This window comes from Dreissena polymorpha, chromosome 1 (assembly GCF_020536995.1).
Source record: "Dreissena polymorpha isolate Duluth1 chromosome 1, UMN_Dpol_1.0, whole genome shotgun sequence".
Taxonomy (NCBI): Eukaryota; Metazoa; Mollusca; class Bivalvia; order Myida; family Dreissenidae; genus Dreissena; species Dreissena polymorpha.
In genome coordinates, this window is record NC_068355.1 from 101,831,977 (window position 1) to 101,894,262 (window position 62,286).

Consider the following 62,286-nt stretch of genomic DNA (forward strand, 5'->3'; position numbering starts at 1 on the left):
ATTCTGTTCGTTATGTCACAGATCGTAATGACATAAATGATCAGATAGTAGATTATGTTAGTTATGTCACAGATCATAATTACATAAATGATCAGATAGTAGATTCTGTTAGTTATGTCACAAATGACGCAACTGAACCTTAGACTGGACTTATATGATAATTCTTATAATTGTGTAACACATCAAATGAAAAACAACGACTTGTATCACGTGTTAATCTTCATTACATATCCTGATGGACAAATCCACCGTATAATTGCAGCTAATCGTATTAATGGAAGATAATGTTCGAACTCATCTTATTGTTGATACCATTTTGACGTTTCCTGTTCTGACGTCAGAAACGACACGATAAGTTTACTATACAATCCACGATTCGCACTTCAAAACGTGACATAGCATGAGTAACTTTCCCTCTCCTTGTAAGTTTCTCGCAACTAATAAATACAACCATAAGAATTATAGTTACTTTATATACTTACTAAACAAAGCAGATTGTAGTAAAATCCATACTACAAGAATCCTCGAATGCATTTTAGACTGAAATATGTATTTGGGTCGCATTGATAAGAATATAGATGACACGAGTGTTCCTTATGTGCGTTAAAACGATGTATTTGATACAGATGGTTCTTAAAGATAAAGCTGCTCGATAATAAATAGTACATGTCATACTGTTAATTTATTACGGATAGTGTGCACAGAAGTACTACATCTTGCCTCGTAATTGTCAAAGTAAAACAAATTATGTTAAGGAATGAAAATTAAAACCCGTTGTTTTAATTTATTATACATTTACACATTATTGAACGCACAATTTATGTCTTATAATTAATTTAATGACATTAAAAAAAAATCTTGACGTTTCTGTTGTTTATCGTGTTTTACAGACATTGAATGTTACAAGTTTTAGCATTACAGATTATTAGCACATATTTTTTATACATATTATAATTTGTGAAACAGCTCCATATTGCAAAATATACATCATTCATAAAGAAAAATTGTGTAGAAAACAAGTTGATCAATAACGGCGACGAAGCCGGGCTCGATATTAGAATTGGCAAGTCCACAATAGTTGTCGGGTCTTTATTCTGCGTCCGTTGCTGGCGTTTTAAATCAAATTAAGCTGATACTATTATTATAAATAGTGTGACCTATCCCGACAACACATTATATAAACCTACGAGAATTTGTGTATTAAATTAATAAATAAAATACTGAATACAAAACATATTCAAATGAAATAGTAATTGTAGATTCGTTCGATGAGTGTATTTTTCACAGCCCGTGCGCGAAAAAGAAGTGTTTTATCCCTTCAACTTTAAGTCATATAATGGGCATCTAATAGTATATAGGTGTCTATCGCAACCGTTGTCTATTTGTTGTATTTTCACTCCATATACACTTTAATTTGTAAATGCAGCATCAACATACTAAAACAATATCCCGGAAAGAGAAAAATAATCCATTTGAATATCAACCGTACTTACGTTTAAACAACTGACAACAGAAATGATTCGATGTACGATGTGAGTCTAAATTAATTTTTCACGCAGATTCGTCCATACGACACAAAGACTCAATTTTGTTTTACGGACTGGGTGAGTCGTGTAAAATATAGAAAATAATAATAATAATATTATTATATATTTTTTATAAACAGCTGGTAGCAAGATGAGTTGTAGATATTTGGTCAGTAACCACATTTTAACTTAATTATTTTGTCCTGTTAATTCTTTTCAGCTCAATTGAACAGTGAAAAAATGCCCATAATATCACTTTAATTTTAAACGCCAGATTTAGTTTTACATTTCATCGTCTGCTAATAGTCAAAGCTTGATTTTTTTTAAATGTCTTAACCTAATAATTAACATTAAAAATCAACATCGCTGTCCCAAAAATCTGCAGAGACCAACTGAGTTAGTTTTTGTTTCGTCACTATTGCAATAACGGCATTATTATACGTTATTAATTGCTTTATAACTCTATTGAAAATAAAAAGACACTCAATTTAATATTTATTTAAACGGTTGTCGGACCGTATTTGGTACAAAAACGAATATGTACAAGTTTGTACCATATTCGGCCGAATATGGTACAACTGTCTAATTGTACCATATACGTATCTGCAGTTTTGGGGTAAAATGCCTTACCTAATATGGTACAAACTTGTACCATATTCGGATGAAAAATGTACCACATTCGTTCCGAATATGATACACACTCATCATCGTAATCATCATCATCATCATCATCGTTATCTCATCATCATCATCATCATCATCATCATCGTTATCTCATCATCATCATCATCATCATCATCATCATCATCATCATCATCATCATCATCATCATCACATCAATTATCAACACCCCAATGATCATCATCGTTGTTATCTTTACCAACACCACCATCATCATCACCATCAAAACCAACATCATCATATCCATTATCATGATCGTAATGGTGATCACAAAAGTTTTTTTTGTGATGATAATGACAGCGATGTTTTCGGTCGATAATGAGGATGTTGTGATGATGATGACGACGATGAGAATATCATCATCATCATCGGCCAATAAACATCGCCATCATCATCATCACAAATATTTTGTTATCATCATCATCATTATCATCATCGTCGGCCGATAAACATCGCCGTCATCATCATCTAAAAACTTATCATCATCATTATAACCATCATCATCGTCCGATAAACATCGCTGTCATCATCATCCCAAAACGTTTGTTATCATCATCATCATCATTATTATCATCATCATCATCATCATCATCACCACAATCATCAAACCCCAATCATCATAACCACTGTCATCATCATCACCACCACCATCATCATCACAATTTTTTTACCATCATCATCATCACAAATGTTTTGTCATCATCATCATCACATATTCATTTTACATTTTGTATTTTATAATTTGTTTCATTCAAGAGATTCAACAAACTTGTACTTTTTTCATTTATTGGTATACTGACATGATTTTTCAAAGTAATATTGAAGAACATAGAACAGCATTTAAATTTTAATCCAACTGTAGCATTTTGACAAGACATAATATACATATATACATTCATTTTAGTAGCAGCCAAAATATCCCAAATGTGCTTCGTAAAAAGTTACCAGTAAATGAGCAAATGACAACAAATTTCCGGTAGAAGAACATAATCATCAATCACAAAAATAACATAACAGGTTTCCAAACACCGATATACATGTATATTTCACCTGTAATGTCTGTACATGACATCTATGATATCATACCAACCGATTCCACTAACACGCAAACGCAGCCATGCGTTTGCCCATTTTGGCCCCTTGATGATTTCTTTTATTGCCGAAATAAGACCGCTGTTTCTGCCCGCTCTTGTTAATAGGAAACGAACGCTATCAGGATTTCTGTTACTAGTATCTAGTCCAATATCCGGCCGAATGTAAATTCTAGGTGTTTGCAAACTCATTGACCTTATTAAATCTCTAAAGGGTTTGCCGACCTTCGCCAACACAAACTGGATTGACGGGTTTGATTGTATGCAGAACTTAAAAATTTCAACTTGAATGTGAAGTGGTAACATCAGAAATGGAAAAGTCGTTCGCTTCTGTGCCCTCCTATTGTTTATCATATCTTGAAGCTCTTTCAGGGCTGAACACACAGAGACGTCACCGTTGTCGCCAGAGTCACCGTTGTCGCCGGAGTCACCGTTGTCGCCAGACGCAGCGTTGTCGCCGGAGTCACCGTTGTCGCCGGAGTCACCGTTGTCGCTGGAGTCACCGTTGTCGCCGGAGTCACCGTTGTCGCAAGAGTCACCGTTGTCGCCAGACGCAGCGTTGTCGCCAGATGCAGTGTTGTCGCCAGACGCAGCGTTGTCGCCGGAGTCACCGTTGTCGCCAGACGCAGCGTTGTCGCCGGAGTCACCGTTGTCGCCGGAGTCACCGTTGTCGCTGGAGTCACCGTTGTCGCCGGAGTCACCGTTGTCGCAAGAGTCACCGTTGTCGCCAGACGCAGCGTTGTCGTCAGATGCAGTGTTGTCGCCAGACGCAGCGGTGTCGCCGGAGTCACCGTTGTCGCCAGAGTCACCGTTGTCGCCAGACGCAGCGTTGTCGCCTGACGCAGCGTTGTCGCCAGACGCAGCGCTGTCGCCAGAGTCACCGTTGTCATACGACTGTTCTAAGCGTGATATTATGTCCTTGTACACGCGTTGATTGATACGGATACTAACGTAATGCATGCCAAATCCTTCTGGGAAATACCCCAATGCAATTGTTCCAACATCACCATCGAACTTTCCATCTGCTGACACAATTGATGAGTGTTCTAGTCCTCGGGTAGAAACTACCAGGCACTGCAAATTATATTTTCTCATAAGTGCAATGAGCGTGAGGTTGTCGCCGTATGTCCCATTCTTAGACATATTCTTAACGTATTCATCAAATGTTTCATCATAGACAAAAGTTTCATAGAAATATCTGTTTTCTACAATGTGATGGACTGCTTCCTTACGTAAAGCATCTACGTCTTTGTATATACCAATTTTACCAAGTTGATGCGATATAGCAGCAAATTGACAATTTCCATCCGGATTTGGGTCCATGGCAATATTCACCCCATCCAACAACTGCAGATTTTCATGGTGTGTTAAAACATGATAGTACTTAGTTCTGTGATTTTGTTTCTCTGAGCGGTTCTGTTTTAATGAATGTTTTTTAATTTTTCGTTGTTTCTCTAACGCAACAGTTAGGCTAGTCATGTTTTCGACCCCAACCGATTTGCTTACGAATCCAAGTTCGGGTTTGTTCGGTACTTGAAATGACACGATGTAAACACCATTTCGTTTTACTTTTTCTACCTTGCCTTCGATAACATATCTTTTGGTTTGCACCCTGGATTTTCGAAAGGGATAGCGAATTAATACTGTCTCTCCTACTTTGTACTTGCTTGGGGAAGTTGCGTTTTTCAACAGCGACCTGTAAGCCTTTTTATTTGCTCGCCGTATGGTTTTCTTTATTTCACGAGAACTATGACGTTCTTTGGTAAAAACATGACTTCTTCCGTAGTAGGCTTCAAAGGGCGTGAGACCCCCAAGAACTCGCTTGAAACTTGTGTTTATGGCATAGGCTAAATCTTGAAGCCCTTCGACCCAGTTAAATCCACGTTTACTTTTTGTTGCAAATAGAATCTTGGCCTTTATAACACTGTTTGACCTTTCACACTTGCCCTGTGATTGAGGATGATACGGCCTACTATTGATCATTTTGATGTTGTACTTGTTCAACAAAAGTTTCATACTAGGGCCTTTAAATTCCAGTCCGTTGTCACATTGGATGATGTCAGGGGCAAGGTTAACCATCAACACGTCCTCTAATGCCTTTGCAACTTCACGCGAACTCTTCGTTTTCAGGGGTTTTGGCATAACGTACCTAGAATAAACGTCCACGACTTGTAGAATATAACTGTATGTGGACCCCTTGTAGCTAACACTTTGATTTTTCATGTTAATTATGTCAATCTGCCATCTTTTGCCTGGTTCCTCTTCTGTAATTGTCTTTGGCTTTGGCTTGTTTGTAAATCTCGGATACTTCTCATGGTAATACTTGCTATTGTACAGTATTTCAAGGATAGCTTGTTCCGAGAACCCCGTGTAATTTACTTTCAGTTTGTTGTAAATAACCCTTGCTCCACATCCTTTGTTTTCCATGAACATCTTCTCAACAAATCTAGGAAGATCTTCTTTCACAAGGACTTGCTTTCCGCCACACAATAAAGAACCCCGGTCACCAAGCTCGAAGTCCTTACGTTTTCTAATCATGGCCAAACAATTATTCTCTTCAGGTGTCCGTTTCTTCACAGGGACATCGAACGATCCGTTTAAACATCTGACAATAATGTCGTACTTCGACCTGGGCAAGCACCCTAATTGCTTCCTTTTTCTCCTAATTGCTTCCTTCATCTGAAATAATATAATAAGTTATTATACATTTATACTTCATTAGTTAATAGAGCTTGTATTGAACACCGCGTGTCGAAAACGAATGTCTCACGACATGAGCTGAGCTAAAATCACTCGTCTGATAGCTCCGCTAAAATTTACAATCCGAACTTCCGGGCAATATGCGCAATAAAAGTAGCAAGTACTTCATGTAAAGTTTCATTGAAATCCAACCGAATTCAAATTCAGGGGAAAAATAGCGGGCAAACTTATGGCGGTCAACGGACAAACGGTCTGTAGAAACCAATGCTACGTGGATGGAAGGGATATAAAGAAGGGGCCCTGGGGGCCTAGGTCGCTCACCAGAAGTCACGACTAGGCAGGGTTCGAAGGTCAAAGACCTATAAACTCCATAAAATTTAAAATGTTCAAATCTACAGATTACAGGAGCTCGATCTGATTTTGGTGGAAAATACACTTTCGAAAAAATGACTGTAGCTTAAATATTTTAGCAGTTTAGGAGTTACGCACCCGGAAGGAATGCCACGGACAATTGGATAGACGGACGGACAACTGCAAATGCACTCTGAGGGGGGGGGGGGGGGGGGCATAAAACATAAAAATCAATGCATGTTAAAACATCAATGCATATTAAGACAACTGAAAATTAAAATTATGTACAGTACTTACTGTCAAGAATTCTTTTGAAGTTTGAAGAAAGTTTGGATTTCAATTCTTTCTAGTCGAAAATCACAACTTTTCTTGCCGACCGCCAAGTCAAATATGGTTACTGACTTCTGAGTAAGACTCGTGTGCAAAATTCCCGCCTTTTTAAAGCGGCACGTTATCAAAGAAAAAATCGGAAACTTCAAAGCTTTGTCGGCTTCTCAGCAATATGACGTCGGAACGACAAATCAACTTTACAAAGTAATGTTTAGGAATACAGTCACACCTGTCTAAAGCAGCCAGTCAAACATCCTTATTTTTGGAGAGATATATTCATTTAAAAGAGCTCAAAATCTCTTAAATCGGATTTTGGTGAAAATACACTTTCGAAAAAAAAAGTTTTAAAAATTTGAAAATTGCTATTTATGATCTCCACGAAAGTATCTGGCTCGCCCGGGAATCGAACCCAGGCCGCCTGCGTGCCAATCTGACGCGCAACCGACTGAGCTAGCCGGCGAAACAGTTACACAACCAGCAAAATCCATGTAAAGTGTGGTTAGGTTAGCTGTTTCTGTTACTGCTAGTTACGACGACGACGACGACGACGACGACGACGATGATGATGATGATGATGATGATGATGATGATGATGATGATGATGATACTTTTGTCACTTCCAATATTAGGTTAATACAATGTATTTGAGTTTGAAAAAAAGTTTACACATCGGCAGACTATTTCATTTATTAAGAAATACATAATTTATGTACCATATACGTAGGCCATTTTCATTTTTATGAGTTTTTTTGGTATGTACCAAATACGTTTTGGCGAGCATAGAAAAACTTATTCCAACCGAATATGGTACAATGTTTGTACCATATTCGGTCGAAAATTGTACCATCTTCGGTCCGAGTATGGTACATTTGTACCATATTCGGCCGAATATGGTACAAATGTACCATATTCGTTTTTGTACCAAATACGGTCCGACAAACGGTAGCATACGGCAGAGCTGGACCGAACTTAATAATTGTCCATAAACGTGTAAGGCAAATAGGCCTCCGGCCCAGCTTTTCCGTTATTTTTTTATCTAAATATTATGTTATAAAATTTTATCCGACCACATCATTTTAAATTAATAATTTGCCTTTGTTAAAAAGTATATAAATGTATCATGGATAATCAGTTTTTGCATGTAAAATAAAAATGCAATCGAATAATCATACACATATGCATTTAAGAGAAAAGTTACGTAAATAAGCTCGCGAAAATGTGTATACAATTGTTTTGAAATACATGTTGACACGATTGTGCTTACGGCAATCGATATGTAGTTCCAAACAATACACACGTTAATTAAATGGAACTTACAATAGTTGACTGTTGACGAGGGGCACTCCTCTTAATTGTGTCTTGTACTGAGAAAAATGTGCTTAATGCTTAGAGTAAAGTGTCGTCCCAGATTAGCCTGTGCAGTCCGCACAGGCTATTCAGGGACGACACTTTACGCACATGCATTATGCCCAGTTTTCTCAGAACAAGACACAATTAATCTAATCTAGACATTACTGTTGTGTGTTCCTTTTTAATGTACCGGCTTAATACCTTTTAATATACTACTACACATATGTATGTTGTTGTTTGCCATTCTTTTGTTTTATGCACACTCTGCACATTGCTATCGCAGCTTTTTTGTTTTGTTTTTATTTTTCATTTATAACAAATATTCTGGCGACAGTAAGGGGTGCTCCGTCCATCCCTGCATTTTGATATTATATTCGAGTTCCATTTTTATCAATTGTACATATCTGTTACCATAGATCTTCTTATAATAATATTGACTGAAGCAACATTCATATTTGTGCGTTGGTATGTAAAATATTTCACGTTGAAGAAAATATTGCTAAGATTATTTTCCAAGTTTTGCTTAATGCGTGACAACGTGTAGTCGTGCTGTTCTTCTTACACTTTCGTCCAAAGTCGCTTTTCCTAAGACAAATATAGTGATTCGTCTGGTCGTGCTGAAGATAACAACATTCCAAATGTGTTCAAACTCGTGAGTGCCACTGCTCTGACAGTATTGGTGGGTTTAAATGTGAAATAGTCACGATCGGACAGACAGTGTAAGGAATCATTCTTTGATACGATGATTACTTTCTTTGTGGTCGCTGTTGCCTGTTTGGGTAAGTCCGGAATAATTTTAGTAGTCCTGAAAGCCATTTCGTAAACTTTTAATAAACCAATTAAATTAAGTTTTGAAAGAAAGTTATTATTGTGCGTTAGATAAATCATTTTACGTTTTTATAAATTTATATAAAAATACCTACGTATATTTATTCGGAATCAATAAAGTCTGCAACAATGTTGTGTGAGAATACAGTAAATTTGCTATATGAAATAAACAAGTATTCTGTATTTAATCCGTTTCTATGCTTTCACGGTAAATATCGATGAAATTGTGTTGAGTTTCGGCGGACTATCGATCGTACATCTCTGATCATAGAAAATAAATGAAGTCACTGGTGAATCATACCAAAAATTCACCAAAACCATCAAGAACCAACTAATAAAGTAATGTATACGATAGACAGTGTGTATATATTAGATTAATTGACAATATTGGATAAGTTTTAAATATAATCAATAATGTAGTATTCATGAATTAACTATAAAAAAATAAGTCCCCACAGGCTAATCAGGGTCGACACTTTCCGCCTAAACTTGATTTTCGGTAAGGAGGGACTTCATTGAAACTAAAAATACCATTAAAGCGGAAAGTATCGTCCCTGATTAACCTGTGCAGACTGCACAGGCTGATCTGGGACGACACTTTACGCATTTGCATTAAGTCCAGTTTTCTCAGAACGCGACACATTTATAGTTTCAGTGTTGCCAACAGCAACGTACGCAGACGTGTGTTCGTACGTTTCTGCACGTGACTGCAGCGCGTATGGCGTAAAACCTGTATGTGGAACAAATGGCGTCACATATGATAACCAGTAAGATAGGATCACACTCGTATTCTTTTACCTCTATGTGTACATGTGGGAAAATAAATTGATAACATAAAATTTGATTTTAAATTTCCACCTGTATTGCGTTTTAATATTTACTCTGTTTCTTAATTATTTGGAGATTGATTCCAAACAAAACATATTCATATAAAACTATTAATGAATAATATGTATTTCAGTTTACATTAAAATGCCCACAAACCTATCATTGTAATGCATATATAGTACTCGATTGATTGCTTCTTGAACGACAGGTACATCTTTGTGTCATCGATTGCGATATGCAACATATATGATAGCAATAGCATTCTGCAGCTACGTTTAGTCGATAAATAGTATACGCAATAAAATCGTTAAAACTAGATGTTTTTCTAAAGCCGGTTACGCATGCCTTCTGTTTTTGAAGCTGCAAACTCGCGACCGCTTACTGCCAAAACCACCAAATCCAGAAGGCCCATGAAGGCGCATGTGGCTCTGTAGGGTCCGCTACCACGACAAAACCCGTTAACGGGGGTCAGATTGCCCTCGATATCTTCTGTGCTGATTTGGCTGACATCACCTGCCCAGCGGGCGGCTCAAGAGTGTGTGGCAGCGACCACAAATATTATGAAAACCTGTAAGTACCTTCTCAAATACGCAACAGTTTATTCCTGATATTAAATAAACGACATTGATAAAGTGTAGTGCCTTTCTAATAACCAAAATAACGTACATGTATAATGAACATGTAATATGCCTACTAAAAACACACAAAGCACGCAATTTACGAAAATACTTAAGATAACGAATAACAGTATATACAACAAAATGAACAAGCGCGATTAACGACTTTGTTTGAATGGGAGATAAATCATGTTATGTTTGTACAAAAGGCTTATAACTTCCGCAGCCAAAATGTTATATGCAAACCGCAGACATGAATCTGTATCATATGTTATTATCACGATCGAAATAGAAACGCAATCATACGTATACACTGTATTTGTACTAAGCATATGTTGCAATTAACATGCTAAAATAATAATGTCGGGTTCTGAGAAAACATGTTCGTAAAGTGTCGTCCCAGATTAGCCTGTGCAGTCCGCAGAAGCCAATCAGGGACGACACTTTCCGCTTTTATGATATTTTGTGTTTCAAGGTAGTCCCTCTTTACCGAAATTCAAGTTAAGGCGGAAAGTGTCGTCCCTGATTAGCCTGTGCGAACTGCACAGGCTAATCTGGGATGACACTTTACGCACATGCATTAAGCCCAGTTTTCTCATATCAAGGCTTAATTGTGCGTGTCGTACTTTTCAGTTGCACGTTTGATAAAGCCCGTTGTGCAAACAGAAGCCTTCATCTTGGCTCCGGCTGCATGAAGAGAAGTTATTGATAAGAAGTTTCATCTTGAAATCCCTCTTCCTGTTAAACAATTGCAATAAATTATATATTAAAGATTACATAGTGAATTATACCATATGCAAGTATCATACATCGTTTGATACCATGTTTGCTAAAAATATTCGATATTCATTTTTTAACGCTTTTTTTTCGTCATTTTGACATGACGGTATAAACAGCGTAACTCACAAAAACACCATAACCGGTCATTACAGGCTTGCAAAAATCGAAAACGTTACGTTGGAGTTAAACATAACTTCCCAAAGATTTTTGTAAAACTGTTCTTAATTTAAAAAAATGAACGTAGATGGATATGTAACAGTTCCAAAACATTAAGAAGTTGTCAGTTAAGTATAGAAAACTTTTACAAGTAACCAATATCAATCATACTATTGATTTTGAAACGTTGAACATATAACCTAAAGTGCTGAAACGGCACCAACAATGTTCTATGAATATTAAAAGATAAATCGAGACGATTGCAATTGCCTCTAAAAACATAATACCAACTTGACTTAAAATATTGTATAAATGCAGCAACGAAACAAATACTCAGACAGGACACAAAACCCAGTAGTTTAACTATGATCAGGTCATTAAGGTTAAAGTCTAACCATGATACGGTCTTAAAGGTGACACTTAAACAATGATCAGGTGTTTAAGATTACACTCTTTCCATGATCAGGTCTATCAGGTGACACTCTTACCATGATCAGATCTATAAGATGACAGTCTGACCAGGATCAAGTCTATAAGGTGACATTCTTACAAGGATCAGGTCTATAACGTGACACTCTAACCATGAGCAGGTCTATTAGCTGACACTCTGACCATGATCAAATCTTTAACGTGATGTTATAACAATGGGAAAGTCTATAATGAAACACTCTCACCATGAGCAGGTCTATAAGTTGACAATCTAACCATGATCATGTCTATAAGGTGAAAGTCAAACCATGATCAGCACTATAAGGTGACACTCCTATTAGGTGATAATCTAGCAATGGTCTGGTCTTCTATGTGACTCTCTTACAGCGCTCAGGCAGAGCTCCAGATAAGGATTTGTGAAATTAGTAACGGTACTGCCACTGACAGAAAGAAAAGGAGTAACGCTTAAAATCAATTAGTACCTGTACTACCATATCCAAAATTACAGGTAGTACTGTACTACCCGTGTTGTTGGATATTGAAGGGTGTATAACTGACTTTACAGAAACATTTGCAGCAATTATAATAAATATATGTAGCTTCTTAAACAGTTACTGTATTAGGTTTTCCATTCTGAATTATGATGCAAATATAACTACGCATTAAAACTCATGACTAATACTATTTCTTCATTTTTCTTGACAAGAAAACACAAGCCAATTAGTAAGCTAAGTAAATGAACACTCATTTCACTGTCTCATCCGTTTCCCATCGTGTTTTCTAACGTTTTAAGCCACCGATGCAATCAAATCGTTTAATATCCGGGGGACAATGTCTTTTTCTGGGTTTACAGAAATTTATGTCAGGATAGTTAGACGACACCGTATGTAGTCATTATATACCAACAAAGTGTTGTTCTGAACCGCTTTCGGTTAAGCTGGCATTCCATTGCGCGCAGACGTATTGTTTTTGACGGATTTACAAGTTACAGGAAATCACGCGACAAAATAGACATTAATATATGAACCCAGTCTACAACTTTTCGGTAATTTTAATTAACGAAAAGCGCCGTTAGGTTAGAGACCAACAAATCACGCCTCGCTGACGCAAACGTTTCGATGCGGCCAGATTTTTTTCGTAAATGCGTAAAATGCATATTAATGTCGTAATTGTACGTCCAGTTTATAAAAATAAATGCGTAAATCTTCATGAAAAAGGCGTATTTACGACTGTACGGCCCTTATCTCGAGCTCTGCTCAGGTCTCTAAGGTGACGTCTAACCATGATCAGGTCTATAAGTTGACACTCTTACCATGATCAGGTCTATAAGGCGATAGTCTAGAAATGATCATGTCTTGTTTGTGACACTCTAACCATGATCAGGTCTTTAAGATGACACTCTAAATTTGATTAGATCTATACGGTGACACTCTGACCATGGTCAGGTCTCTAAAGTGACAGTCTCACCATTATCAGGTCTATAAATTGACGGTCTAACCAGGATCACGTTCATGAGGTGACACTCTTACAATGATCAGGTCTGTATGGTGACACTCTAACCAGAATCAGGTCTATGAGGTGACGCTCTTACATGAGCAGGTCGATACATTTACAGTCTAGCCATTCAGGTTTATAAGGTGGCAGTCTAATCATGATCAGGTCTATAAGGTGACAGTCTTACCATGATCAGGATAAAAGGTGACTAACAATGATCAGGTCTATCAAGTGCCTCTAACCATTAGCTTGTCTATAAGGTGACAGTCTTGACATGATGAGGTCTATAAGTTGACACTCTTGCCATGATCAGGTCTATAAGCCTAACCATGATAGTGTAATGCCCCAGCATTATCGTGTTATAAAGTTTAAATATGTAATGTTACACTTACCTGTTAAAACATGTTAAGTCGTACCTATATGGTGCTCCTGAATTGCCACGACAGGCCATATCTGTTCATGAACGCCAGGATGGCCTGTCGCTCCAATTCCCATTCAGAACATTTTGACATGAACAGATATGGCCTGTCGTGGCAATTCAGGAGCGCCATATAGGTACTCATGCCTACTTTCGGGAATCATCATGAAATTATTGCCGTACTTAACGAACAAACATGCCCAAGCTTATTGAATTAGAGATAGAACAATAATCAAAAGAAAAAAATATGTGAAATCACGTCCGTATACATGAGATCATTAACTTAGGAAAGGAAACAACGAAATATAAAGTTTGGTATGATATACATGTGAAATTAAAAAGCATGGTGTAAAGATCATGTCAAGTTTTGAATATATCTGCTGAAACGTAATGTTATAACTCATAAACGTTTTACTGTAACAGAACGTTTTTAAGATAAGTGGTACAGAAAATACACGTCGAATATGTTTTTAAAGATATATTTCTTGTTATATTTGATCGAGAATGTAACCCGCCTCCCAGTTTCGCTGAATGGGTCAAGTTCCCCACGGGCACTACTTCCCCGTACCTCAAATAGTTTTTTATTACCCAAAATTTTTCATACCCAAGTTGTTTTCGTACCCATTTTTTTTCTTACCCAAATTTTTTTCCTACCCAAATGTTTTTCCTATCCCAATTTTTTTTACCCAAATTTTTTTGGCACAATTTTTGTACCCACAATTTTCGTACCCTTTTTTGTTTCGTACCCAAAATTTTCGTACCCACAAACACAATTTTAGTGATGTAGATAAACTTAAATTGATGCTTTTATATCGATCGTCTTCAAAAGCATCGTCACATCACTACTGTCAGTACTTTGATTTTGTTATGTATACCATGTACTCTTGTTTGTCTGGAAAAAGCTATTAGCTTATGTTTGTGTTTATCATGTCCGACGTTAAATAAATTTTCTTGTATCTTGTATCATGGTAAGAGTTTAACCTTATAGATCTGATCATCGTTAGAGTGTCACTATATACTACATATTGTTACGACTCAGGTCTTTTATCCAAGAAGACGAAAGACGGTAATGTTTAACATTTATTGTTTAACATCTAACATGTTACCGAACAGAAGTTTAACAACATATCAATGAAATAACCGCTGAGTGATGAGCATTATTTTTATTTAATCTACTTGAAAATTTATATTTCAACATGAGGCATCATGGTTGATAAATCAGCGTATAAATCATGAATATAAATGATAGTTAAAGGGATCTTTTCACGCTTTGGTAAATTGACAAAATTGAAAAAAGTTGTTTCAGATTCGTAAGTTTTCGTTTTAGTTATGATATTTGTTAGGAAACAGTATTCCTGAACATTTACCATAGTCCAATATAGCCATTATATGCATCTTTTGACGATTTTAAAACCTAAAAATTATAAAGCGTTGCAACGCGAAACGATTGAATAATTTGGAGAGTTCTGTTTTTGTCGTTAAATTTTGTGAAACTACGAAGATTGCTTATATAAGGTATAAAATACGTCAGGAATGTGTACTCGGCGGAATAGCTCAGTAAGCTAAAGCCTTTTTACTTCAGGACTCTGGCAGGACTCCAGGGGTCACTGGTTCGAAACCTGCTCCGAGCAATGTTCTTTTCCTTTTTTTATTTTTTTTCTTGATTTTTTACTGGAGCTTTTATGATCCAATGTTTACATTTATCAATATAAAGCATTTAATGAATAAGTTAAAAAAAATGCCAAAATCTGTGAAAAGGCCCCTTTAAGTCTTTTAAAATGAAAGTCTCTTTACTTTACTACGCAAACTTCGAGTTAAAGAAATATCCGTGTTAAATAAAACTTTTAATGCCAACCATCTTATCAGAAATCCGCTTATTAATATACGTCAATGATGTTTCGTCAATTTTGAATGTTCCTTGGCCGAAAAAGAGCCTTACTTATATACTCAAGGGTGGCCGAAGGCCGAGGCCGGTGGCCGATGTCCAAAACAAGTGTGCTAAGAATGGATTTTTACGTATAAGAAGTGTATACATACTTACAAAACTATGGATTTTATACATTGTGAGTAAACAATTAATATTTTTTCTTGAGGATTTTTAACAACAAAACACTGTGTCAGTACAAAAATAGACTGGTTACTTTTCCTTCAGAACGGGTCAAGGACAGTGTAGAAACATGTTTTGTTATGTAAAATGTAAACAACATGGATATGGTTGTTACTGATTGAGTCGTGGGTTCCGTTTGATTCGTGGGTATAGAAATCGCGTGAAATCTCGCGATAGAACGTTCGCACATGATGCAGTCCGTTACGGAAAAATGTTTTGACACGGTCACCATTTCTATTTCCCATCAAAAATGCGTCAAAAACAAGTAAATAGTGTAATTAATCATAACTTGATAGGTCCTTATGAAATATTTCCTCATTTATGTATTGGTCATATAGTGTTTCAAACTAACACAACATCGTTTATTTAGGAGTATTTACCATGCTACATCGTCTGTTGACATATTTTCACAAAAAATTAATCTGTCTTGCAAGGTCAGTTTAAAGGCTATTTATAGAATGCAAATCTTGAAATTCTGGCAGCCAATCAGAACCCACGAATCAACCGGAAGCTTATTTTCATGATGGTAGTTTGACACTATCAACACAGTCGATTATTTTAATGTTTAAAGACGATAAACATTTGGGAAAAAAAGCAACAAATCTTAAAGAAGAAAGGTTAATAATTATTTTCATAATGATTCATGGTCATATATTTATAAAATATCTGTGATGTAACAACTTTATGAAAATTACCCACGGCTTAACCAGACTATAGCATAGTTGCCAGTTTGTAGTTCCTTCCTTACTTCCTTCCTTCCGTCACACTTTTGTTACAGTTTCTCATAGCGCCTTAAATATTTTACCGATCTCTCACATATTTGGCATGTAGGTACCTTGCATGGACCTCTACCTTTTCATGAGCTTTGAGGCCACTGGGGTCAAGGTCAAGGTCACCGAGGCTAATAATAGATTTTTCCGTCACACTTTTGTTACAGTTTTTCATAGCACCTTCAATATTGTTCCGATCTCTTACATGTTTGGCATGTATGTACCTTGCATGGATCTCTACCTTTTGATGAGGTTTGAGGTCACTGGGGTCAAAGTCAGCGAGTCTAATAATAGATTTTTCCGTCACAATTTTGTTACAGTTTCTCATAGCACCTTCAATATTTTTCCGATCTCTTACATATTTGGCATGTAGGTACCTTGCATGGACCTCTTCCTTTTGATGAGGTTTGAGGTCACTGGGATCAAGGTAAAGGTCAACGAGGCTAATAATAGATTTTTCCGTCACAATTTTGTTACAGTTTCTCATAGCGCCTTAAATGTGTTACCGTTCTCTTGCATATTTGGCATGTAGGTACTTTTCGATGAGGTTTGAGGTCACTGGGGTCAAGGTCAATGTCACAGAGGCTAATAATAGATTTTTTAAAGGTGGTTATTAACACATACATTGACAAAGCGCATCATTGGGGGAGCATCCATCAGTTTCACTGATATTCTTGTTGATTAATAATGACCTTCAACTTAATTGAATTTTAAGTCTATGAATTTGGAGATTTAGAGTTGAATATCTGTTATAAAAGCAGCGGTAAACATGTACATGTAGTACACGTATTTGTGTCCTGAAGGAGTTTGATGAAGTTTAATATTTTGCTATATTTGCTTAGCATAAGTGTAGGGAAATGTTAACTTTCTTTCTGTGGTGTTTTAAACTTTATACCAGTAAGTTCCTTGTGGGTTTCGTCTACCATATTAGTGCAACTGCTAGCACAGATACTAAATAAGGTACTCACATGGGCATCAACTGGAATCCTCTTCATGATGGCACACGTCGCCCTCAACGTTCTCATTGGAAACACGTCAGCGTGTCAGCTACACGTCTTTGAATGGCATTTACTCTTTCTAGAAATACTCTTTATCGATACTTTCTCTCAGGATTTTAGGGACAACAATTTCGACATGGTGGTTTTAACAGTGTTTTTTTATAAATATTTTTTATAGCATCGAACAAACCATAAACGTATTTCGGATTGTGTGTTTGTCATTCATATTTTAGAACTTCGATCGGAATAAAAGCATTGGATTAAAGTTGTCACTAAGGTAAATGCAATTAAGTTTTGTTTTGCTGCTGCATTTTTTTACCAAGAATTTGAAGAAAAATATCACATTCTTGATTCGTTTTTATTTTTTCTTATATTTTCAATAGGAAAGTATTAAAAAGAACAGTTTAAAGAGGAACTATTTTTTACATGACACAATCGGTAGTTATTCGGTAGTATGGAATGTTGTGTACATGTAGGAGGCTCGACAAGAATAATTATATTGTCATGTCAATGTATCATTTGTCTTTGATAAAATGTGTCAACGGCATGAAGCTGGATAAATAGAATACATGGTTGATGCCGAGGTGGAGAAAGTTTATCCAGTTCGGCCCGAAAAAGAAAAATAGGGCTCGCTAAAGCTCGCCCTATTTTCTTTTTCTAAGCCTCACCGGATAAACTTTCTCCATCTCGGCACCTACCATGTATTCTTTTTATGTTCTCCCATCCATTTGTCTTATTTGAATTTAAACAAGACTAGTTTGGAAAGGTTTGACCAGCTGATCATTGAGCGCAATTTTAGAAACAATGTTTGTCATGTATTGGATTTTATTCAACATGAATCAAATAAATTGCTCTGACAACTTATTCGATTTCGCAAATCTTGTATTTGTCATATTGATTCGCAGTCAACACAAACCTTTCCAAAACTAGTCTTGTTTAAATTCAATTAAGACAAATGGATGGGAGAACATAAAATGGAATTGTAAATTGAAAGATTGTTTATTAATTGCACGATTCGCGAAAAATATACGAAAAGACTGTTCGACAAAAACAATACATAATACATTCAGCATGTTTCAAGGGTTAATGTTTACCCCGCTTGATGTTAGATATTTTCAAGCCTTATTGCTCTCCCTTAGATATTAGAGTGAGTGTCCGGCTTGCGGTTTTGTTTTCAAACTGCGTATTACTTCTGCTAAACTAAACTAGAATTGTTCGACGATTAATAAAAACAAAATACAAATAATATTGCGAGGTTTTTGTTTAAATTTGTAAATAGGTAGACTTTTTGTTATTGTAACTTGTAAATAACGAAATAACTGTAACATGGTTTATCATTAACTTATATTATTAAGATTGATACCGTAATTACCGGCTGTATAGTGAATCCCGTAATAATCGGCTGTTGAGAAATGTTTTGCTTTGTCATGGTTAAATCACAAAGAACGTTCAACGAGAAACCTCCGTTAACTTATTCGGTCCTTTGTAAAATAACAAAAAACTAGCGCCACATTCAAGTTGAACAGTTAGCTCTATTTTGGCTGAAGCACAAGTCCCGTGTAAGCACGGATGGACACGGCAGATCGTTCCAATACCCAAGTATCAAGATCCGGCACGATCCGGGATGATCCGTGGACTTTTTGTGTGAGCGTCGACGATGTCCCAAAGACCGTCACCCCGGGGACAACACGGGATCCACACGTTCTAACCCATACCAATAAGGACAGTTTCGGCAGCAGAACGCAATCAACCCGGCGCCCAAACCGACTGTCCGTCCAAAACGGCAGAGATTTGAATAGCGCCGGATAAACAGTGACCAACACTTCATCTACATGGACGATCCCAGACCTACACGACAACGACACGGATAAACACAACAGCAATACCGACCAAACTCAAAAAGAACCGGAGCGACAATAATTTATATAAAAGCAGGTTGATTTACCATCATGTCGGCTGTCCGTTTTGCGCTGTGTTCGGTACACGCGCTTCCCACCTAAGTGACCATGGTTCAATACCCGTTCCCGGCAACATTTGAATTAGGTTGGTTTTCACCAGAACGGACAGGTGGGGTTTCCTCCGGATACTCCGTCTTTCGCCATCAGCACAAGACCAAACTGATATTGAAATCTTGCAACAAAAATAGCTGGGAAATTGCAGGTATGATTAATAAATTCGGCCGAAATTTCGTGAGTTAAGGTAGCGCACCTGTAATGGGCACCTTTCCAAATATAATATAATATATTATTTTCTGAATCAGCATCATTTCACTAAACCACATGCAAATTTTTAGGTAGGCTTTCCATGCTTTTAAACAAATATACTGATTGTTTCAAAACCACCCAACGGTCGGCTTTTGTCCAGTTTGTTTGCACCCCTGGGGTAAAAAGTGCAACATATTTAACAATGAACATAGCTTATATGCTATATTAAATCAAATTACATATGAAAAGAAATAAAACGCGTCGCAAAAAGTATGCGTTGTCGGCAGGATTCGAACCTGCGCGAGAAGATCCCAAAAGATTTCTAGTCTTTCGCCTGAATAACTCGGCAAAGACAACTTCTTTAATTAGATATCCATAAGTAAACAGGCAAAAAGGCTGATCGATCTTCGAAGAAATCGCGGGAAATCATAAATACCAGGTGCGCTACCTTAAGTAAATTAATTAGGCATGAGTGCTGGGACACACTCCAAGTCCTCACATAATGCAGCCTCAGGCGCGGATGAGCCTCATTAACTCCAAAACGCACACACACATTTTGATTCCATCATTCTGCAATCGGATCTTCAATGTGTAACCTCGCATATCGTGTACATAGCTGAAAAGGCAAAATGCCTGAAAAAAAGAAAACATGAAAAGTACGATAAAGTGGGCCTTCCAGTTCACAAAGGATCGATACAAGCACCACCCGCTACCGATGAAGAACAGCAGAAACAAGAAGAAACAAGCTCGAGGTCAAGATCAAGATCGTCGACAGCCTCACAAGTAGATTTACATGCAATAGCACCACCCACGGAAACTGACGCTAAAAAGAAAAAGAAGACGTCCCTCGACTTTTGAGAGGAACAGAGGGTCGACATAGTATATTTGCTCAAGGAGAACACTAGTTTTTACACGAAGAACAAGACAAAAATGAAAAAAAAACACGGCAAATAAGGCAGACCTTTGGAATTCAAACGCAGTAGAGCTTAATCTTATCTCCGGATCAATGTTGAATACATGAACCTGGTTTGAGAGCATCTGGGCTGGTATTCATAAAGCTCCTAAGGCAAATCTTTACATAAGCTAGATTTAAGGGAAAATTTTAAAATTCAATTTTCTATTGAAATTCTAATGATTTCAGTTTTATAATGCCAAAATACTGTTCTTATATGCAAAATTTACTTAAATAAACCAATAAATAAAAAAATGACACCAAAATAAAAGAGCAAAAGACTTAAGGAATTTTTAATTATTTAAGGAATTTACCCTTAGGAGCTTTATGAATACCAAACTTAATATATTGGTGCAATATGCACGAGAAGATAATACTATGCAAGAAAAACACATTTTAGTCAGAATAAATTTCTCTTATAGGTTACAGTTTACTAAATACGTTTGGTGTTCAATGCTATACCCTTTAAAAATGGAATGTTATTAATTTGGAGACACAATTCTCTGTATGGTCACGTGCCACGACTTTATTTTTGAATTTTTCTGTGTGCATGTGGTAGGGAAAACGTTGTATACTACAAATTCAGCGTTTTGCTTTTAGGTTGGAAACTACACGAGACTTTGACAGTTGGTGGGAAACCATCATCCACTGGAGAGAAGCCGGTAAAAAGATGGCCATACAACAGTGACCGCTGATTCGCATAGAGTTCTTTCTTACATACTGCATGACCTATCTTTTTTATTGCTTAAATCAATTTGTCTTGGAATGCTGTTTAAGCAAAGGTATGGTCATGAGGGTGTCTACGCGCAAAAGTTTGACTTTATTTTTTGTAAGAGTTATTGCTTTTTTATTGAACTTTTTAAGGAAATATTTTGGTATATTGTAACACGACAGTTTCGCACGATTTTCGGAATAAGTCGTGTTTAATTTATTGAAAGTTGCAACCGCATTGTTGAAACGGATTTAGCAAGCAGTTGCAAATCGATGAAAAAAAGTTGCAACTTTGCATCTGCAAATGCCCTGCAACCATTAATGAAACGGCTCCCAGGACTGTAAGACAAGAAGATATGTTCGGCAACAATTACATTGTATTTAATTCATGACTTTATTATATTTCAAAGTGTTCTTAGATTAAGCAATTTAATGCATAACAGAATATTAACTTAATTCACAACACAAAATATTAACAGCTTTTTTTAATTGTTTGAATTACCTGAAAACATATATGACAACTAAGAAAGGTATATTTGGTAACCCTATAAGAAATGGTTTGAGCAAATTTGAAGGTTTTGTTCATTCCATTCAGCATAGAATGCACAAATTCAACAGAACCCATTTCTTTAAATTTATTTACCTCACTAACAATTTACCCATGCGTTAAATCTGTTTTTCCAAAAGGGCACACAGTTTTGCACAAGTACACACACACACACAAAACAGAGAATCAAATACATGTTGTTGTTTTTTTTTTCAAATATTTAATCCATCTTTTCAGATAATTATGGATATATTTGTTCAAACCGCACAGTGTGTTATTTCAGTAAACAAATAATAACAATGACTGATAAGGACACATCAACAATGATGACATTCTATACACATAGCATTATTTCCTTATGTTATTTCTCAGCAAACAACCATTCACTACTGCCTATATTCCTACTCAACAAGCGACTAATTTCTTTGTGGGACTATTTCTCCGCCACTGGACTTTCCAACTCCATGATGTCAGAGCCTATCTCAGACTTGAACACAATGGCGAAACTCTCAAGCGTGCGCAGGCTCACCAAGGCCGCTGTATCAGTCTTGCAAAACCGCGGCACACTTACCACGAGCACACGCTGGCCTTCACTTCTTTTGTGTGTCTTATACTGCAATTTGTTCTGGTTGCCAGAGAACAGTATGTGAGGGCATCCCTTGAGAATGAAGAGTACCTCATCATAGTATGGGTAGCAGCCAAGTGTGTCAGGAGCTGCAGATCGTCCTCCAGACTGCTGTAGCGGTAGATGTCCTGCACAGGCTTCCCAGAGGTACCAAGCACCCGTATTCCTTCTATTACAGCCTCGTATGGGTTGGTTGCGCAGTGCAGGGTGGGGTACCGGGCGGCATGGGAGAACATGCACCTGTGTAGGGGCTGCTGCAGGAGCGTGTAGTTACAAGGGTCAAACTCACCCGACAACACTACCACATCTGTGCATGCAGCCAGCTGCACAAGATAGTCGTCCAGTGACTTCATTGCCTCCACACTGCCAGCTACAATGTTCTTTGTCAGGTACTTTGCCTTAGTCAGACTATCCTTGGTTTGAGTATCTTTACTCAGTGAGTTGCCAGCAACTATGACTGCAGCTATGTTTGCATTGGCTGCTTGTTGCTCGGGACAACCAAGGTGACACGTTACCATGTCAACAAACAATTTCAGATTGAACTGCTGCTCGCACTTGGGTCCAATCTCTAGGCCTGATACAAATACCAAATACCTAGAATCAAAATTTAATGACAAAAATAATAATTCTATAAAGATAAGTAATGCCTCAGTCACAAGTGGCGTCACAGTCACAAATAATCCGGTCCCCGGGCAATGTTTCCGATCTCCAGGCATCGCGAAGACTGTTCAGTACGATGAGCCAATGGCGGCTGGCCAATGATCCCACGGTCACCGGGTCATTTTGTAGCATTGGTCGGTGTCCAGACTACTTTTAAGTCTCACCCAAAATTCCACCAGACGTCAGGCAGGGTAAGGAACCGAGTCTAGATCGAAAATCGAAAAAAGATTAGACGACAAACGCATGGCTATCTCCCAGCAACCGCCCGACATCTGATTTGTTAAATGAATATCATGACGAGCACTGCCCGGCGTCTGGCAGTTATTGTGTGGAGGCTCTGTGGCAAGCAAACGGCAAATGTATATCTGCCCGGTAAATACCTTGAACTTTGCAGATACACATACAATGACTCAGATGCCAAGCACACGCCGGGCAACATCCGTAGTCCGATCCTCCGATCCCCCCCCCTGATCCCAACTCAGCTCCCTCCCAGGCCCGACGCCGGGCAAACTTTCAATTTACACCAAAAATTAAACCGGATACAACCCATGCTACAAAATGACCCGGTATCCATGCAATCATCAGCTGGGCGCCAGTCCAATGAGCGTAATAATACGTCCGCTGAGTCTACTTGTGACTGAGGTATAACATAGATGGGTTTTCACTCGCCCCAGGCCATTTAGGTTCATGGTAATGAAGGGATTCTTCTCCATTTGTTTGTTTTTTTTACATTTATTCTGTCAAATGAAGTGTTTTAGTGTGCTTAAAACCTAAAGAAACATAGCTATAGCATGATTGACAACAATTAATTTTAACTCTGTTTTCACTGTATGCATAGATGATTTATTCATATATATGTATACATTATACTATCAGCTCGACTTAACTGATTTCCCAAAACATTTGTCCGACAAAATTATCATCCCATCCATTACCTGATAATCCCAAATAAACTTTCATTTTTAATTAAAGCAAATTCTGGAAAATATTGACAATAAAAGTGTTCAAGAATATAACAAAGTTTCGCAATTTTTCACAAGTATCAAAAGGCTTTTGACATCTTTTTTATTAGTTTACTTGTTAAAGATATGATGAAATAGACGTTATTTCAGAACATAGGTATTCCCACTGAACAATTTGTGTGCATCAAGTACTGTTCATATTTTATTACAGTCACTTATTGACAGTTGAATGATAATTTGGATTTCATGCAACATGTGCAAGTCATTTTCAGAAAATTGGGATAATGTAAAAGTAATGTTTATGAAATAAAACAACATTTGTTTGTATTTGTGTTATCAGTGTATGTTGATTTTTGTATTTTAGCAAATCCTATGAAAATAAATACAGAAATATTTCAATGTTTTCTGAGATGACCTTCGGGATTTAACTTCTTCAATTTGTTAGGAGTAAGCTACTTTGCGAAAAGTTTTACCTGCAAATCATGTTTTAAAATATGATACAAGCTAATTGAATATTGAGGTGTTTTATTACACTAAGTGTTGGATGTTTGGGGCTTGATTAAGCAATGAAATACAGACGCATATTTTAGCACATCTGGGCATCCATATTATTGCCCTCTTAATGAAAACGCCTAAATTTGCATCTTTAAATCCAATTAACCTGCTCAAGGTTTCCTAGAATACCAATTTTAAATATGATTTATGAAAAATCGGAAATGATATGTAAATTCCTGGCTATTTTTGACTATCCCAATCTTCTGAGCTGGTATATAAACATTTGTATAGATCAATAAGACATCATACACATCTTGTTTCTTGAAAAGTCCACAGTTGAAGAATGGCAAGCCTTGTAATCACTGTCTGTTGTTTGGTGTTGTCTATGGGATGGATTCGTATGTTACCGTAAAGTAAGGAGTAACGTTTAAATCTAAGATGTGAAAACAATCTGTTTGTCAGCTGCATGGATGTATTGTTTAAAATTAAAAAAACATTTCCCGTAAATATCGATGTCAATTAATGTTAACATAACAAAGAATTGAATTTCAGTTTAAAACATATAATAACATGATACTACCATTTTCTTTTTTTTATCATGACCTAGGATTTGAATATAAACAAGACAATATCATTTTTAGTTTTAACGTATTTTATTGTTTATACATTTACATCTATGCTCCTGTGACATATAATTGGCAAATGAAAATTAAATTTTTGTATAATTATATAAACAAGCAATCTGAAAAGAAAAGAACCAATTCCCCGTCCAATATGCACATAACATTATAAGGTGAACATTATGATACCAATCGGGGACATTTAATTGTATCACACTTAATGGCTGTGCAAAATATTACATCCTTGAAATCATTCTTATACTCATTTTCAGTTCTTATAATACGACTTATTACTGATTTTTATTTTATTGTAACAAATATTTCCAATTTATAAACTAAAGTATATCTTACTATGATATTCAACACAGTTTATATATTAAATATCCCTTTGAATGTTACGTCGCAGATTGTTATAGTTTTTGTATGACAATAGGTTGTGCACCTATAGAAGCCCATGCTCATACCATACTAGCGATTCCGAAATTAAGTGAGGGGCTAATGTTGTGAAGAATGGGTAAGTTAATTTCATACATACATACAATAAGAATGACCATGTTGAAAGGCTGATGGCAAGATACAGGGAAGTTTCTGAAGAAAATGTCCAAAGAACAGTTAACCAACAGAAAATCTAAATGGGTACCACAATAACATATTTTGAAAAATTAAAGATAAAATTAAATGAAACTATATGTGATGAAATATTGCAAGTTTGATATAAATAAATTAAATAACAAGAAGACTTGAAAGGCCCATATTCACTCCTCTGAGATACAAAGGAACTGACCTGTTCTATGCTGCCCAAGATACCATTAGAACACATGTTCTGACCAAATTTCATGAAGAGTAAACCTATATAAATGTAACTTTTCGAGTGCTTACACGGTTTTACTATAGCTATATAAGTATAACTTCCCTGCCCAATGGATTTCAACAGACCCAAACTACCGTAAAACGCTGTGTATAACGCGCATTTAAGTAGTACGCGCATCTACTTTTTGAAGCAAAATATTATTATTATTAATTTATTTATTTTTGGAGTTGGGGGAGGGGGTTACTATTCTTGTTCGATTTATATGCGTGTACACATGCATAAGGTATAATTTTACAAAATACCATAAACAGATATTCGGCGAATATCTTGATTTTGAAATTTACGAAGGTAATATTGCTGTTGTTTTCACAGTTGTTATTACCGTTTTCAACGGAATATAAATCCGATACATCTGTATATATGTCTAAGGTACACCTTTGTACGAAGATTTAACTAAACAGCATTAATTACACGAAAAAAATATATGCGTCAACACAAATGCAGTATGAACATAACTGTTAAATAAAACAACATCGCTTCGAAGAATAAGGCTTTCAAACAATTTCACAAACAGCGCTGAGATCATGCCCAATTCATTGACATTTCCACAATGTGTTTCAAATGCATTTTATCCTGTCACTGTTTAATGTATCAATACATTCACTGTTTTCGTAATTATCCCACATCTATGGTATAGAAAATGACTAAATAAATAAATTAATAAATACAAAATTAGCAAAGTATCATATAGTGTTGAACTGCATGGGGTCTTTACAAACATTTATACTAGATATGGTTGCACATTTGTTACTAGATTTAACCATACCATGATCCAATACAATGAAAGAATCTTATACTTCATAAGTTCGGACATAGGGGCACATTTTAATTTTCATAAAAACAAGACCTATTGTGTTACAACCATGTTAACTAACGAACGTAAAACAAAGCTTTGAACTTACAAATGTGTGAACTTACAACCCTGTGCATCTACGTGTGCGTACACATATTAAGATCCGCACCAAATCTTTCATTCAATATTATTTAGTCTGATATTTGTTTTAAAGAAATTAATAACAGCGTTCCACATTAACATTATCAATAATGAACATGTAACTGAGAACAAGAAATAAGTACCTAGTTGTCTTTCCATACTATTTCAACAACGATTTAGTATAATCAGCAGAAACTGCCAAATGTATGTATGTCTTATGAGTAGTAAGCTCACATATAAACACACAAAATAACCAGTAACACAGTCTTTGCACGAACCGAATATATTTACAAAATATCTAAGTACTGAACGAATAAGACAGCATTAATAACTTGAAGACCCACGTGCACCACCCTAGGTTGAATACTGCTCGATAGTATTACACCATTGGACAATATCATATAATATATAATAAACATAAAGACATATCCAAGGCTTTTATGCGCAAAATAACTACACGAACGAACGACTGAAGTGTCGAATTGTCTTTTAACATTGAGTATCATCGCTTTTACTTTTTCGTTCTGGTATGTTTTCGGGTTTAAAATGTGACAACAGTTGTACATGTACACGCCAATGAGACAAGTTGATTCTGTTTGTCGTATCGACGCTAATTTTTGTCGTTCTAGCGTGGTGTCGTATGGGCGCCTATCAAACCCATCATTACCCCATAACAATACAAAATAAGTATTGATGCAAAGCATCAAAGGGCGTCGGGAATTTCAGTGTAAAAGGCACTCAATGAAGTTTCATGGAACGATTTTTTTTCTACTGTAAATATTAATATATTGGCCGATTATTTTAAACAAAATAGAAAAAGCTACTGGTATAACCATTATCTATGAGTTTGTGTTATAACCCCCAAATAACCATTATCTATGACGTTGTGTTATAACCCCCAAATAACCATTATCTATGATTTTGTGTTGTAACCCCAAAATATTTCATAGTTCATTTTATTTACATTGGTTTCTTTTTTTTTACTGGCATCCGCGTGCAGTTTTCATTAATGGAACAGAACTGTGTAGGTTTTCAAAAAATCTGCTTCATCTTGTAAGCGTAATTTCATATTTTCTCAACTTAAAGGGGAGATGATTCTGAACGTATTCTTACGTTGCTCATTAACGATAGCGGTTGAGTACTCATTGATATGAAAACACTGTAAACGTTTTAATGTGTTTACGACCCCCCCCTCCCCACCCTCTCACACATATATTTCATGGGCATAAAACAAAAAATGGTTACAATAAAACAGCATATTTATTTAAACTAAAATGTCTACATCAAAACAAAAAGTTAACATAGAACACAAATAAAATAATTTGATTCTACTGGGGCTCGAACCTTGGGCTTCACACATGTGAAGCGAGCGTGTAACCGCTACACTACGGAACCGCTTGAAAAATCACCTTCTGACTAAGATACTAATAAGCTATTAATAGTCGGTTTAAATGTAAACCCGGAAGTTTAAACGCTGGATAGTGAGCGGGGTTAAAGGTCCATACCAAAGGGTCCATACCACTGGCAAGATACGGGTCAGGCCTGCGGCCTTCTATATGCGGTTCTTAAAAAAACCTGTCGGAGGACTTGGTAGTAATGAGACTGGGGTGCTGTGATGGTGCTCCTCATTGATAAGCGGCTGCTTCCTTTATCAAGACTCATAATTACAATTAAGAATACGTGTCGCGCTTCGCGCTCTATAGCGCCTTTATTAGTAACTGAGTTATTGCTAGGATAGTGGAACAAAGAAGTTTTGTTTTTATACAAAACCAGAAAGTTTCACCGGTTCGCGTATATGCCCAGTCCCTGTGATCTTTTATTATTGCTCAGTCTCTGTGATCAGTTATTAATTAAAACAATTAGCTTTGCATTATTGGCAATTAATGTTGTAGTAAATGTAAAAGGCACAAATGCAGTACTTATTTACAATAATTTACACAAAAAATCACCACTATGCAAGATATTCTGACAACAAAAATATATACATTGATCCGTAAAATAACTTCTCCTCCCATAAGGGAAAAAAACGTATTACATACTAGTCGCCGCACTTCAGTTCGACGCCAATGACAGATATCAGGTACCGTTATTATATCACTTCGATCAACCTTTCAATATAAGCTAAAAATCAGAAATTATTTGCGGACAATTTTACAGGATATTCAGCAAAACCTCCTGTTCTTATTAAAATCTGTAAATAGAAAGTATTATTTTTTATTGATCATAACCTTCTTCGTGGCCTAGTAGTTGAGGCGTTAGCCTACGGTGTCGAGACGGTGCTAATTGTGATCAGTCTGTTAGCCTACGGTGTCGAGACGGTGCTAATTGTGATCAGTCTGTTAGCCTACGGTGTCGAGACGGTGCTAATTGTGATCAGTCTGTTAGCCTACGGTGTCGAGACGGTGCTAATTGTGATCAGTCTGTTAGCCTACGGTGTCGAGACGGTGCTAATTGTGATCAGTCTGTTAGCCTACGGTGTCGAGACGGTGCTAATTGTGATCAGTCTGTTAGCCTACGGTGTCGAGACGGTGCTAATTGTGATCAGTCTGTTAGCCTACGGTGTCGAGACGGTGCTAATTGTGATCAGTCTGTTAGCCTACGGTGTCGAGACGGTGCTAATTGTGATCAGTCTGGTAGCCTACGGTGTCGAGACGGTGCTAATTGTGATCAGTCTGTTAGCCTACGGTGTCGAGACGGTGCTAATTGTGATCAGTCTGTTAGCCTACGGTGTCGAGACGGTGCTAATTGTGATCAGTCTGTTGCCATTACGGTGTCGAGACGGTGCTAATTGTGATCAGTCTGTTGCCATTCAGACTGTTTCAATCGATGGGTTACGATAATTGCTTGGAATATAGAGATGTAGAGATGGTATACTAGTGGCCATCCCCATAATCACAAGGGTTTACAATTTTATATAAAAAAAATGATGTACGCAATTGTAAAACTTCTAGATTTAGAAATGCAGGACACTGAACTGCTTGTAAAATATGAGAAAACGTTACACTAGTACATCCGCTCAATTTTAAGGACTCGAAGATTCGTTAGTCCCCTGAAGGAACCGCAACCAATATACACTTGAATGATGTTATCGAAGTGTAGTTCTTTGAGCGATTCAGCCCAGTCAAAACGTCCTACACCTTGAACCAACCATTGGGCACCTTCTACGGTTGCGTCTCCAACGAATACTAAACGAGAAATATTCGACGACGGTGTACAATTCGACTCGAATGGAATAAATAACCTGCAACGGAGATAGATCTTCACTTCTGAAACAGACAAATTTACAGACACAGGTTCCATTGTTAAACACGATTGCTGACCAACTTAATTAACACGGATTAACTTCTATAACTCCGCCACGCCCTCCAACCAATACAAGTCCAGTCACTAATGACAGCTTCCAGAATGCTAAAACGTGTCTTGTATCCATGTCTTGCAGATTTCCAAGTTTATGTCTGTAGATAAAACAAGATATACAAAACTATTTGACTACGAATCTGTATTCTCTGTTAAATAGATCTCTAAATTTTAAACAGTCTAATCGGAAAATGCACAATTCCATCATATATTGCTTAAAATGTTGAAAATGTAAAATAATATCATACCAAACAGGTCTAATCGAGTATCGTTTGGATTGTATCGCAATTTACACTTTACGAAGCGTATGGCAGCAGGATTACCAGGGTGCAGAATCAACTGGGTTTTCACGGGGTTACACACGTGCTAGACAGAATGTAATCACACCGTTAAGAACTTTATTTTCGCAAATATCTCAAGTTATTGAAATACATTTGCAAAAATCTTAAGTCCATAAAAGACAGTTTTTCTTTCAGTTTGTGCCGATATCTTAAGGTATAAGAATTAATCCTTGAATACGTCTGAAATCGGTTACAAAATTTCACCTTGCGTGGCGCATAGTCGTGCAGTATGTATGGATTTTTTTAACAAGAACACAGGCTTATTAAATAAAGTAATTATGATGTATTTCGCATTGCCATACATAAGCAGCATAGAAATTTGTCGTTTATGCACTAGTTGCATTTTTAAAGAAAAATTCTTTTAAAAAGTTAATTGGAAAAAAGCAGCATTTATCGGTGTGTAACATCCAATAACGTTTAATTGAGAAAACTCAACAAAGTCACGTGATCCTGCACCCTGATTACCTGCCCTTGCTACTACGTGGAAGGGTAAGGTACATATTACCTGCCCTTGCTACTACGTGGAAGGGTAAGGTACATATTACCTGCCCTTGCTACTACGTGGAAGGGTAAGGTACATATTACCTGCCCTTGCTACTACGTGGAAGGGTAAGGTACATATTACATGCCCTTGCTACTACGTGGAAGGGTAAGGTACATATTACCTGCCCTTGCTACTACGTGGATGGGTAAGGTACATATTACCTGCCCTTGCTACTACGTGGAAGGGTAAGGTACATACAAAAATAGCCGGGCAACAACAGCAACAACAACCTGTGATGTGTGATTGCAGACGATCTAAATAAACTTGGTATAGAAAAACTAAGTTAAAGCTCATAACATAACCGTTCATTTATTCACCGTGCATAATTTGAGTAGTTCGGCGTACACGTCATTTTGATCAATTATGTTATTTCTTGCTAATCTCTGTGAATATTGAGTTAATCGCTATATTCGATAATGTAGCGAATAACCCCACCAACGAATTGCCCCATGCTTAATAACGTTCAAAAATGGTGGTGATAGGATTCCGTTATATTTATATATTTAGTAGGTTTTTTTTCATTTATATGGTGTGCTAAGTTTATGAATCATACTTTTATATTTCATATAAATGTCATGCCAACGTAAATTTACTATACATTTGAATGTACACATGTATCTTATAATTATAAAGTGTGTAAATTTTGTTTGTTACCGAAATGTTACAAAATGTTTCCTTAAACGATTTATCGACCTGAATATGGGATCGCGATTGTAGTAAATATACATGTAAACACAGGTTACGTGAATTTTTGTTAAACTACTGTTATGTCACAATGCAGTACAGTAGACAAGTCATCGTGTACTCTATTTTTGTAATTTGTGCCTGTACGAAACGGGTACCGGGCTTAGGATTTGATAGATTGATGATCGAAGTGTAAAATCATCCCCGAAATTACTTGCTTTGTTTCACTTTGTTCACAAAGGACGACACAGATTCACAGCACAGATAACGATTCCTCAACCGGATGATGTAATTGCCGTTGAAGTAAATAAATATGTTAACACATGCTGACATCAATAACTCGCATGGCTAAAGTATATATACTAAAAGACTGTTCGTGTATTCAATAAATTGTTCATATAAGTTTTCGTTGTTGCTGTGTTTTTTACCAAAAGACAAATGAATAATAATCAAGTAAGACATTTACTTCTACAAGTGATATCTTTACATAAAAATAAATGCACAATAATGTACATATCAGATAGTTCTGATGGAAACTGGCATAAGGCTAATATTAGGAAGGCATCACACCAAACATGACGTATTGATCCCCTAGACTAATCAGTATTGCTAATCATACACTTTCAACTAAAGATCCCATTTTATATGAAGGGCGCAAAAATGCTTGTGTTTAAATCTCAAACCCTATCCCTTTTCTTAAAAGTATCGCTAATTGCATTAAAACATTCACGGCTCGGCATTGCGGGCTCTATGGATTTACTAAAAGAATAATTATTATCGCGCAGTCATATCACAACTTTCGGTACACAGTTGCTCAAAAAGCAGTCCGAATGTTAATTTTTAACTAAAAGATTATTCAGATCATCAATGATCATTAATAACTCGTGAGATACAAAGTCATTATTTGTTATCTTATTATATCCCCCGTTCCAATTCGGCTACATATATACATAAGTAAATTGAATTTTGCAAATTTCTCACTGAAATTTCAAACTATTGCCTAAAGGAGTCGGACCCTTGTCCTGTATATATTCCATCATAATGCTGCTTGATATATACGTCTCATTAATTCTTTTAATTCGATTTTGATCCGCGTAACACACGTCGAACTGGAGTGTACGGTGCAAGGGGAAAACCCTTGCGAATTCGTATGTAATGATACCTACCCGGACTGGTATCAATCATCATGTTTCAGACTTCTTTAAAATTAAATCATGTGAAAGGGGCAGTTCTTCTATTTCACATTTCATATACCTACATTATACATCATTTTAGCTGTTCGCTTGCGAACAACTAATGTTTGTATCAAACAATTCAAGTAAGTTCGCTCTTAACTACGATAAACCTGATAACTGCCGCATCTTCGCGAGAAAGATTTGTATAATTTATGTAAGATGTTTGAGTGAAATGATTTCCATTGCGCGCACATCGCGTCACAAAGTTTACGAATGTTAAATGGGAATACGATCGTCTATATTGGACGCCAAACAGAGGCATAACCCAATTCATTTTAAGATATCAAGCGCACGGTGCACCTGCGAGTTCATTTCTGTAAAAAGGCTGATATTTTCCAGAATTGCCTTTAAACTGTAAGTGGTTTGCGTTTATTTTGCATGATATTGTGAAGCAATATATGATTCTTAGGCTGTTTTGCCATGTGGTCGAATGACTTAGCGATTTTGATGAAATACCGCAATTTTGACTTGAAGAATTATAATATTTGAATGTAACGGCATTATATGTCTTTTAATTGACGACGATTTCTTTAAAAAAAAACTTATTACGGAGTAAATACAGGTTAATCACATGTATATCAACCCTTAACTAAAACTATCGTATTAACGTAACAGCAGAATGTTTAAAGTTTGGGGAACATAGATTCGGTGGTAAAAATTTAGGGTCGATTCCGGGTGCAGGAATAATTTGATTTAGACTTGATGACAAATTTTAAATTTAAGGACCGGAAACATCTAGGCACGTCGTTTAAAGATGATTAAAGATTCACTACTGCACAACTGTAAATCGCGTCAGTGCAAATCAAGATGGCACGAAACCAAAATAGAAACTTCTGACGAACACATAACAGTTATCATTTTCGGAGAGCGCAAGGCTTCTTTAATGAGTATTCATTCCTGTTAGTTCCGCAGTTTATTTGGTAAACATAATGTTGTCATTTGCCGAATCTAATGTGAATAATGTAGCCATTTGCTATAACCTATATGTAAAATGTCGCTATGTGTCGTACCTAATGGTAGAATGTGGTTATTTGCCGTATTATTCATAACATTTAACACCCTGCGTTTTGTTGCATGATCAAGAGATAGTAAATTTAACATGGTTTTCATGCAAGGCGTGCTTTCAAAGCTCCCATACAATAAATATGAACTTGAGTACGTGAGTTGTAATTCCTAAACAAACCTCAGCGCTGCTTGGGGACAATGTTGCTTGAGTCCTGAATCAGGTTGTGTATGCAACACATTTCACCGTAAATCTAGGCAACCGTCTGCTGAATCATGTCCGGTATGCAACACATTTCACCGCCAATGTATGCAATCTGCTGAATCAGGTTCGGTATGCAACAAATCCTACCGCCAATGTAGGCAACCGTCTGCTGAATCAGGTTTTGCATGCTAGACATTCAACCGCCAATCTAGTCAACCGTCTGGATTTCCACCAATCAGCTGGCGCCCGCCATATAGTGCATACAGTCTATGACGCTTACGCACGCGAGTAAAGTGGGATTTGAAAATGAAGCAGGCGCGAGCTCAAAAGAGGTCGTGGTGACTATGTGCGCTTCTAAACTACAAATCAAATTTAAGCCACTGAAAGCTTTTCGATTTTTCTTTAGTTTAACTAATACATTGGGCATTATTCTTCTAAATTGAAGGTAATAGTTGTATGTAATGACCATAAAGCTATACATTGATGTAGAGACAATAAGCGGTTGCAGACTAACGTTAACCTGATATTTTAAATATAAAAAGGGGCGTAATTCTGCATAATTGCAAGTCAATGCTATTGGCTCTGATCAATGACCTTGTATGATAATCCCGAAGACATGCTTGATTTTTTAATTGAATTTTTCGTGTTGCTAGCAAATTTTAAACACAATTTAATCTTGCACGCAAAATTTAACGTGTCTTTTATAAGTACAAAGCGGGAGGGGGCATAATCCTGGAAAAAAGCTGGTCGCAGTTATAAGTGTTGGTCCATTAACCCGGAGCACATATACAAACTTTTATTTTAATATATTTTGTAGATAAGTAGGTCGAACGTAATTGCACGCAAACGTTGAACTTCATATTCTATGTTCAAAAAGATGGATAATTCTTCTTAATTGCAGTTCACTCATCTTATTACTGAAATGCCTTGTCCTAGTGTCTGTGCGTAAATGAAACTTATTTGACTCCATTTTTCCAATCGTCTATGCGTAACTGAAGCTTTTGCGTATCTTAGTCGGGCCTTTCACTATTCGGTATTAAATATTTCTTTGTCCTTTTAGCGGATACATCACATAATTGTTAAGCATATGATAATGCTAGTTGAGGTTGTTAAAACATACCATCATAACCATGACAACAGTTTTACAGAAGTTTATATAAGTTTATTTGCCCTCGTTATGAACATATTCTGGTTTCGCAGTTGTCTTATTTATATATATTATTTATATCAGTAAAAAGTCAATATTCAAAGTGTAAGTCATTAAACCAACCGTCCACAGACTATAATGTCATACATTTTTAATGCCATTAAATTTTTTAAATGAACTTAAATTAAAATTCATTTAACGCTATTTCTCTTTAAAGAATTGAGTTAATTGATTCTTGCGTTGCATAATATATAAACACATGAATGCCGATTTAATATACAGGTATTACACCAACAAATACTAAATGAAACAAGGTAAACTTATTATGAAACAGCGGTTGAAGACATATATTGTAATATATTCGTAAGGATTCTTTTCTAAACAGATTGATAAACTTCTTTCCCGTCGCACGATTCCAAATGGATGGTACACCCGCTCGTGAAGTTTTTGAACTCCCCAGTGATTCCAAAGTGATAACTGAGTGGAACATTCTGACCATTGTGCAGAATGGTCCAGTTTTCTCTGTTGGGGGTGAAAACGCGCTGAAATGTAAATGTTAGGAATAACGTATTATAAACCTCGTAATAACTCGTATACATTTATTACTTTTATTGGTATCATAGATCTGCAAACATTATTTCCATTATAAATGTATGTAATTCAATTTGATTAACTTTTGATTGTAACTATACAGTTGCGATTAACCAGGAAAAATGTATTGTGTTAGAGGAGTGGGCTTTACAATAAAATCCATCGCATTTGTATCCAATAAGGCACACATCTTCTAAAAATTATCCTTATGGGTAGATCACCTTAGAGAGCTGGTTTCGAAATAAACCCCCTCTCAGTGGTCGCCCGTATGTTGCATTGCACGGTTTGAATTCTCCTTGAGGGATATATCACTATAACGAGTAGACTCAAACTGTTCACAGTGGTCTCCCATACTGTGCTCTGCGGTTATAAGTATTTTAAACCCTTTACCACTTAGATAAGTATTTTTAACGCATTAGTAGTCCAGTCCCTAAAAAAGTTAAATATAAATAAAGAAATTTCGTACTATATTCAATTTTTAAAGGCTTCATTTTCAAGCCTAAGCTTCTGATGAGCAGCAAACAGCATAAAATCTGAACAGGCTGCGAGTAACTGCGAATGTGACATAGCCATTTTTACTTGGCTTCTGAGTGAGAAAGGATTAATAAAGGGACAATTTTCGGAGCGCAATTTTCAGACCGCGAAACATTATTCCTTGCCAAATAATATGGCTTCACAGTACACAGGAATGCACACAACCTTAGTGTTGAAGATCTGGAAGCCATTTCCGAATACGAAGTCAATGTAAAACGTTTCGTTGACGTTGTAGACGTTCTCAGGAGACGGACAGACTGAACACACTTGCGAAACATCCGTGTTGAATACAGAGATGAGACTCAGGAACTGGTCTTCAAGTAAAGAGATATGCGATCATATTGAAACTCTTCGTTATTAATATGGGTATTCGGTTGTTTTCGGTGTTGTTACGCACAAATGTTAACCAAAATCAGACAATGTGTCCCGCGTATGCTAAATGTTAATCGCATATTGGGTATTCAAATTGATAACATTTTGTTGATTGTATCTAAAAAACTGATTTAAGTCGGCATTATGATATATATATATATATATATATATATATATATATATATATATATATATATATATATATAATAAAAGTAAAAACACGTGTCTGGGATTTTAAATATATATTGATTTAGCCAACGCGTTTCGCATAGCTCATCAGGGCATAATACAATATATTACAACGTCAAAATGTCATGGAGATAACGTCATATCAATTATGACGTCATAACGTCAATAAATATTAAATGAAATTTAATTTGGGTTTAAATACATGTATAAAATGTTGTTCTTTTGCTAACCTAGCTGAAATATTGTTTGAAAATAGCTTATAAAATGGAAATATTTTAAATTTTGGTTCATTATGTGAACATTCATCTAAATGTTTACTTAAAGGCATCTGTCTTGTTGAGGGGTCTCGCATTTGTTGTTCATGGACAGATCGCCTATTTCTAAGTTTATCGCCAGTTTGACCTATATAATATTGTTTGCATCCATTGCATAATAATACATAAATCACATTTTGTATATCACATGACATATTAGTTTTTATTTTGAACACTTTGCCATTAAAATCAAAAGAATTCCCTTCAATAATATAACCACACAGGGCGCATCTAGAGTCATTACATTTGGATACTCTTGGTTCTTGAGATGAAAAGTAAGATTTGGTTAACAGACGTTTTAAATTAGATGGCTGTCGCTTACATTTTATTATCTTCTGATTTGAAATTATTTTATTCATAACCGGGTCTGTTTGTAAAATGTCAATGTTGTTTTTTAATACGCTAAACAGTTCTTTATTTTTTGGATTTTGTGTTGAAATAAATGGAATTATATTACTCTTGTCTTTTTGTGTTGATTTTGAAAGTAATTCATGTTTAGGGATGGAAAGTGCTTTTTTAATACCTGTATTTATAATAGATTGTGGATATTTTCTTTGAATAAGTGAATGCTTAAGTTCATTTAAACGTTTTAGTTTTAGTTTATCATTCGAAACTATGGTGCAGATCCGTTTTGCTAAAGTGAAAGGAATATTTATCTTTGTGTGTTTATTATGACACGAGGTAAAATTAAGATATTGTTTAGAATCAGTTTCTTTGTAATATATATCAGTATTAATTTCAGTATTGTTTTTTTATAATCAATATATCAAGAAATGGTAACTCGAGTGTGCTTGTTTGCATTGTAAACTTGATATCCGAATGTAAGTTGTTTAAAATAGTATAAAAGTTTTGAAGTTCATGGGGAAATGTTGTCCAGAAAATAAAGCAATCGTCTAGAAATCTTTTCCAAAATGTTTTTATAAAAGAAAGAAATTCATCATTATAAATTGATCCAATTCTTGCATATAGTTTTTGTTCTAAAAATCCCACTACCAATGTAGCGTATGTTGGCGCGAATTTAGTACCCATTGCAGTCCCTTTAGATTGGTTGTAGTACTTATCATCAAAATTGAAGTTATTATTTTCAAGTATTATTTTTATGCCTTCTTTTATAAACCGTTGCGAAAACCTTTCATTAACCGAATCTGGATATTTTTGAAGCCAATAATCAATAGCTTCTAAACCAAGAGTATGCGGTATATTAGAATATAAATTAATTACATCAAATGATACTAATGTACTTGACTCTGGAACTTGTGAAGGTATATGTTTTAGGAAATCTATGTTATTTGTTATATTGCTAATGACATATTTTACAAACGGTTTTAACAAGATATCCAATAAAGAACTTAAACGACTTGTTTCACAGTTAGTTCCAGCGACTATTGGGCGAAAGTTTAAATCGTCTGGATCCATTAACTCTATATATTCTGAATTGCTGTGTTTAATTGCATCCTGAATGATTTTACTTTTATGAATTTTTGGAAGACCATAAAATAGGCTTGTTTTCCATTCGAATTTTACTAAGAAATCATTTTCCTGTTTAGTTAGTTTATTATTTTCCTTTAGTAAATTGCGTATTTTTGAAAGTGTTATTTGACTACCATTATCAGGGATTGGTTTATAATATTCAACGTCATTTAACATTGTTAATAATTTTCTTCTATAAAAGTCTGTATTCATTATAACAATTCCGCCACCCTTATCTGCTTCTTTAATAGTTATGGATTTGTCTTCTGCTAATAAATCTATAGCTTTTCTTTCTTTTAATGATATGTTATGTTTAGTGTCATTTTCCATTTGAGAATGTTGAAGGCAAAGTGTTCGAGTAACATTTATATAATGGTCTAGTGTATTATTTCTATGTTTAGGTGGATAAAAGGACGTTTGATTTTTTACAATAGAATTGTTTGTATTATTATGATCACTATTATTAAAAAAACTCGTTAAGCCTAAGTGATCTATGAAAATCATCCACATCTTTTATTTGATCATAAGAATCATTTTTATATTTAGGTGTTGGTGTAAATTTAAAACCCCTCAATAAGACGTCAATTTCAGTTTGAGATAATGATCTTTTTGAAAAATTGTAAATTTTTGTAAATAATTTTGATTTTTCAGCTAGGTTACCTAAAGTTTCTATGTCGGACTGCTCCACTCCCTGCCTCCTTCTAAAAAATCAACGTTAAATTCGTTTGGTTTGTCGTCGTTATCTTGCAATATGTCGTCGCTCGTATTGTTGTTGTTTCTATAGTTTCTTCTGTATGAAGACCTTGTGTTATCTCTTATATTGCTTCTGTTTGAAGTGGAATTGTTTCTTTGGAAATTGTTATGTAATTCGATGTTGGTATTATTAATTTTTAAAAGAACTTCTCTTACAATACTTTCCACATCTATATTTTGTAAACAGCTTGTTTGATTTTTTTGCAGATTTCTTCTTTGCGAATGTTGTTTATTGGTGTTTCTTTCTTGACTGTTGTAGTTGTATGTTGTTTTCAGATTTTGGTAGTTGGTGGTATTTTTTCGGACAGCATCCGCATATGAAGAGGGTTGATTTTTGTTTACGAAGTTTTGTTTTTTAAAGAATGGATTTTTATTTTCATGTTCCTTTATGAATTATTTTTCGTATTTTGAAAGCCATTTTTCATTGTTTCCCCATTTCGTATTTTGAAAGCCATTTTTCATTGTTTCCCCATTTCCTTTCACTTTAGCGAAACGGATCTGCACCATAGTTTCGAATGATAAACTTAAACTAAAACGTTTAAATGAACTTAAGCATTCACTTATTCAAAGAAAATATCCACAATCTATTATAAATACAGGTATTAAAAAAGCACTTTCCATCCCTAAACATGAAGTACTTTCAAAATCAACACAAAAAGACAAGAGTAATATAATTCCATTTATTTCAACACAAAATCCAAAAAATAAAGAACTGTTTGGCGTATTAAAAAACAACATTGACATTTTACAAACAGACCCGGTTATGAATAAAATAATTTCAAATCAGAAGGTAATAAAATGTAAGCGACAGCCACCTAATTTAAAACGTCTGTTAACCAAATCTTACTTTTCATCTCAAGAACCAAGAGTATCCAAATGTAATGACTCTAGATGCGCCCTGTGTGGTTATATTATTGAAGGGAATTCTTTTGATTTTAATGGCAAAATGTTCAAAATAAAAACTAATATGTCATGTGATATACAAAATGTGATTTATGTATTATTATGCAATGGATGCAAACAATATTATATAGGTCAAACTGGCGATAAACTTAGAAATAGGCGATCTGTCCATGAACAACAAATGCGAGACCCCTCAACAAGACAGATGCCTTTAAGTAAACATTTAGATGAATGTTCACATAATGAACCAAAATTTAAAATATTTCCATTTTATAAGCTATTTTCAAACAATATTTCAGCTAGGTTAGCAAAAGAACAACATTTTATACATGTATTTAAACCCAAATTAAATTTCATTTAATATTTATTGACGTTATGACGTCATAATTGATATGACGTTATCTCCATGACATTTTGACGTTGTAATATATTGTATTATGCCCTGATGAGCTATGCGAAACGCGTTGGCTAAATCAATATATATTTAAAATCCCAGACACGTGTTTTTACTTTTATTATATAATATTCACAATCTGGATTATTACATTTTACTTATATAACTATATATAACGGATTGTGCAGCGTGTTCATGGGACCGAAGAGAGCAAAACTTGAAGAATTGTCTGATTCGTCGGATTGCTCGAAATCAAACTCGAATGAGGAAGTCATGGAGGAGGATAATAGTTGTTTCTTAAAATCAATAGACGATAAACTGTCGCTGATATTGACCGCAATTAACGATTTGAGCGCGGCAATTGCAAAAAATAATAATACTGCCATTAGGAAAGATGACATTGTCGCTGACATAAAATCAGCTGTACATGAAATTTCTCAAAATATACCGAAGCCCGAAATATCCGTGAATCACGAAAATAACGAGGAAAACAATAACATATTTGAAAGAGAAGCACTAAAAATAAAAATGGAAATATAAAATATATGGCACAACAAAATGGAAATACGAAAAAGTACGTACTGGTCCATGATAAAAAATAAAGGCCATTTTGAAAAATATTCTAAATGGTTAAGATCAACTCCAATGTTAAATGACGTTGAATATTATAAACCAATCCCTGATAATGGTAGTCAAATAACACTTTCAAAAATACGCAATTTACTAAAGGAAAATAATAAACTAACTAAACAGGAAAATGATTTCTTAGTAAAATTCGAATGGAAAACAAGCCTATTTTATGGTCTTCCAAAAATTCATAAAAGTAAAATCATTCAGGATGCAATTAAACACAGCAATTCAGAATATATAGAGTTAATGGATCCAGACGATTTAAACTTTCGCCCAATAGTCGCTGGAACTAACTGTGAAACAAGTCGTTTAAGTTCTTTATTGGATATCTTGTTAAAACCGTTTGTAAAATATATCAATAGCAATATAACAAATAACATAGATTTCCTAAAACATATACCTTCACAAGTTCCAGAGTCAAGTACATTAGTATCATTTGATGTAATTAATTTATATTCTAATATACCGCATACTCTTGGTTTAGAAGCTATTGATTATTGGCTTCAAAAATATCCAGATTCGGTTAATGAAAGGTTTTCGCAACGGTTCATAAAAGAAGGCATAAAAATAATACTTGAAAATAATAACTTCAATTTTGATGATAAGTACTACAACCAATCTAAAGGGACTGCAATGGGTACTAAATTCGCGCCAACATACGCTACATTGGTAGTGGGATTTTTAGAACAAAAACTATATGCAAGAATTGGATCAATTTATAATGATGAATTTCTTTCTTTTATAAAAACATTTTGGAAAAGATTTCTAGACGATTGCTTTATTTTCTGGACAAAATTTCCCCATGAACTTCAAAACTTTTATACTATTTTAAACAACTTACATTTGGATATCAAGTTTACAATGCAAACAAGCACACTTGAGTTACCATTTCTTGATATATTGATTATAAAAAACAATACTGAAATTAATACTGATATATATTACAAAGAAACTGATTCTAAACAATATCTTAATTTTACCTCGTGTCATAATAAACACACAAAGATAAATATTCCTTTCACTTTAGCGAAACGGATCTGCACCATAGTTTCGAATGATAAACTTAAACTAAAACGTTTAAATGAACTTAAGCATTCACTTATTCAAAGAAAATATCCACAATCTATTATAAATACAGGTATTAAAAAAGCACTTTCCATCCCTAAACATGAATTACTTTCAAAATCAACACAAAAAGACAAGAGTAATATAATTCCATTTATTTCAACACAAAATCCAAAAAATAAAGAACTGTTTGGCGTATTAAAAAACAACATTGACATTTTACAAACAGACCCGGTTATGAATAAAATAATTTCAAATCAGAAGATAATAAAATGTAAGCGACAGCCACCTTATTTAAAACGTCTGTTAACCAAATCTTACTTTTCATCTCAAGAACCAAGAGTATCCAAATGTAATGACTCTAGATGCGCCCTGTGTGGTTATATTATTGAAGGGAATTCTTTTGATTTTAATGGCAAAATGTTCAAAATAAAAACTAATATGTCATGTGATATACAAAATGTGATTTATGTATTATTATGCAATGGATGCAAACAATATTATATAGGTCAAACTGGCGATAAACTTAGAAATAGGCGATCTGTCCATGAACAACAAATGCGAGACCCCTCAACAAGACAGATGCCTTTAAGTAAACATTTAGATGAATGTTCACATAATGAACCAAAATTTAAAATATTTCCATTTTATAAGCTATTTTCAAACAATATTTCAGCTAGGTTAGCAAAAGAACAACATTTTATACATGTATTTAAACCCAAATTAAATTTCATTTAATATTTATTGACGTTATGACGTCATAATTGATATGACGTTATCTCCATGACATTTTGACGTTGTAATATATTGTATTATGCCCTGATGAGCTATGCAAAACGCGTTGGCTAAATCAATATATATTTAAAATCCCAGACACGTGTTTTTACTTTTATTATATAATATTCACAATCTGGATTATTACATTTTACTTATATAACTATATATAACGGATTGTGCAGCGTGTTCATGGGACCGAAGAGAGCAAAACTTGAAGAATTGTCTGATTCGTCGGATTGCTCGAAATCAAACTCGAATGAGGAAGTCATGGAGGAGGATAATAGTTGTTTCTTAAAATCAATAGACGATAAACTGTCGCTGATATTGACCGCAATTAACGATTTGAGCGCGGCAATTGCAAAAAATAATAATACTGCCATTAGGAAAGATGACATTGTCGCTGACATAAAATCAGCTGTACATGAAATTTCTCAAAATATACCGAAGCCCGAAATATCCGTGAATCACGAAAATAACGAGGAAAACAATAACATATTTGAAAGAGAAGCACTAAAAATAAAAATGGAAATATCAAATATATGGCACAACAAAATGGAAATACGAAAAAGTACGTACTGGTCCATGATAAAAAATAAAGGCCATTTTGAAAAATATTCTAAATGGTTAAGATCAACTCCAATGGTAATACCAAAACATTTACAGAAAAAAGAAATACCGAATGAAAATATCGATCAGAAATCAGTTAGAGAAAGGGCCGTATTGAATGACTTCAATATCCAAACAGAATTGCAGTCATTACGTGCTTCTTCAAACTGTGAGAAATTCAAGCGCATCGACGAAGAAATATTCAAATTGATAAATTCAAAATGCAACGGAAGAACAGCACGGACACTGGTAGAACTTTGGAAAACGGAAACGCAACGAAATGAAGAAATTTCACATAAAAGATGGGGAAACAATGAAAAATGGCTTTCAAAATACGAAGAAGAATTCATAAAGGAACATGAAAATAAAAATCCATTCTTTAAAAAACAAAACTTCGTAAACAAAAATCAACCCTCTTCATATGCGGATGCTGTCCGAAAAAACACCACCAACAACCAAAATCTGAAAACAACATACAACTGCAACAGTCAAGAAAGAAACACCAATAAACAACATTCGCAAAGAAGAAATCTGCAAAAAAAATCAAACAAGCTGTTTACAAAATATAGATGTGGAAAGTATTGTAAGAGAAGTTCTTTTAAAAATTAATAATACCAACATCGAATTACATAACAATTTCCAAAGAAACAATTCCACTTCAAACAGAAGCAATATAAGAGATAACACAAGGTCTTCATACATAAAACTATAGAAACAACAACAATACGAGCGACGACATATTGCAAGATAACGACGACAAACCAAACGAATTTAACGTTGATTTTTTAGAAGGAGGCAGGGAGTGGAGCAGTCCGACATAGAAACTTTAGGTAACCTAGCTGAAAAATCAAAATTATTTACAAAAATTTACAATTTTTCAAAAAGATCATTATCTCAAACTGAAATTGACGTCTTATTGAGGGGTTTTAAATTTACACCAACACCTAAATATAAAAATGATTCTTATGATCAAATAAAGATGTGGATGATTTTCATAGATCACTTAGGCTTAAAGAGTTTTTTAATAATAGTGATCATAATAATACAAACAATTCTATTGTTAAAAATCAAACGTCCTTTTATCCACCTAAACATAGAAATAATACACTAGACCATTATATAAATGTTACTCGAACACTTTGCCTTCAACATTCTCAAATGGAAAATGACACTAAACATAACATATCATTAAAAGAAAGAAAAGCTATAGATTTATTAGCAGAAGACAAATCCATAACTATTAAAGAAGCAGATAAGGGTGGCGGAATTGTTATAATGAATACAGACTTTTATAGAAGAAAATTATTAACAATGTTAAATGACGTTGAATATTATAAACCAATCCCTGATAATGGTAGTCAAATAACACTTTCAAAAATACGCAATTTACTAAAGGAAAATAATGAACTAACTAAACAGGAAAATGATTTCTTAGTAAAATTCGAATGGAAAACAAGCCTATTTTATGGTCTTCCAAAAATTCATAAAAGTAAAATCATTCAGGATGCAATTAAACACAGCAATTCAGAATATATAGAGTTAATGGATCCAGACGATTTAAACTTTCGCCCAATAGTCGCTGGAACTAACTGTGAAACAAGTCGTTTAAGTTCTTTATTGGATATCTTGTTAAAACCGTTTGTAAAATATGTCAATAGCAATATAACAAATAACATAGATTTCCTAAAACATATACCTTCACAAGTTCCAGAGTCAAGTACATTAGTATCATTTGATGTAATTAATTTATATTCTAATATACCGCATACTCTTGGTTTAGAAGCTATTGATTATTGGCTTCAAAAATATCCAGATTCGGTTAATGAAAGGTTTTCGCAACGGTTTATAAAAGAAGGCATAAAAATAATACTTGAAAATAATAACTTCAATTTTGATGATAAGTACTACAACCAATCTAAAGGGACTGCAATGGGTACTAAATTCGCGCCAACATACGCTACATTGGTAGTGGGATTTTTAGAACAAAAACTATATGCAAGAATTGGATCAATTTATAATGATGAATTTCTTTCTTTTATAAAAACATTTTGGAAAAGATTTCTAGACGATTGCTTTATTTTCTGGACAAAATTTCCCCATGAACTTCAAAACTTTTATACTATTTTAAACAACTTACATTCGGATATCAAGTTTACAATGCAAACAAGCACACTCGAGTTACCATTTCTTGATATATTGATTATAAAAAACAATACTGAAATTAATACTGATATATATTACAAAGAAACTGATTCTAAACAATATCTTAATTTTACCTCGTGTCATAATAAACACACAAAGATAAATATTCCTTTCACTTTAGCGAAACGGATCTGCACCATAGTTTCGAATGATAAACTTAAACTAAAACGTTTAAATGAACTTAAGCATTCACTTATTCAAAGAAAATATCCACAATCTATTATAAATACAGGTATTAAAAAAGCACTTTCCATCCCTAAACATGAATTACTTTCAAAATCAACACAAAAAGACAAGAGTAATATAATTCCATTTATTTCAACACAAAATCCAAAAAATAAAGAACTGTTTGGCGTATTAAAAAACAACATTAACATTTTACAAACAGACCCGGTTATGAATAAAATAATTTCAAATCAGAAGATAATAAAATGTAAGCGACAGCCACCTAATTTAAAACGTCTGTTAACCAAATCTTACTTTTCATCTCAAGAACCAAGAGTATCCAAATGTAATGACTCTAGATGCGCCCTGTGTGGTTATATTATTGAAGGGAATTCTTTTGATTTTAATGGCAAAATGTTCAAAATAAAAACTAATATGTCATGTGATATACAAAATGTGATTTATGTATTATTATGCAATGGATGCAAACAATATTATATAGGTCAAACTGGCGATAAACTTAGAAATAGGCGATCTGTCCATGAACAACAAATGCGAGACCCCTCAACAAGACAGATGCCTTTAAGTAAACATTTAGATGAATCTTCACATAATGAACCAAAATTTAAAATATTTCCATTTTATAAGCTATTTTCAAACAATATTTCAGCTAGGTTAGCAAAAGAACAACATTTTATACATGTATTTAAACCCAAATTAAATTTCATTTAATATTTATTGACGTTATGACGTCATAATTGATATGACGTTATCTCCATGACATTTTGACGTTGTAATATATTGTATTATGCCCTGATGAGCTATGCGAAACGCGTTGGCTAAATCAATATATATTTAAAATCCCAGACACGTGTTTTTACTTTTATTATATAATATTCACAATCTGGATTATTACATTTTACTTATATATATATATATATATATATATATATATATATATATATATATAGATATATATATATATAGATATATATATATATATATATATATATATATATATATATATATATATATATATATATATATATTTAATAACTAAAACAATAACATGACTATCTGAAATATTGCATCATGTATTTTAAACTATTTGTCTACGTTTCATCATTTTTACGGACCATTCTTTACACTCGCCCGAATGACATATAGATCTCAATATTCATCATGTAAGCTTGGTTCTTTGTTACGTTTATTAATTCAGATTTTAACTTATAAATAGTAATTCCGGTGCCCTCCGCACAGACTAATTCGGGACGACACTTTCCGCCTAAACTTATTTTTTTGCAAAGAAGAGACTTTTTAAACGAAAAATATCATAAAAGCGGAATGTGTCGACCCTGATTGGCTTGTGCGGACTGCACATGCTAATCTGGGACGACACTTTACGCACATGCATTTCACCCCCTTTTCACAGAGCACGGCCAAAATCAACGCAGGAGTACCATGGCCGAAGCCTGCCGGTGTATCGCGACCGTTGAAATCCCCCATCAATACCGCCGGCTTGACGTCGCGGAACTGCGAGATGAGCTGATCGATCTCGTAGGCACTTTGCTCGAGGTATGTGTTAAAGAAGCTCTGCATTAACGCTGAGAAATTAGACCATTCCAAAAGGTTAATATACATACATAATATAATATACACGTATACCATTACATTCTTAAAATTGCGTACATATTTATGCAATTAAAAAAGGAAATGAAAAACAGTGATATACACAATTTTCAATTATGCTTCATTTAAAGTGATATCGTAATGTCAAAATGTCGTATAATGTTGAATAAAACGGTTCCTAGGTATTAATAAGGAAGCGCCGATCTCAAACGCGCCTTTAAGAAGTTGATGTAGATGAAGGTTTTTTACAAGGTTGTAAGCACAATTTATGAAAATTGAACAAAACGTTTGGATTAACTGGCTTCAAGTGCTCGGCTTGACAATATTTTTTTCAGTGTGGATCAGCAGACGCTTATTTGCATAAATCTCTTTTACGGAGTATTCCGTAGATAGATTTAAATTATACAATTGAAGTTTCTTACGTTCGGCATTGGGTGCGGAGCCAGTAGGGGATGGGTGAGTACACACGGCAGTGAATTTGTGTTCAATCTTAAATAAAACTGTTTAAATATCGTGTAACAAATACAATTTTCAATACAGATATAATTCACTTTTGAAAACAAAAAACACTTTTATAGCAAGATTTTTTTTCTTGAAATGTTGGCACACATAGATAACCATAGAAACTAAACCAGCAAACGAAAGAAGTACGGAATTACTCAGTCGAACAGATATAGGTATGTTATATTTACCTTTGCTTCCAAAAACCCTCGAACAAACAGCTCAATGATGTTAGGGTAGAAGTCCACGGTCCTTCGTGTGGTGAACTTCAGCTTGGAGAGTATCAGCAGCCCGTTGGTGTTCATGGCCCCCAGTGGACTGGTTGGGGCCAAAGGGGCACAACTGCAGGCGAAGAGAATAATTAAGTTTGCAAACACTCTCATAGTGGCTAATATTAAAACACAAAAAACAATTCTTTTCGTTCTATTTTTGTTCCATATTTTGGATGGGTGTGTCTTCAAAAAGTGTTCTCGACTGATTTTCTGTCCTGATTTAAGGGGAATGTGAGAATACGGATATTTCATAGATTCTAACAATTATTAATGGCAGTAATGATATATGACACCATGCCCTTTGTTGTTTGATCAAGCGATAGTCAAGTTAACAGTCACTTGCTACCGCAAGGGTGCTGCCAAAGTTCGTGCAAAATAAATCTGAACTTAAGTTACACAAGAATTAAAATTCCAAAACAACACATGGTATACTGTACTTGGGGACGATGCTGCTGGGGTCATATAACAGGTTGTGTATGCAGGTCATACACTTCTCACCGCCAATGAAGGCGACCTGCTGGAATTCCTCCGAGCACCTGGTTAACACGCAACCCAGGAAGTCGTTGGCGCTTTCGGAGGCGCCTCCTTGATGTGTCAAACACGCATTGGCGTTGACGCACGCGAGAAAAGCAATAATCTGCTGGTTTGGACATGGTGGGACTAGGAAATAAAGCAGACGAAAGCTACTATAGAGGTCACGTTGGTTTAGTGAATATTGTGTCCGCCTACTGATATTATCTTTCTGTGAGCGTTCTCAAATCTTCCCTTCTGACATTAAGTGCTGGTTCTACACAGGAAACTGACTCTATAGTGGCACAATAAGCATGGGACTTTCAATGCAATCGAGCTAAAACATTTAAGGTAAAAGGACATCTCTTTTAGACCCAGTTTTCGTATCGCCACATAGCAGTGGATCAATAGACAGTGGATGAATGGGCGAAAGGAGTTTGGTCGAAATTGTCTTATCGCCGCCATATAATTACGGGGCCATTTTCCGCCAAACCATTCTTAAATTGTCCTTATTAAACCAGACAAGATAATTCTTTCGCGTTGATAGTGTAATACCTCGTTTCTAAAACATTATACATGGGTCGTGCTCTGTGAAATGCATGTGCGTAAAGTGTTGGCCTGTGCAGTCCACAAAGCTAATCAGGGACGACACTTTCCGCCTTAACTTGATTTTTGCTAATAATAGACTTTCTTAAAACGAAAAATATCCTAAAAGAGGAAAGTGTCGTCCCTGATTAGCCTGTGCGTACGACACTTTCCGCTTATTTGACATTTTTCGTTTAAAGAAAGTCTATTCATAGCGAAACTCAAATTTGGGCGGAAAGTGTCGTCCTTGATTAGCCTGTGCGGACTGGTGTCGATATATTTTGTTTGTGCAATTCAATTGTGACAATAATAATTATGATAGGATTTGATGATGAAGTGATGTCTAATTTTGATAGGCAGCGAGATTTTGGCGAGTTTACGAACACCTTTTCTGAAAGAGTTGAATACATCAACGTAAAAAACGCGTGTCGGATCTTTTCATCACATGCTTTTAGCAAATACAATACATTTTTAGCTACACTTCAAGATAAAACTAGAAAGTGTTTTACATTGCGTGACATGACTAATGTGGCAAAGCCATTTTAGCAAAATAAAAATACCCATATATATTGCTTACAAGCTGTATGCCACATGTTTAAGATAAAAAATACTCGTTATGATGTTACTAACTAGAAAACAAAGTTTAAAATGTCATTGATTAAAAACCTTCAGCAGCAATTTCTAGCGTCACCTACCGACGGGCGTCGCTGACTGTGACGGAAGTGAGCCGTTGAAAAGGTGCAGGCTGCTATGTGAGTGCGGATAGATGTCCAGTAGCCCAGTGACGATCGCCTCGATGTCTTTTCCGAGATTCACCTGAAAAAACAAAACAAATACAAATGTAGGTATAATGTGTACATCTTAGCGCAGTCGCTCAATGGCATTTCAACAACAACAACAATAAAAACAAAAAACAAACTGAAAACTGTTAACTCAAATGATAACAATGCAATATTGAGTACATCACTGAAAACAAATATATACACTGCCAAAATATTTTGATACTTGCCTCCGGTGGTATTCAAAATTACATCTTCAAAAACAGCACTCTTCAACTCCGTAACATGCATGTTTGAGAGTAGCTTTACTTTATGTACATTTCATTCGCAACAACTTCAATTATACTGACTAATTTCATGCGCATGCGAAAAGTGTCCACATAAAATGAAATATTATCCTGGCATTTATTAAATAGTCTAAGCAAACATTTAATGACTACATATGTTATTTCAAACAATTATATTGTATATAAAAAACGTTTAAGAAGTCGATATGCCTAACTGAAATAATCAAACTGTGCTAGAACATTTGATATTAAACTTACACTTAAATTGTCGTTATTCCCTCTACGACAGTTTCCTTCATTATAAGACAACATGCTGAGATATGGTTCAATCAAGTGTTATGTTGTCAAGCGCCTTTAAAATGAGTATAAAACCATGCAGGGCCGGCAAAGCCATTCGGTTCCGACAGGGATTCACTTTTCAAAAAAGGTTTTGTCAGGTCCGATTGTTATAGATATTCACGATATTATCATCGACATACTTTAACAGATAATTTAACCGTGTTGTATGTGTGCATAATGTGGAGCCTCGTTTTAACCCTTTCAGTGCGGGAACCGAATTTTAAAGGCCTTTGCAAACAGTTTGGATCCAGATGAGACGCCACAGAACGCGGCGTCTCATCAGGATCCAAACTGTTTGCTATTCTGATAGTATTCTTTGAAAAAAAATAGAAGAAAATGCTAATTTTAGAAATTCTGCAGACGACATTTTAACAGACGACAAATTTCCCAGCATGCAAAGGGTTAATATGAAGTAAACTTTCCCAGTCTAAGTGTGCAAAATATCAAGGACCGTTTAAAATTCCATATTACATTCCTTTATGTGGAAAAAATATTGACTGGTGTTTATATCGCGTATAATATTACGCCTAGGCGTATTAAGCATTGTATCCCGGTTAATATCTTTAAAAAACGTCATGCTCAGTTTTGGGATTCGGAATACGATTATTCATATTTTAATCGTGTTAAAGTAATTTTTATATTCCAAGTTTGAACGGAACATTTTACAGTTGTGAATTACGTACATAGTTTTAACATGAACATACTTTCGAATATAATGATTGATTACGGACGCAGGCGCGGAATGTGCAACCAAAAACCGTCGTTTATATCAGTAGTTGCATCAATACTGATTTATAATACCAGAATTCGTCGTCGATTATATCATTTTATGCAATCAAACGTATTTGTGCATACACAAATCTGCAATCGTATCAAAATAAGCAACACATTCTCGTTGTGCGTACCAGAATTTGCAAAGATGGTTCTTCGTTCATACACGAATATGGTACCAAATGTCTTCGTTCGTAACATAATTTGCAAGAACCATTTTTCCGTTCTACAAGAACGTGCTACCAACCTTCTTAGTCCATACCAGATTTAAAAACCGAATAATTCGTTCATCTCCGAGTATGCAACCAACTTTCTTCGTTCAGATCAAATTTTTTAACTAAACACCTTCTCATACCAACATTTGCAACATAACTTTTATTTGTTCATATCAGACTGCATGGACATTTCGTTCAAATCAAGATTTTCGTTCATATCGTTCATATATACAAAGCTTGCACATGATTTTCCGTTTAAAACCTACCTATTTGTCGGGACAAAAACAATGACCCAATAAGAAAAATAATAACTTATTAATTCGACTAGATGAAGTTTGATATATTTCTTGCAAATACTTAAAAAAGGGGATTCATCTTGTGATTTTTTTTAATCAAAATGTGTATACTCTTACAATTAAGAAGTGTTAAAAAAAACTTATATTTTTAAACTTGTTAATAAGAGGTGTTTTTGCATTCAAAATTTCCAACGATCCCGAGAACGATAAACTAATTTTAAAATGGCCGGGAATGAATTTACCCACCTCCTGCAAGCAAACTATGTCTGCATCTTCAACCCGAATGGCGTTTATTATTGCCACCCGCCTGTACTCTCGACTCGTTTCCTAGATATAATATTTCCACATAGCCGCTAAGCCCCGTGTTGAAAGTCAATGCCTGCAGAGAGCAATAAATGCAATATCATCAAGTAAAACGGAGCGTCCGAAAAACCCTGATTGAAGATTAAAACCCTGACGTTAAATAATAAGAACAGAAACCACGTGACACAGCTAATTCAAAACCCTACAGTATACCAATTAATTTTTCAACCTTTCATAAAAATGCGTAATGCCACAAACATTTAGTAAACATTTTATGTAAACCTTCCGGAATAAAATACCGCATTAAACCGTTCAGTTAAACAATTAATACAAACCGCATAGAAAAATAAAGATAAAAAGCATCGAGCTTTGTTAGCTATTTTTAAAAAGTAATCACATAGCTCTAATTGTGAATCTAAAGATAAATTTAGAGCTTTGCAAATTATCAAAAGAAAAAAATCACACAATTTATTTGTCGTTAGCAAAAAATATAATTTACAGAGCAGTGTAATTGAGCAAACAGGAAAATAACATTTTTGTTAGTGGCGACGGCAAAAAAATCACCAAACGTTTTGGAACTAGCAAAATTGATAGTCTTACCTTCATATTCTCAGGTGTGCAATTTCCCAGCTCGAGCACATTGGTGAGCGCAGCAACCAACAACAATAGTTGGATATGATTCATTTTATTCCACGCTAAAGAATGAAAAAGTGAAAGAAATTTTTTTATATCAATTATATCACTCGCTAGGCTTGACTCCTAGAATTGCAGTCAATTATATCACTCGCTAAGCTTGACTCCTAGAATTGCAAATACACTTAGCAGCTTAATCCACAACGAAGACTTGTTCTTTCTCCCGCTTGACATCGTTTTTCATTTGCTTATAATCATTAACGCAAAGGTCTTGTCACTATTAGCCGTAAATGGTGTTGTTGGCTAGATCATCATCATCATCATCATCATCATCATCATCATCATCATCATCATCATCATCATCATCGTCGTCGTCGTCGACGTCGTCGTCGTCGTAATCATCATCATCATCATCATCATCATTATCATCATCATCATCATCATCATTATCATCATCACCACCATCATCATCACAATCACCATCACCACCACCATCATCATCATCATCATCATCGTCATTATTATTGTCATCATTGTCATGAAAATCTTCCCAGATTCAATTTAATGCGTTTCGAACACTTATATTTGTATGTTCTTTCAAATGAGATATTTATTTATAAGGTATTCAATTTATTCATTTTACACGCATTTCTTTTGATAACAAGTTTGAAACAGAATAGTAGTACGTCGGTCTTTTCCTTTGGAAAACATTTTTGTCCGAACACATATGAAATAAACTTATGAACAAAATTGATATAAGTGATCACTTTCATATTTAAATTAACCAGCAAACAAAAGAAAATAGAAAATTATGGAAAAAAAAAACACAAGCATGATTGGTGAACTAATGTATGTGAGTAATACATGTGAGTAATGCATGTGAGTAATGCATGTGAGTAATCCATATGCGTAATGCATGTGAGTAATGCATGTGAGTAATGCATGTGTGTAATGCATGTGAGTAATGCATGTGAGTAATTCATGTGAGTAATACATGTGAGTAATGCATGTAAGTAATATATGTGTGTAATGCATGTGAGTAATGCATGTGAGTAATGCATGTGAGTAATTCATGTGAGTAATACATGGGAGTAATGCATGTGAGTAATGTATGTGAGTAATACATGTGAGTAATGCATGTGAGTAATCCATATGCGTAATGCATGTGAGTAAAGTGTCGATCCAGATTATTCTGTCCGCTATAAAGGCACGCAAGGTTGCATGGTCTCAAGAGCGGACAGGGTAGCTCCAGACTAGCAAGCGCATAAGCGCAGTCTGGTCACAAGCTATCCTGTCCGGATTTGACATAAGACCCATTTTCACACGACGCGGTTCATGTTAGAGGTCACAATATACCAACATACACATGTTTTTCCTTAACATATTCAATGTAAAACCAACAACTTCAACGAAAAATAACGTTAAACTTTTGCGCGTAGACACTCTCATAACCATACCTTTTCTTTAAAAGCATTCCAACCCGAATTGATTTAAACAATAAAAAAGATAGGTCATGTGGTATGTCAGAAAAAACTCGACGCAAATCAACGGTCACTGTTTTAAGGCCATCTTTTTACCGGCTTTTCTCCAGTTGATGATGGTTTCCCGCCATCTGTCAAAGTCTCATGTAGTCTCCAACCTAAAAGCAAAACACTGAATTTGTAGTATACAACAATGTTTTCCTTACCACATGCACACAGAAATATTCAAAAATAAAGTAATGGCAAGTGCTCATAGAGAGAATTGGTACTTCAAATAAATGACGTTCCATTTTTTAGAGGGTATACCAAAAGTATTTAGTATACTGTAACCTTAGATGTATGGGAATAAATAAATTCATTATTTGAAGATATCAGTTTCTTGCTGTAGCCATCTTACACAAATTTTATTTCTTTAATTATAAATCGATATCATAATCTTTCAATATGGGGACAAGAGGCATTCCAAACCATCGATCAAAGCTTTTCATGCTTTATAATTATATATATTTCGTTTAACGAATATAAAAAAATTAATGGGAAAGAATATATTAAAAACATGAATATAGTTAATTTATGTTTATTTGACTGTTTCAATTTTCAATAGATTATTGGCAATCCGGCATTTCGCCTTTGGCCAAAAGCATATATGTAAAAGAGATGTGACCAAGACAGGGAATCATACAATATTACATATAACATATTTAAGAATAAACAAATATGCGGATAGTTGTAGAGTTCACTGCAGTATTCAGTCCACCTGTTTTGGATCACTCTCGGTAAGGAGATTCCTGTCAGCGTCTGATAAAACTCTGGCCTTGAGCTGATTGGTCTTTGTGAGGGTCTTGATGGTACTGTAGACCTTCATACAACTGCCTGCGGTCATCTCTTTTTCGATGATGATACATTTTACTTCAATCCATGTGGTGGTCGTGGTGACGGTGCTTGTGGTGGTGGTGGTGATGGTGCTTGTGGTGGTGGTGGTGGTGGTGGTGGTGGTGGTAGTGGTGGTGGTGGTGGTGGTGGTGGTGGAGGAGGTGGTGGTGGTGGTGGTGGTGGTGGTGGTGGTGGTGGTGGTGGTGGTGGTGGAGGTGGTGGTGGTGGTGGTGGTGGTGGTGGTGGTGGTGGTGGTGGTGGTGGTGGTGGTGGTGGTGGTGGTGGTGGTGGTGGTGGTGGTGGTGGTGGTGGTGGTGGTGGTGGTGGTGGTGGTGGTGGTGGTGGTGGTGGTGGTGGTGGTGGTGGTGGTGGTGGTGTGGTGGCGGCGGCGGCGGTGACGGCGGCGGCGGTGGTGGTGGCGATTAACTCATTACATCTGTGCCGCCATACGTTTACATGTATAGATTGTTCTATATGTTGTTGCAGATCTATGTCAATGACACTTAGGTCAGTGAATGTTAAGGCGACGCTGTTTATCATTATGCTTTGAAATTTGATAGTCTTATCGCTTACGCCTTCTTAAAGCAACTTGACCATATTGAGTCCGATGAAAACAATGAGGATCAGAATTTTAGCTTGCACAAGCGAGTTCCATTTTTATTATAACATTGTCAAAATTTATTTTATATCGGTAGAATTTAACCCGTGCCTAGTGGAATCTCCCATCCTTCTTAAGTGGATCAATTTATTTCCAAAATTAGGAATGTCTAGTAGATTTGTTTCTATATTTCGAATATTTCTTACAAAAATTCCTTTAAGCAAACAGCGCAGACCCTGATGAGACGCCGCATGATGCGGCGTCTCATCTGGGTCTACGCTGTTTGCCAAGGCCATTTTTCTAGACGCTAGGCATAAATGGATTAAGTCAGATATCCAATTATACTGTTACATTGTGCACGGACAACAACTGATACAACTTGTTTGTTTCGTTTTCAATTGTTCTTTGAATTTCGGTAAATGCAGTAAAATCGCACGGCTAACATTTTCTAATTGTGTAGGTATCAAGCGCATGATTCCCTTCTTGAAATTCAGAACTTAACATGTGAATAGAACAGTTTTAACGCTACCGACAAACGTATGCCAGCAGGTGCTACACAAACTAAATTGATAAGATCGATTAGTGTGTGACGGTTTGGCGGTATTGTATCTTATTTGTAATGGAACGTTTGATGTCAAACATAGAAGACATGTTTTCAATTTTTGCGTTCACGTGCCTTGCCGCGGGTAAGTCTCTGTTTATAAATAATCATATGTTTAGTTTAAGGAATACATCAAGAATACAAGTTATATGGAGTAATAATCGTTAGTATAAAAATAAGTTGTTTCGATCAAATTAAGAAATATTGAGTGGTAATCGTGCATTGAACATCATTTCAACGATACAATTAAAAACGTGGTGAACCCAAAAAGTTTAAGAATGTGCATACTGTTAAAGCGGTCCTTTGAATACTAAGTTTGTGTCTTAATAAAAGATCGTGTATGTTTTGAATCAATTTATTTGTGGTGTGGATTGGTTGGTGCTTTAAGCATATCGTTTGCATTAGTCAACGTCGTTCATTACCACCTATTTGGCTTTAAACAGCGTATCACATCAGTAGGCATAGAACTACACATATGCGTGTAATTATTTTCTCTTTTTGTGAACTGTGAACTATCAGTAAGTAACAATTTGAAGAAACATCTGTTATCGTTGTAACAGGAATAATGGATTCAACGGTGGAAAATTAAACTATAATGAAACTCTAATAACATTACCGGGAGACGTTTAATTATTTATGTTACGGTCACGGTTTTTCGTGAGAAAGAAAAATTCCTCAAAGAAAATACTTCTGAAAATTGAGCCGCGTTCTGAGAAAACTGGGCTTAATGCATGGGCGTAAAGTGTCATCCCAGATTTGTCTGTGCAGTCCGCACAGGTTAATCAGGGACGACGTTTTCCGCTTTGATGGTATTTTTCATATATAGACATATACTCACAATAAGAGAGTCCCTCCTTACCGAAAATCAAGTTTACGCGGAAAGTGTCGTCCCTGATTTGCCTGTGCGAACTGCACAGGCTAATCTGGGATGAAACTTTAAGAACACGCATTAAGGCCAGTTTTCTCAGAACAAGGCTGAAATAATTCAAACTGGTCGAGCGCTAAACTTCAAATCCGAGGATGGCGGGTTCGAACCCCGGCCCGGCAGCATAAATTGTGTTGGGATTGGTCGTGAAATATTTTCTATGCCCATTCTCCTCCTGTATGTGATTTTAAAGACAGTTTGTAAGTTACACAATAAAAGTGAGCAGTATACACTGGTAATCAAGCTATCCCAAAAAAACGTTTGATTTGGTTAACTGGCCGCGATGATTAGACTAAAAAATGGTAGTAAACGGCGAAATATCTTAGTAAACAAATAAACAAACACGCGCGTTTTATCGCTTATTGCAGTGCTACCAAGTATTGCACGAGCGGAATTCTGTGCATATGTGATAACGCAAGACTGCTTCTTCCTCCCTGACAGGAATAACGTCTGCGGCACGAACGGAGAGACATACAGAAACAAGTAAGTCGCGCAGCCTGGTTGATCGCTACTCCATCCGATATAAAGTAATGAGCGTGTTCGTAGCCTTATGCGACAGGTTGGTGTCGAGCTACGCTGGCCACGTTTGGCATAAAACCCATTTTCGCCCGAAGCGGTTCAAGAATGTGTTGTGCTGGAAATACCACCTCATATACATACGAGATTGTTTTCACACCATTTACACAACTGAAGACTCACAGCTGTTTCTGTTCGTGTATTTAGTTGATTAAACCCATTCAACCACTTAAAATAGAACATGAATCGCAGTTTTTAGAACAACCATTTGTAAAATTACCAAATTAAAAATTACATCTTTATATATGTGCGTTCATTGTGCGTTTTTACCTCCAGAGCACATTGCGCTCATCTACTAGATGTTCGTAGCGCTTGAAGTAACGTGTTATACTATGAGTTGCGATCTGAGAAAACTAGGCATAATGTATGTGCGTAAAGTGTCGTCCCAGAATAGCCTGTGCAGTTCGCACAGGCTAATCAGGGACGACACTTTCCGCTTGTATGACATTTTTCGTTCAAATGAAGTCTCCTCTTAGCAAAAATCCAATAAAGGTGGAAAGTGTCGTCCCTGATTAGCCTGTGTGGACTGCACAGGCTAATCTGGAACGACACTTTACGCACATGCACTTAGCCCAGTTTTCTCAGAACGCGACTACCATAGTCATCATTTCCCTTGCAGCTGTGCCTTGGCCAAGGCTTACTGCCACGACATGTCTATCCACAAGGCCCATGACGGCCCATGCGGTACCGTGTCCACCACGCCTACACCCGTGGACGGGTCACATGTGGTCATGGACATATTCTGTCTTGATTTAGTGTACACGACGTGCAAGACAGGCGGTACGCAGATCTGTGGAAGCAATGGGAATTTCTACGCAAACGTGTACGTTATAGGTCTTTCAAGTTAATTCATGTTTTATTATAAGTTTGTTTCATCAATCATAATGACACTTTTACACGTGTATGTAATAGCTAAAGCCAACTGCTATCAAACTTTAATATCTGAATAGTTAAACACGCGTTCAATTATTGATGTGCACCAACATGTCTAGTACATTCTCGTTAATAAACACTATCACCTCAACAAGAAGGATGGTACGTTGATCACAAACATTATCATAAGTACAATACCAATTGTCTATACTTATTCGGGTTCTTGAAGAATTATGCTGCCACTTTACTTGATTGATGTCATCATTCGATTTACTTAAATATATATGAAACATTCAATGTATGATCGATTCATATTATTATTATGTAATATAAAGACAATATCTGCTCAGTCATATATATTTAAAACGATGATTATCATCTTATAAAATGAGCATTGTTCTGAGAAAACTGGGCTTAATGCATTGGCGTAAAGTGCAGTCCACACAGGCTAATCAGGGAGGACACTTTCCGCCTTAACTTGATTTTCGGTAAGGAGGGACTTTCTTGAATTTAAAAATACCATAAAAGCGGAAAGTTTCGTCCCTGATTAGCCTGTGCTGACCGCACAGACTAATCTGGGACGACACTTTACGCACATGCTTTATGCCCAGTTTTCTCAGAACAAGGCTAAAATATATAAACATTTATAATGTAAGACGCACAGGTTTTGTGTTGTTTTCAGATGCGAATTCGACAAGGCTCGTTGTCTGAATCGTAGTTTGACCTACGGTACCAACTGCCAGTAACACAACAAACAGTCATGCTATTATAAAAACACAATACAGATTAAAGAAACTAGTACTATTTGTTCTCATTTGTTGGTCCATCAAAACAATTTCGTTCGAACCGGGATTTTCCATAATATACCCATAAAAAAGACATCACGGAAGTGCATTGTGCGTAATTAACATTTTGAAAGAAATCAATATTGACAATCATTTGAACCTAAATAACTAAAAATAAGTTAACCGTTTATATTCGCTACTGATATGTTTGGTTTTCAGATGAAATATACTCATTAATGATTTTGGAATTGTGAGTATATGTCTATATATGAAATTTACTTTTCCCCAATGTGTGCACTGCTTTTTAATCTGTGACTTAAGTTTATTACTGTTTTCTAAAATGTTATATAGTATAGTGAGTTTATACGTCCACGATTTACTTTCAATGAAATGTTTCGTGTGTGAACTTATATTAAAAATATACATTACAAGAGCCATACATTATCCGTCATTTCATTATTGGTAACAATTTTGCGGCTGGTGCCAGGTGCATTAAAAAAAAATAACAAAACATTTAAGCAGAATGCAAATATATTGCATTACCTAAAAATAAATGGACATACATGTGTAGTTCCAACATATTAAAATCGACAGTCTTCCTCATACACACCTTATCGTGTTCACACGTTTTACATACATGAGATCTTATCTGCGAAATTTACTACCGTAACTGCCTTTGTATCATTAGGATCCAGAAAGTCGGTCTGGAGGAAACTGAAAAACGACCTCGGCGCAAATCCTTTTATTGAAGACATTGGTCAATTCGAAGTTGCAGATTAAAAGAAATCTTAGGTAAATTATCTTAATTAATCTGACGAGTCGAATAAAGGATTTCACGGCGATGCGTTCAACCGGTTAAGACCCCCAGACGCTTTGCATAGACCGATCAAAGGCCCGGTTTAAACCCCAAACGCTTTGCAAAGACCGATCAAATGCCCGGTTTAGACCCAAACGCTTTGCATAGACGGATCAGAGGCCCGGTTTGGACCCAAAACGCTTTGCATAGACCGATCAAAGGCCCAGTTTAGACCCCTAAACGCTTTGCATCGACCGATCAGAGGTCCGGTTTTTTACCCCAAACGCTTTGCATGGACCGATCCGAGTCCCGGTTTAGACCCCAAACGCTTTGCATAGACCGATCAAAGGACCGGTTTAAACAACAAACACTTTGCGTCAAATAATCAAAGACTCGGTTTAGACCCAAACGTTTGCATAGACTGATCAAAGGCCAGGTTTAGACCCCAAACGAATTGCAAAGACCGATGAAAGACACGGTTTAGACCCCCAAACGCTTTGCAAAGACAGATCAAAGGCTCGGTTTAAACCTCAAACGCATTGCATATATCAGATTCCCTGTTTAGACTCAAAAGCTTTGCATAGACCGATCAGAGGCCCGGTTTAGACCCCAAACACTTTGCATAGACCGAACAGAGGCCCGATTTAGACCCCAAACGCTTTGCAAAGACCGATCAAATGCCCGGTTAAGACCCCCAAACGCTTTGCATAGACCGATCAGAGGCCCGGTTAAGACCCCAAACGCTTTGCATAGACCGATCAGAGGACCGGTTTAGACCCCAAACGCTTTGCATAGACCGATCAAAGGCCCAGTTTAGACCCCCAAACGCTTTGCAAAGACCGATCTGAGGCCCGGTTTAGACTCCATACACCTTGCATTGACCGATCAAAGGCCCGGTTTAGACCCAAAGCACTTTGCAAAGATCGATCAGAGGCCCGGTTTAGACCCCAAACGCTGTGCATAGACCGATCAGAGGCCCGGTTTAGACCCCAAACGCTTTGCATCGACCGATCAGAGGCCCGGTTTAGAACCCAAACGCTTTGCATTGACCGATCAAAGGCCCGGTTAAGACCCCCAAACGCTTTGCATAGAGCGATCAAAGGCCCGGTTTAGACCCCCAAACGCTTTGCATAGACCGATCAA

The 62,286-nt window shown here is 35.7% G+C and overlaps 3 protein-coding genes and 1 pseudogene across 3 annotated transcripts in view; 2 read left to right on the forward strand and 2 right to left on the reverse strand.

The window, feature by feature from the left end:
- The window catches only part of LOC127843027 (agrin-like), a 13,286-nt gene extending 12,636 nt beyond the window's left edge, over positions 1 to 650 (reverse strand). The window contains exon 1 of the mRNA XM_052372856.1: positions 483 to 650. Coding sequence (XP_052228816.1) covers positions 483 to 564 — 82 coding nt within the window. The 5' untranslated portion in view covers positions 565 to 650. The remainder of the gene's footprint in view (positions 1 to 482) is intronic.
- A 7,995-nt stretch (positions 651 to 8,645) lies between these two features.
- On the forward strand, positions 8,646 to 11,078 carry LOC127843052 (ovomucoid-like). Its single transcript, XM_052372858.1, has 4 exons — positions 8,646 to 8,808; positions 9,507 to 9,624; positions 10,046 to 10,255; positions 10,936 to 11,078. Exons 1-4 carry the CDS (start codon positions 8,772 to 8,774, stop codon positions 11,009 to 11,011), a joined length of 441 nt encoding a protein of 146 aa, XP_052228818.1. The 5' UTR covers positions 8,646 to 8,771; the 3' UTR covers positions 11,012 to 11,078.
- An 11,223-nt stretch (positions 11,079 to 22,301) lies between these two features.
- On the reverse strand, positions 22,302 to 23,866 carry LOC127841512 (DNA polymerase delta subunit 2-like; annotated as a pseudogene).
- A 33,239-nt stretch (positions 23,867 to 57,105) lies between these two features.
- On the forward strand, positions 57,106 to 60,360 carry LOC127843037 (uncharacterized). The gene is made up of 4 exons (XM_052372857.1): positions 57,106 to 57,273; positions 58,482 to 58,596; positions 59,309 to 59,512; positions 60,245 to 60,360. The coding sequence occupies exons 1-4, from the start codon at positions 57,207 to 57,209 to the stop codon at positions 60,306 to 60,308; spliced, it is 450 nt and encodes a 149-aa protein (XP_052228817.1). The 5' UTR covers positions 57,106 to 57,206; the 3' UTR covers positions 60,309 to 60,360.
- Positions 60,361 to 62,286: the final 1,926 nt, after the last annotated feature.

Excerpts from the sequence above, each read along its gene's own strand:
- LOC127843052 (XM_052372858.1), top strand. The coding sequence starts at position 8,772 with ATGATTACTTTCTTTGTGGTCGCTGTTGCCTGTTTGG. Across the intron at positions 9,625-10,045 it reads GGCGTCACATATGATAACCA|CTGCAAACTCGCGACCGCTT; the intron begins GTAAGATAGGAT and ends CTGTTTTTGAAG. Across the intron at positions 10,256-10,935 it reads CACAAATATTATGAAAACCT|TTGCACGTTTGATAAAGCCC; the intron begins GTAAGTACCTTC and ends CGTACTTTTCAG.
- LOC127843037 (XM_052372857.1), top strand. The coding sequence starts at position 57,207 with ATGGAACGTTTGATGTCAAACATAGAAGACATGTTTTCAATTTTTGCG. Across the intron at positions 57,274-58,481 it reads GTTCACGTGCCTTGCCGCGG|TGCTACCAAGTATTGCACGA; the intron begins GTAAGTCTCTGT and ends CGCTTATTGCAG. Across the intron at positions 58,597-59,308 it reads GGAGAGACATACAGAAACAA|CTGTGCCTTGGCCAAGGCTT; the intron begins GTAAGTCGCGCA and ends TTTCCCTTGCAG.